Source organism: Chanos chanos, chromosome 9 (assembly GCF_902362185.1).
Source record: "Chanos chanos chromosome 9, fChaCha1.1, whole genome shotgun sequence".
Lineage (NCBI taxonomy): Eukaryota > Metazoa > Chordata > Actinopteri > Gonorynchiformes > Chanidae > Chanos > Chanos chanos.
The window spans coordinates 28,132,250-28,204,338 of record NC_044503.1 but is presented as its reverse complement, the minus strand read 5'-3'; the positions used below and the strand labels follow the sequence as shown (position 1 = coordinate 28,204,338).

The following is a 72,089-nucleotide window of genomic DNA, read 5'->3' as shown; positions in this document are numbered from 1 at the left end:
TTCGGGACTAGGGGAGATGTTCGGGGGTTCTTGAGATGACCGCCATGGGGTCGAAGTGGAGCCCCCAGTCCTGGAGCAGAGATAAAACGCGGGCTGACGTTCCCTCCTTCTTTCTCTCAGTCGATTATCCAATTGAATTGCCTGATCAGTCAGAGAGTCTAGACCCTCAAGTACCTGGCTACCTAGAGGCCAGGCAAAACCGGTAGCACAGACAAACAGCGGCTTCTGAACAGTTTAACAACAGGCAAAATGTTCGGTAAAGCAAAAACAATAAACAAACAAAAAAATAACTATAAACAAAGACTATGGGCAAACCGGTAACTAAAGAGCAGTGGTTTTGGACAGTTAGCCAGAACAATAAGCAAAACAGCAGCTGATAACCAAAGTCTAAAATAAAATAAAACATGCAATTAGCGCATATATACACACACAATGTAATAGAATAAAACTAAAGTTACCTCGGAAGCCATAGTAGTCTGTCTTACGTTACCATAATGAATCATATTACTTACACTCACCAGTCAATACGTCAAGCTCACTCTCTCTATGGGAAAACCTTTGCTTCATCGCACATACCAGCCTACACTGCGTGAAAAGAGGTGTATCCGGACTGGAATACTCCTGTATATTCCCAGATACTCCACAGATAATTGGCTGTATCCGGCAGTTTGCAGCTCTGTTACACGGCATGGAATACCCCTGAATATGTACCAGGTTTGGGGGTCTGCTTAGAGCCCTTAGTTGCCATGGTGAATAATCCCTTTGGGGTGCTTGCAAGGGAACATTTGCACTTCACACCTTGAGCAAGGCACTTAACCCTAATGCTCCCCGGGCACAGAGGAATGCTGCCCACTGCTCCTGCGTCTGTTGTGTGTTCACTACTGGTGTGTTGGATGGGTTAAATGTAGAGACAAATTCACAGTGTGTGTGTGTGCAATCACGGAGACTTTACTTTACTTTAGTAAATACTTTAATGTACTATTTTAGTTAAAGTTGGGAAGGAGTTCCAGCAAAATACTTGATGAATGCCTGACACAAACTTCTTTTGCTTGCGAGGTTTTTCCTAGAATCCTTAGCTACTGAAGACATTGTCAAGGCCAGAAAATTCTTATTGTTGCTAGTGCAACGCCACTGTAAACAAGTAGCAACAAGGAAATGATTAAGTTCCATTACTTCCTCTGGGAATTTGAGTCCTGATGTTAACTGCAGCTGCACTTCAGAAATGGCATTTGATCCAGCTTCCTTTTGTAATAGTCATGTTTATGTTTTGTATTATAAGTAACATCCTCTGAGTCACATTTCACCAAAAATAACATTAAGAAAAAAGATTTGTATTTTGTATTGCAAAAACCAGGTGCTCGCTACAGTACCCACCCTGCAACACTGCCTCAGGGCAAAAACAACACTTTGCATGTTAACCTCAATACACTTTACACACAATTTTGAGAAGTCATTCTTGCACACAAATGAGGGATTTGCCAGTATGCCTAGTACTTATGCTGATACTTTAGCTTCATACCTTTTTTGTACCACTTTAGAAAAAGACTACCATTATAAAGGATTCATAAATGGCTTACAATCAGGTTATTAATTAGGTTGTAAACACTTTATAAATCATTAATGAACACTTATAAACGAGTTATAACACAGTTTTCATACATTAGTGCAGGCTCACTGTTTGGCAAGATCAAGTTACTGTTGCACTTCTCATCTATCTATTCTGTTAAATCTCAGATCTTGCTTAGCCTACTGTATGTTGTCCCTTTATCAGTGAGCATGTTAAACTGTCAGCGTCATCTCATTTTTATGACCATTTATTTATTAGTTACTAACATTTATAACAGCCGAAAGGGAGCCTTGTCATTTTTTTTCCTCTGTTGCAAGACTAATGCAAAAAGCAAACAAGCTGTTTAATGAAATGAGAAGGGAAAAATCCCCATCATCTACTCATGTGCATAGAGAGCAAAGATGATGACTTCTTTCAGTGCTATATTGTACTTAAGTCTGAGAATCTGCATCGCTATTGATTCATTCAAAAAAAAAAAGAAAAAAAGAAAAAAGATCCTCTGCTGCAATTCTGAAGGGTGACATGGTTTGACAACCATGTAGCTGGGTCAGTTTGTGCTACACAGTATCATAATCTAGATCTGAAATTATCCCCATATTACAGAAGTTATGTTTTTCTGAGCAAGACAGCCTGAGCATGTGACTCTAGGACATTAATTGCAAGACATAGAGGTATTATGAGGCAGTGCAGAAACAAGATGTCATGTCCCATTTTTACATCAGCAATGTATATTGCTGTCTCTTATTGTCTGTATATTGCTTGTATATTGTGTACTCTGGTCTGTAAATAACACGTCATTGTCTGTATATGCCTGTTGTACTAGAGAGACACCATTGTCCGGAACCAAATTCCTTGTGTGTGTTAACATACTTGGCCAATAAATCTGATTCTGATCCAGATTCTCTGTTTTCCATCTCAATAAATCTTTACACATATTAAAGTACCAACAAACCTTTAATTAGGCTAGGCCTTTGAGATGATCATCTTCCTTACTGATACATTGTTAGGGTTATTAAGGAAGTTAAGGGTTCAGCACTGGGGTTTTATTACTAACCATTGTTCTTACCGGTCCAAAGTGTGTTAAGAAGAGATACAGAGACAGATGATGGAAGACTAATTGTTGCACAGTCCTCAGCATAAAGCAGAGCATCTGTTATCTGACAATTAAACAGAAAGAGTGCTGTAAAAACCTCTGAATGAGTTACCAACTTCAGTGTTATTACAACTGGTGTCACACATCTCTGAGTAGCTTGAACATTTTGTGATGAAGCTCGTTTTCAGCGAAGAATTCCATTGGGAAACATCATACAAACTTTAAAAAAGGATCTCAGTTCTTTCTTTAAGTCTGAAAAGCTTGCCTTACCTCTGTGAGAAATATTTTGAATGTATTAACCATGGATGATTGTTATGAACTGCCAACTGTCACCTTAGTTATACTAGTTACGGTCTAAATATTAATGTGCTGTTCTGTTTATTATATAATTTTGTAGCTGACACCCTAAGTGTCATTAAAAGGTCACAGTGGAAACTAATAGACAAAGGAGGTAGCGCAGACGAAGGAAGCAGTGCAAGCGGTGACTGGGAAACATGCCAAACTGTTTTGGTCATGCCAAGGTTATACTAGAGAGAAGTTCCAAGGTTGTTTGTGGTAAAGATAAGACAGAAGCTCTCGGAACAAGTATAGCATAACTAGGAAAATGAGAACAATACTAGGAAGAGAACACTTCACCCTATATGATACGTAAGTTGTTTATTCCACTCTATAAATACTGTGTTTCTCTGTTTTTGGAGAGACTGTATTCGAATTGACTAGAGTGCAGGAATAATTGACCAAGCCTAATGCTTGTTGTCTCTGAAATTTAGCGAATCTCTTTTAGGAGACTTCACATTTATCTTACATCCCTCAAAGTTATTTTTTTCATCTCCAAATTATTTTATCTTTTACATATAACTTTCACTTTAACTTTTTACTCCAGTCTACTTTGGCCTCATTCACTTCTATGTAGCTGTATTATGTTGACATGCTGTTTTAATTTGCATATTTAGACAAGGTAGCGCTTCTGGCTGTCAGATTATCCTATTTGGGAGAAGGAACTGCTAGAAAGGAAGTGAACTTTTTCTGAAGGTGGCTAAATAGGGGCTGTTCATTTGATTGTTCAAGTGATTTGCTCAGCAGTTCAGTGCTGAATTTGACACTGCGCAGAGATCCTGACCTTATTTCAGGTAAGTTGGTAGTTTGTCACAATAACTAATAATAATTAGTTTAGCTGAATAACAACTGATGAGACATAGTAATTAGTTTAATTTAAGTTTGTGTAGCATGCAGAATAGGTGTGTTAACTCTGGAGCAGTTTCATTGTGATTGGAGTGTCACAGGTATTCTAACTCAGCAATGAAATAGTTGTAATATAGTTGTTTATTCCCAGACTTCACTCACTCTAAATTCTATCAGTGAAAAAAAAGTTAAGATTATGTCAGAGCCATAATGAGACAATTCAGATAATAAATTCACATGAGAGGAGTCAGTCTTGTCAACAGAAATATAATATGAGCAAGAACATTTGCTAATTAATCATTATTACATAGCTGAAAAGAACAGGGCCGGCCCAAGCCTTTATGGGGCCCTAAGCAGAAGTTGATGTGGGGCCCCCAAAGCCTTGGTGCTGCCAATACTAATGACTATTGCCAGTGCTTGATCATTCACACGCCTATTGTACATCTAACACACCCATTATCTATTTTATTAGTTATAGCTCTGTTGCTTACATCACAGCAATGTAGGCCTGGCATGTTTTTATCCCTCTATGGTTTTTAATCTCAAAAGGTACCAAACTCACAATAGTGATCTTGTGTTATTTTTCACTTTAATATTCAAAGTGATACTGTACTACGTGGCATACTAAGCATGGTGTACTGAAAAGTAACAAAATAAACCAGCAGACAATGCATTTACTTTAATCAAGTTAATCACTTTAACTGCTTTTGGTTTAAGAAACGTGCAGCTGTTGCAGAACATACAGTATGACAGAGTATTAGGGCCACATTGAATAAGTTCTTAGATTGCGAGAATAAGGTTGTAAAAATGACGAGAATAAAGATGTAACTGAGAGAAAAGTCATAATATTACGAGAATAAAATCGTAAAATTTCGAGGAAAAACATGCCTTAATTTTTAGGAAGATACATTACCAGCAGTCAACAGTCAATGGCAGTCTGAGCCTACTGCTGGCAACTGCTGTTTGTGTCAGGCGTTGTGCCATGCCACACACATCAGTCAGCAGGTAACTTTACTTGATCATCTTAATCATTAAATGTTTGATAAATGTGAGTTTGCTTGTTGAGCAATTGCAGGTTTACAGTTTCGTAACCTCATTTTAACACAGGAGGCAGGCTGATCTTCTGATATTTCTCCTCTAAAATAACATGTAGCCTAAAATTACAACTTTATTCTCGTAATATTATGACTTTATTCTCGCAATATTATGACCTGGTTCTCGAAATCTCAGAATTTTTTTCTCAATCTGGCCCTACTTCTCCGTCATAAGAATAGCGATGAACTATAAATAAAGGATATTTTCTTATTTGCAACATTACTCTTTTGCTGCTTTTTCCATCAATGCAGAGGAGAGGACTGTAGCTAACGTTAGTCTGACTGTGTTTGCATCAAAATGCAGTCAGCATCTGTTACAGTGCTTATGCGCATGAAAGTGACATGCGCTCTGACAGAGGCAGGGGAATTGATTAAACCAGTAGAATTAGCTAGCCAGCCCATTGACGTAATATTGTGTTTTGTATGATTACCACTGACATAATATATCCAAGAAAAAAAAAGCTCTCAAGCTCTGTTGTGAGCTCTCAAGCTCCTCTGGTGGCCACGTGGGCCCTAAGCAGCTGCTTAAATCGCTTATGCATTGGCCGGCTCTGGTAAAAAAAAAAACTGATGTAGAGAGTTAAGGAATTTAAATGTAAAGAAACCAAAGAATTACAACATTTTCTATAAACCATCAAGTTCAAAGATGTGACTGAAATCCAGCTGCTTGACTCAGACAGTCCAACACTTCAAGACCCAAATTCAGAGTCTGAGACACAAATCCGTCACATGCAGTGATTGTACCAGGGTGTCCAACAGATGGCCATAATCTTTGGCCAGATGAGTCTGATAAGTTCCTTCTGTGGAAGGCCTTGGTGTGCCTTGCACTGTGATCTTGTGTATGATCATGCCTTTTTTTCTTGTCACAAGAGATGCTGTTTTAACATGCATTTTTGTCACCCAAAAAGACATGGTTTCTGAGTGCTGTTTATCAACAATATGTACATAAATACTGTGTACATGGCACCAAAATCGTGCCTAAAACACACTTGTAGTTTATATCTGAGTATCAAATATTAAAATATCTGCAAAGGAGTTTTTCTTTTGTACTCTTCTGCATTGAAGAATCAAAAGTGCTCTTTTTTCAGCGATAAGGAACTCAAGACAAAGTACTCTGACTCTACTGGCTACAGATCACAGATGCTGCTTTTAGTTAATGGCTTTTCACATTTCACAAACAATTACGGTGTTTCTCACGCCAGTTATCACTCAAATAGATTATTCTTTATCATAGTACCTGATTTAGCAATATAATTATATATTAAAGATAAAGTGAATTAGGTTTTTGTTTATATACAGACTTCAGATCACTTGCAGTGAACTCCTCTCTTTATGAGTTTTGAATTCCCTATTCGCTTATCTATTAGAAATGGCAACTCCATGGAGACAGACCACTGTAAATTGTTAAAAATCCTATTCACTAACACTACAAAATATCTAACAATTTCATGTTTTTGTTTAATTTTTGAACGTGAATATATCATCTCATTTCAAGACCATGTGTTTATGATGCCAGAGGCATGATTCAATGCAGATTGTTGTTTTTGTTCTCCTTAAAATTAACAATTGAAGAGTAGACAGCATTTGTCAAAAATTGTCATGACAGTTGTTGTTTAACCCCAGCTTTAAGAAAATATTGTGGAATTGTTGTATAGTTCTTGTTATACAAATGACAGTAAACTAACAGTAAATGTGACAAATCCAGTGATTTCAGTCTTTCTTGCAATGTCACTTTTTCAATTAGGTTTAGATCAATTTTTGTGTAGAATTTTTTTTTTTACAATGAACATTGTCATAAAACAGCTTGAGAGAACGGTAAGGAAGCCTAAAGCAAAAACAACAAGGAAAACATCTCTTTGGCTGAAATAGGTTTGAACATAGTTCACATGGTTAGAACATAGTTAACATAGAACATAGTTAATACATTAAGTGGAATGGGAACACATAATTTGTACAATCTAAATTTAAGGAGAATGAGTAAAATTATTGTGGGTTGCTGATTATATGGGATAAGAATACAGGACAAAAACAAAAAAGTTGAGGAAGAATGAAATGCTCTTGCATTTTGGAGTCCGTGGGGTTGGAGTTTATTAAGGAAATATCAGTGGATGTTTGGTCATAGGAGGTGTGGGGCAAGACAGAATCATGTCTATTAAGCAGGAAGGGAGGCACACTGGAAAAGAGAGGTCACTCCAGGGCTCTTCCCAAAAGTCCTGCTGGTAGAGGTTTCTTGTCCTTTGTATATCTGTAGCTCAATGTATCTGGAGTGTCTAGATGGAGAGAGACTGTTACTAGAAAAAGTTAATGTGAAATACAACAAAGAGCCTGGTGCTATGGATAGGCTAGGAGCATAGACATTAATACATCTCTCATGTGTATATATGTAACGAATACGTGCACATGGACGGGAGACAGTAGTTCCATGATCAAAGGAGGCAAGTAAACAGCTGGAAGGATTGTAATTTGGTCCCACTCCAAGTGAGGAGAAGAAAAATAGGAAAGCATAACCTTTGGGTAAAAGGGTATGCCGCATGGGCAATAGAGTGCAATATGAGGCTGGGGCAGGGCTAATTATGGCAGCATATATGAAAGGGAACATTGGAAGGAAACAGGCATGAGTGCTCCTCAAGATGACAGTACCCAACCAAAAAATGTTCAGCTACAAGGAGTGATACAGATGAAAAGGAAGAGTGACAGCAGCAACAGTCTAGTTCAGCAAAATCATTTCAGCCACCAGCCACCATTCGGTTCTAAATCCCAAGAGAATATGTCTAAATCCCAAACATATGCACAAAGGCTGCTCCAAAGTTGGGGAACTCTGTAGCCATACTTTACCTGTGTCTGTTAAGACACTGGAAACAGAGAGTTAGTTAGAATCTAAACCAGGACAGTACCTCTCCCTTTAAACCAACAATACTTCCCAGTCTGTCCTAAAGGATGTCGTGATCTATAGCATCAAATTCTGTGTTTAAATGTAGTAGCAGAAGTAGATAAGACGTGTTTGTGTACAGTCATGCTGCGTTGGTTCTGTTTTTCTCTTCCTGTGAACTAGACAGCTAAGCTAAAAGTCAAGTGGGATCTTTGGAAGGTAACTGTTTATTGTCAGTCGGAGTAAACTATTTAATTAAACTCTGTCTCTTACTATGATGATTTTCTAATGAAATGACAGCAGTTATATGCAGTTAACCACTCCTGTTCCATCCCTAATCCTAAATTTAATTACCTAATGTAATTACTAAATTACAGTGACTGTAATTAAAACAAGAGAATCAATTTCTTGTACAGCTGTTACTTGGAAGAACCTTTTGTGTTACTGTAATTAATGTGGCTTCTTTTAACAGTTCTAAAAATGGCACAACAAGATCCTGATATTACTGCTGCAATCCAGTCATCGGGAGAGTTGACTTTAGAGGGAGCTGCCGCTAAGGCAAAAGAGGAGTATGATAAGCTAATGCATGTCACACTAGACATTGCTGTTACTGGTGAGAGTGGAGCAGGGAAGTCCTCCTTTGTAAATGCAATCAGAGGACTTTCTGATGATGATGATGATGGAGCAGCTCCAACTGGTGTGACAGAGACAACAAAGGAGCCAACCATGTACCTCCACCCCACAATGCCAAACATAAGGGTTTGGGACCTGCCTGGAATTGGGACCCAAAACTTTAAAGCAAAACAGTACATCAAGGATGTCAACTTCAACACATATGACTTTTTCATCATCATTTCTTCAGAGAGATTTAAAGAAAATGACATCATGCTGGCCAAAGAGATTAAGAAAAATAAAAAAAAGTTCTATTTTGTTCGCTCAAAGATTGATAATGACATTTGCACGGAGATGAGGAAGGCAGGATTTAATGAACAGAATGTGCTCCTCAAGATCAGAGAGGACTGTAAAAAGAATCTGGTGGATTTTAAAGACTGTAAAGTTTTTTTGATTTCTTCTTTAGAAATTAACAAATATGATTTCCAGCTGCTTGAAGACACACTGGAAAAAGATCTTCCAGCCACTAAGAGATATGCCCTTATTAAGGCCTGGCCAGTTTGCTCAAAAGAAGTTTTCAAGAGGAAAGTTGAAGCATTCCAAAAATCGATCTGGGCATTAGCCTTTCTTTCTGCAGGTGTAGCAGTGGCCCCAGTTCCTGGGATGTCAGCTGCTTTTGATGCAAGTGTTGTGATGGGTTTCTTTGCCAGCTGCTACCGTGCATTTGGCCTGGATGATGCTTCACTTGAGAGACTTTCCAAAAGAACAGGGAAAGATCTAAAGCCCTTACGGAAATCAAAGTTTGTGTCTGCTCTTAAAAACGATGTGTCTTTGCCTGTTCGAATTTCAGCTCTTGCACTTGTTGAGTACATTTCAAGTCTCATTCCAGGTGTGGGCAGTGCTGCAGCAGCAGGCATCTCCTTTGGCACAACCAAGTGGATTTTAAATAAGGGATTAAATGAGATTATAGACACAGCCAGGGAGATAATGAAAGAGGCAGGATTGGAGTGTTGATAATGAAGTAACCAAGAACTTCACTTGATATATGCATAAATGTGAGGGGACTTAGTGATATGCTGTAAACAACATTTTTATGCTAGCTGTTAATATCTGACATAACTTCACTGAAGGCTGATTTGTTAAATGCTGTGTTACCTTTGTGTTTAACAAAATAGTACTAATTGAGAGGTCACAAGAGTAATTTCACATTTAACTCACTGTGTCCAAAGAGAAGCTCTTGACAAATGTGTCACTGTCATAACAGCACTCTAAGAGAGCAGTAGCTGCACTTAAGAACATGTAAATATAAACAACACCAAAGAAAATGTGTGGTAATACATGGCATGCTTAGTTTATTTCATACTTGTTTACCATTTGACTAAACAATTTTTTTCTTTTTTTTTCTCTTTACGTTAAATTTTGCTTACACCATTGAATTTTATAGTGCACAAATATTTTTGCCAACTTTCAAAATTTCCCATACCATGCTGTGGAACATTACCAAAAATATGAAATTCCCAAGTAAATTTCCTGTGATATTCTAGAAAAAATAATGTAATGGAAAAATTAGCCAGACTTCTACACACATCTTAGTGTGTGAAATTTGCACATTCAAATTTTAGAATCAACATTTGGACAGGTTTTGGAGTATGTTTTAGCTTTAAATTTTAAGATTATCATTAAAATCTTCTGTACAAACTCTGTAGCAAGAGACAGAGGAGGTGAAAACTAGGTGTTACGAATACAGCCTTGGTTTCACATATGAATGCTATGTTAAGGAGTTTGTTCAAAATATTGAAGCAAGCAAATTCAGAACTAACAATCAACTTTACATAATATAATGTACTAACATTTAACTACAATATAAAAGCAGATTTTAACTAATGTACTAAAAGCCTTTTGTCTATCCTCGGTGGTCTATTGAGAAAACACTGGATGACATTTTTCAGGATCTGAAAGCACATTTTCTTTCCTTTTTTTTTTTTTTTTTTTAGAAAGAACTTATCACCTCAAAACCTATAAATGTGTGTATATATTTTACAGAACCAAATAAAAAAGCTAGAAAATGAGACTCATCAGTGATTAAACTGCAAACACACATATTTTAGAGTTCCTGAGAAACTGTAGTAGAGCTGTTGAAGAACCTTTTGAATTATGGTCTTCCCTCACCTATATGCTCAGCTTTACTTTTCTTTGGAGATGCATCAAGTGTCCTGTTAAATTAAGACTACCATTTAATGACAAATTTACCTCCAGCTAAGAAGATAAAGGGCTGGATTGGATTCTTATGGACAAATATGTAAACAAACATTGATATCACAAACATATAATGTATAACACTTGTCCCAAAACCCAAGTCTACTATTTTTGAATATAAGGGAAGTGCATGCAACATTTGGACTGTGTCAGTTTTATCTCCTTGATTTCCTTTGATTTTGTTTCCTTTATTGCATTTTTAAATTGATTAAAAATACTTATTTCTGTTCTCTTTCCTGGTTGGAACAAAAGTTGTAAAAGGAAGAGAAATGTGTACAGATATACTGTTTAGTTATATTAATGAAATAACGAAATAAAAATGTCTAAGGACAGTCAACCAGCCTGGGTAGTGTTCTTATTACACTTTGCGTCTAAAGAGACTCAGATGCTACTTGACAAGGGAGACTGTTTTTTTAATCTACCTGTGTGCCGACATCTTTTGGTCTCATCCAATGCAAGGTTAGTATTGCAATAATGGAATCAACATGTCTTTTATTGGTACCTACAGTTCTTCACACAAAATTTCAAAGTTTATTTCTGACCAGATCACAATCAGCGAAATCATACATACCTATGGGTAATATTGTTGGAAAAAACTAGACTGCATTTATATTAGTATGTACATTAGTTTAGACTAACTGATACTGATATTTACATTATGATATGCATATAATTTAAGGTATATATTTTCAAGGAAGCCTCTTGAAGCATTCCTGGCAAATGACACAAATACAAGTGTTTTGCATTTAAAGGAAAACAATCAAATGCTCTTTTAAGCAACAAAGTTGACACAAGTAAAATCATGCTGAAACTAAACAACTGGCAGTTCCTATACTGCATGCAAAACTGCTGAAATCTATTCAGTCTGACCAATATCTTTTCTGTCACCTTCATTTGTCATTAATATTGGAAAATTTGCTGACATTGGTGAAGTTACTATTTTGGCATGGTATAATTCTAACCTGGCCCTTGCATTAGGATAGCATTGTATAACATCAGCCCTCAGCAGTGCTCTCTGCCCCCCCGCCCCCAGACGTTTAACAACATAGCTCTCTTTCCTTCTTGTACAGTTATATTTTATAAATACTTTGCAAAAGGGCCAGACAAAGGACTGTTTCAGTAACAATGTACAACATTTACATAGTGTACAACATATTTAAAAATGTTGTACACTATTTCAAATAGGAGCTGCAGTGAAGAAAAGAATGCAGCAAACACAAAAGCGTTTTATTTTCACAATAATATTTACTCTGTAATTTTTTGGGACTAAGTCAGAAGCATGTCAAAGAAAAGAGCAGTACCAAAATAATAATTTCAAGTTAAACTTCTTACTTTACATTCCCGACACTTGGATTATTTGTTAGTTGGTATGTGGGTACAACTTTTCCTTTTTCATATAAACTGACACTTTGCTACTGAATGGAGTGAAATATCATTGACCAAACTGTCACAAAAGTGATTCCTATTGCCTCCCTAATATCTGATTAAAGAAGGTTCACCAGACCATATCTTTAATTTTTAGGTGAAGATCACATCAGAGCAGACATAAAATGACATATGATCCAAATGTCTATTTTACTTCAGCACCAGGGGAGATGACTTTGTGCAGGTTTCTGTTTTACTATCGTACCAAAGTGCCGCAAATTCAGCCCATATTTATGCAACAAAGTGCCAGTTAACAATGACATCTGAGTGATGCACTTTAATTTAACTAATGTTATAATATTTTCACTACTATTCACACAATTAACACAAACTTTGTAACAAATACATATGAGACCTTACTGGTCTGTGAACATGCACCAAACACAAGAACAATGAGGAGCAATTCTGTCAGCAACTCAAATCAGCTGATTCCTCTGGACTTTGCGATACACTTTTGAAAAGAAGGTGGCTACGCAAAGCTCAAGGTGTATGGGCTGAACTTTCACTGGCTGAACTTCAAGGTGTGGCAAAGGAACTATAAATAATTAAATAATTCAAATTGTAACATATAGAATGTTCTGGCACACTGGTGAATTTGCTGGTCTTTCATAGCAGTGTAGTTAGATGATGAAAGATACATCTTACAGATGTGCTGGGACGCATCATCAGTGATGCAACCTGGGGGCATTGAGTGTTGCAAATCCTCAGCAGGCCACTCCACAGCCTCACAGCGACACTCACAGCCTCACTTCCACAAGCTCATGGTTCTTTGTGTGTTTCCTTTTGTTGGCCTCAGCCATGCGCTCTTCCCAGGGCACTGTGAGTTCCAGCATGATCAGTTGCTTGGTGGACTCTGAAACAATGATCATGTCTGGTCGAAGCTGTGTTGATGTTATCTGGGCTGGGAACTTCAGCTGCTTGCCCAGGTCCACCTCCAGCTGCCAGTCAATGCTCTGGGTTGTACGTGGGGCCTCTCTCCAGCTCTGAGGAATGTTATGGTCTTTGGCTTGTGGTGGCCCTTGCTGGTTTTGATGGCTGTGGCTACACTTTCAGCAACTGCCTAACGCACTTATCATGGTGCCAGATAGTGCCCATCTCCAAGGGCTTTTGGGTAGCTACTAAGGAGGTGTTCCAAGGATCCTCTTCCAGAACAACAAGGGCAGGAAGGTGTCTCACTTTTGCCCCAGACGTGGAGATTTACTAGGCTTGGTAGGATGTTGTAGACATCTTGGACCAAGAACCTGATGCGATGGAAGTCTGCATGCCAGATGTTGAATCTTTTGTTGCAGTACACTTTCCCATCTAGTCCATGCTCCTTGCTGTCCCATCCCCACCATCCTGCTGACTTGCACCTCCTCCACACCGGCCCACACTTTCTCCCGAACAAGATGTTGCCGCTCTTTGCCCTGGATGTTGTTGACCTTGGTTGCCGGGAGGTAGCTTATGCCTGCACGCCCTGTTGCTACGGACCCCACCAGTGCCTTCTGCCTCAGCCGTGACTCAGCCACCTCCAGAAATCTGTCTGCGCTCCATTTCCAGCCTGTTTGGACCTGGATGCCGGCAGATGCCACTTTTGGGTCCCTGGATTCTCTGAACTGGTGAGCTTCCCATGTCCGTGACACCATGAACTCTTCAGCAAGGCCACTGATCGGGAGCTGCAGAATGCTGGTAAATCCACGTCTTGAACCTCCCCGGTGGGTCTGTTTTGTCCACTTTGGTGAGCCAGGCCTTGAGCTCTTTGCTGGTTTTTTGGATGGAAGCAGCGTCTTTGAGGCTGTAGACAAAGATCTTCCCGAGGCTCTTGACTGATTGTTCTGTAATGGACGGGATGGTGGCTCCGGCCATTGAGAACCAGAACTTGTCCACTGCTTTCCCCCTCTTCAGCACTAGAGACCTTGATTTTGTTGGTTTAAAGCTCATCCTTGCCCCGGTGATGAGCTTCTCAATGCCTTGGAGTATCCACCTGCTGCCCAGGACAGATGTTGTAGTGACAGTCAGGTCATCCATAAATGCTCTTATTCGGGGCTGTCGCACTCCAGTCTTGGTCAAAGGGCCCCTGCATTTTACCTCTGCTGACTTGACAATCATGTTCATGGCAAGGGCAAAAAGAATGACTGAGATGATGCAGCCTGTTATAATGCCTTTCTCAAGCCAATGCCAGTCTGATTTACTAGACCCAGCAGTGAATCTTAGCCTGAAGTTGCCATAATAGTCCAGAATAAGATCCTTGATTTTGCTGGGAACATGATGTCAATGTAGGGCAAGCTCAAACGAGTTTGTGTGGTATGGATCTGTACGCGTTCGTGAGGTCCAGCCACAACACAGTCAGGTCTCCTTTACCTTCATGTGCCTCCCTGACAAATTATGTGACCACATCAGTGTATTCCAAACAGCAAGTCCAGGGACCCCACCTTTCTGTATGGAGGTGTCAATATAGCTGTTCCTCAGAAGGTACTCGGTTAGTCATTGTGACAAGATACAAAAAAATATCTTGCCCTCTACGCTTAGCAGTGAGATGGTTCTGAACTGACTAATGATCTTAGAGTTCTCTTCTTTGCAGATCCAAACACCCTCAGCACACCTCCACTGGTTGGCGACTCTTCCCCTGTGCCAGATCACCCTTAAGATTTTCCAAAGGTGCCGAAGGAGTTGCGGACAGCGCTTGTACACAGTGTATGAAACTCCACTGTGACCTGGGACAAAGGATGATTTGGCTCCTTTGACCACCTCCTGCACCTCCATCCAGCTGGGCTCCCTCATGGCGAACTCAACCATTGGGGGTTGTGGGCTGTTATGACCCTGAGTCATAAATGGGTATTATTTTGTGTGCTGTTATTTTCCTCCCCCTGCCTGTGTGTGGTGCTGTTTCCTCCCCTGTCTGTTGTGTTTTCCCGTATGTCTTTCTGTCTCTTTAATGTCTTACTCCACAGGTGGCGATCGAGGATTGGCCCACGGTTGACGGCGCCAGTTTTAAAAAGACGCGCCATCCAGATGCCGGTCGCCTCTCGTTTTGTCCTGGCCACTTTGTCCGTGTCCGTTCGTTGTGCGTTGATAATTCGTTGTGCTTTGCTAATTCGTTGTGTGTGTTTCAGAGAGATTCGTGGTATCGTTTGTAAAACTTTATATGTGTGTATGTGATTTTCGTTGTTGTAATATAGTTGTAAATATTTTCGTGTTAACTGTTCGGGTAGTGGTAGGGGGTGTGAAGCCATTTTTGTTGGATCTTCTTTTCTCCTGTTTTTCGTTAGGGAGTTAGGGAAGTTTTCTGTATTTCCTTTTCTTTTATTTTTGGAAAGCAGGTTATTTAGTTTGGGAAATATAGATTGTTTGTTTGTTGTTTTGGCCGCGCTCACCCCCGAAGCTTTTTACTACCACTTTGTAAATAAATCACTTTTTGGATTATAATTCGTGGGCACGGGTCATCACTGGGTACGGGAAAAAGGGGGGGTCACTTTTGTTATGCTCGGTACCCCTAGGCTGGGCGTAACATGGGCTTACGAGGGCCATGTTTGGCTTGAGCTCCTGGTCTCTCTTTGGGTTACTCAAGGTGTTGTGCAGAAAGGTGTTCACTTCTTCACCTGAGCACATGGGGCTACCACTGTGCTTGTCCCCTATTAGCTTCTTAGTGAAGGTGAAAGAGTTAGAAATAAAAGCAGCACGTTTCCTTGCTCTTTCTTTCCCCTGCCTCCGGTGCCACTCTGCCCTGCGCAGGGTCATGAGCTTCTTCCTTAAGATGTTGTGGACCTCAGCAAGCGGTTCCTTTTCCTCTTCGCTAGCCACCTTGTACTGTTGTTTTAGGACTCGAAGCTCTTGCCGCAGCTGGTGTATCTTGGTGGCCCTACGTTTCATTGCGTAGGTTGACCTGGTGTTGCCTGTCTCAACATGGCCAAACCTCTCAGAAGTGTAGCAGACTATGATAGCTGTCATAGCCTCGAGTCGGCAGTCCACCTCCCTCTTGGTTGTAGTTTCAATGATCTTGCTCACATCTTCGTCAAACCGCAACCACAAGGTCTAGCTGTTAGCTGGAGGCCACTTGATCTGCTTCTGTGGGACTATTCTGCAGGGATTGGAAGGCTCTCCTGCTTGGAGGGACTGGACTCTGTGGGGTGATTCCTGGCTAGGCTCCTCTTGCATCTCACCAGAATAGTATAGATCCTATTCTTTCTGTCAAACTGTCAATCAAAGTGATTGATGATCCCACCCTATGACAGGGGACCTTCCTCCTGCCCTCCCTTTCCCACCAACCCTTGGCCAGGAGTGATTGGGGGGGCACGTGTGTGAAAAACGGTGGTGTGGATACTGCATAAGAAAATAAGGTATGTGGATTTCACCAACACATTTCTTCTATGAGTTATTGTTTCTTTATGTTTGGTAGGGTATTGCAGATCAAAACTTCTTTCCCACACCGGTGGGGTCAAACCTGGGCTGCCTGGATGAAATCCAGGAATCCTAACTGTTAGATCATATGGGAGTGTGTACAATGGTTGCCTTCATGTTTGGTGCGATTTGTTTGATGTTGGAGAGATATCTGGTCAGAAATATCAGTGTTTTGTCGAGTGCCCCGGCGCCCCTAAAATATGATCAAATGTATGAACAGTGCAAAAAATTACACAACAAATTGGCTACTGATAGTTGCAATCTGCGCTATTTGAAAGACAATTTGTTCTCTTCTGCTGCTGATGAGTCTCTGGCCCACTGCATCGTTTGCTTAAGAGAAAGTTTCTTAGTGTTGAGGAGCTTAAAAAACACCACAAGCGTCCAGGTCAATGTGCAATGCTTGAAAGATCTGGTCGTTGTATCAGGGGGCTGTCAGAATGTGTAACACAAACAGTTTTATTGATGGCCTGCTGCGTGACAAAAAGGTGTGATAGTAGGCGACAGGTGTGTGAGGGGTGTTCAGAGGAAGGGTTGGTGTGAAGTCTTGACACGTCTGGACATGACTTGACCAATGCTATTGGATATAAATGTGTTTGACTGCCGAAAATGTGTATTGTCCATGAATCTGTGGATGTCAATATTTTGTTTATCAAGTCAGACGATGGCCCAAGAGACTCTTGAGACGTACCCCTTTGCTGAGTGAGTTAAGTTATTTACGTTTAAAGACTTTTTTGCATGTAGTCTTACCATCAATTCTTGTGTGATGTAGTTTGGGTTGCTTTGTTTAATAGGCATTGCTCTCGTCTAAATCCCTCAGAACATGAGTTTATAAATGCTATTATGGAGAGAAGGTTACCTCCTGGATATTAATTTGCCTGGCTGAGTAACCTTCCAGATATTACTCCGGTTAGAGAGTATGATGGAGACCTAAGACACCTATGTTGGGTGCCAATAACTCCGATCGAGGCGTCTGAGGCAGTTAACATTCTTTACTGATGGTGGTATGGGTAGTGCTACCAGTGGTCTGCAATAAACAGGAATCACAAACAAAGACACAAAGTACAGGATTTAGCAGAATAATGTCATTACTATAATCTACATAGGGGTAATACCAAATAATATCAATTAAACTTTCTTATATGGTGAACATTATGAACTCAGAGTAACTCAAGTCTATCCTAATACAGCAGAAACAGCAGCCTGAAGTAGCTAGCAAAACTTAGAATGACATTTCCACAAGTTGACATAGTATCAGATTATTAATCCTCAACTACCGATTGCAACTGAGATAAAACAAGAAATATATGTTTGTAGGTAAATAATTCACCAGCCGGGTAGGCATTCACACATGGCAGCACGTTGTTCAACATCCACCATAAACTGTGGAAAAGAGAAAAGGAAAAAGAACTTATAGCATGTGCCTCTCAGAGAGTGGGCGGGGTTTCCAAGTCAGGTCTAAAGGGGCTGTATCCTAGCAACTACCTAACAACAGTGACAGCCTCATTTTCATTGGTGGGACTCTAGCACAAACACTATCAGCAAAATTCAACGATTATCGCAGCTGTGTGAGTATCTTAAAATAGCTATAATAATAAACTGTCTCTATGAAAAAATTAAACTTAACCACTGGTTTTATTTCCATTAATTACATGTGATCATTTTAATCTTTTTATTAACAGGTGAAATTCTTGCAACGGAGCCATATGGTCATAGAGTGCACAAGCATGCTCTTGGTAAGGACATTCGTGGCTACATTTCTCAACTTATAATTCTCTACTTATTGTCCATGAATGGCCGCTTTTGTGATAAAGCGTATTACTAATGCAGGGGATTGCATTTTATCCACAGAATTGCAAAATCTGGTGGAATCCATACTGATCACACAGCTGGGATTCGAGTCGCTGCAGTGGAGTGGTGCAATGAGTTCCCCAGACCATTTGTTGTAAGGGCCTGTGTCTGCTGGTGGTGAAATGCTCAGGGGGGAGCTCTAAACATAAACGTCTCAAGGGCGACCCTACTGATTCGGGGGCCGGTGCTTTGGAAAAATGTCTGAATTTGCGGGGGGATAGCGTGATAGTTAGGGACAACTAAATCTTATTTAATCGGTACCACTTTACAATAAGACCACCCTTATAAAGGATTCATAAATGGCTTACAATTAGGTTATTAATTAGATTGTAAACACTTCATAAGTCATTAATAACCAATTATAAACAAATTATAACACAGTTCTCATACATCAGTGCAGACTCAAGTCACTGCTGCACTATCTGTTCTGTTAAATCTCAGATCTTGCTAGGGGTTAAACAACAGCCCATCACCCCGAGGTATTGTCACCATTGTATATATGATAATTGTAATATGCTTGTGTGTGAAGTAAGACCATCATCTGGTCATCTGATTTGCTGAACATGTGTGGACTTGGGAGAGGCAGCGCAAGACCATTGAACAGTTAGCAGGGACTGTTGTTCCGTTAAAGGACATTGTTCAGATGATGGTTGATGTTAATGAGAGATGGGAATGCACATATGTCGCTTTGACTAAAACATTGAGCCATCAAGTGTTATCCAGGAGGTTTGACTAAAGTTGTCTAAAGTGGATTGGGGTGCATTGTCAGAGGTGTTAACATGTCTTTCGAACCTTTGTCGTAGTTGATGTCCTTAATGTTGATCTCTTTTGTTGTGTGACTGTTGAGTGTTTTTGCTATATCTCATTTTCCATTTGTAATTGTTTGTCAGCCCAAATTAATTTCATTAAATAACTAAAACATCAAAAAATGTAAAGAGTCAGAAAGTAGCACACAACTAACACACAAATAGACTCAACAACGTCACAAACGGCCAAACGTAGAAGGCTTGATAGTGTGGATGGCCAACACGCAATGACTATTACAGAGCTTAACAATGCTTTACGTACCATTAATGCTATGTCAACTGTAGAGGATAGTGGACAAGACAGACACAAATATAAGCAACCTATTGAACAATGTTTCTATACGCCATATGCCTGATGATATCATCAGTTTTAATAAGACACTACACACTTCACACCAACGTGTCATCTAACCCCTGTTTAAATGACAGGGATATAGGAGGGCTGGTTAGAGCGGATGGTGTGGTTGGTGATTATAGAATAGTGGTGAGGCCCCGATTTAATAGTGTGGTTTTACATAGATCGCTCAATTTCAGGGACATCCCTGACACAGATATGGTGGCATACATTTTGCTTCTACATGATACACTGAGCAAGGGTCTAGTTTAACGTTGGAAGTAAATGCAGTGTTATCTCCAGAAAGCAGCTACGGGGTTGAGTGTTTCTTGCATGCCACTGAAAGAGTTTTGCAGAGTAACACAAGAATCATGGTAACAACAATTTGGAACTGAGAGTCTCTATAGCGCGGGGTAAGAACGGCGGTGTATATAGAAAGTTGCATGACTTTACACGTAATGAAGTGAGTAGTAGGAACGGAATGAATTTGTTTTGCCCTACTAACGATTACTAACAACCTGTGTTTCACACTCTGTCTTGCACATTATCTAAACCCACAAACACCTCACAACTCGTTAGAGAAACCTGCGACAGACATACATACTGGCATTGGTTTCATAGTTCAACAGAAAATTGGGTTTAATGATATTTCAAAGTTTGAGCACGCCTTAGGGATCAAGATTGTTGTATTCTATAGGTCCGGTACAAACATGTTGCTGAAGTACCAAACAAGCGACACACCACGTAAGACAGTTTTTCTGTACCTCCACGACAGCCATTACTACATGATACAAAATCTTAAGGGTTACCTAGGTGAACCTTATGTTTGTCAGTTTTGTTATGATGGGTTTAGTAATCACAGAGACCATAGTTGTGAATACAGTTGTGAAGTGTGCAATGACTTTGAATGTTACAAGAAACCTTCTGGCTAACTGAGAGCACTGTTTCATCTCATCATAGTGCCCTTGGCTATATTCCTACACAAGTCTTTTTTATTTCTCCCAAAAAGGCTCACATCATGTAACCTTGAATGTTTGACCATCCACATTCCCTGCACAAAGATAAACTCAAAGTACCTTTCCTATTCCTCCATTCTCAGATTGCATCTTTATAAAGAAGAACTCCACAGATTTACTTTAATACAAATGACTATATAGTTATGAATTCTTCATACAAAATGATTATGAATACAAATTGATTATGTTAATTAACTCACACAAAAATGGCTACATAAGTATTACAGTATTCTTTCATACACAAACATTTTTCCTCCAACATATTGCAAGAAGCGTAATCACAGGTTTTGTGTTAGTGTCGAAAATCCAGTGGCTCACAAATGTGTTGTTGCTTGCTGTGTTCACTGACAAACACTACTATGGTTATGAGACCATGTCGGATAAGGACAAGGCAGAGTTTTTGACTTGAAGAAAGAACTGTACACTTATGCTAGAAATGACATTGTCCTGCTGAGTGAAGCATGTTTAAAATACCATGAAGAGTTTATTTAGTGTACATTTAACCACAACACACTGGCATCCTGTTGTATGGCTGTGTACAAGACCCATTTTCTCCCCAAAGACACAATTGCCCTAACACATAACAACGCGTACATTAATCAGCATAAGGCTTATTCACACATGTCCATCGAATGATTAGAATTTGACCATACAGCCAGAAATGTAGATGTGCACCATGCTCTGACCCACAGTGGGATGATGTTTGGTGAATATAGTGTTGATGGTTATCATGAAAAAGACGGTTGCAGAATAGCTCTTGAATTTAACAGTTGCATGCGTCATGGGCACGAATGTCATTATAACCCAAACCACATTCACCCATTGTCAAAGGTACCGTATAGTGTTTTAAGAAGGCAATTTGCTGACAAACTGGAAACCCTTACAAAGGTATAGGGTCTGCAGGTTGAAGTCATGTGGGAATGTGAGTGGAAGCATGCCAGATGAACCAATCCCGACGTTGTTGCATTCATGACAGCATACACACCACTGTTGCAATTGAGACCTAGAGACAGCCTCTTTGGTGGTAGGACAAATGCTTACAAGCTGTACTACAAGGATAAAGAGGGGGAGAAAATTAGGTATCTGCATTTTACAAGCTTATACCCACACTGTCCGGCCAGGAAAAGCTATCCCATAGGCCACCCACAGATTATTTTCAAGGACTTTGAACCTCTTGAAAATTACTATGACCTAGTCAAAGCCACCGTGCAGCCACCCCAAGGGCCACTTCACCCCTATTGTTGTAATGGTAAATTAATGTTTCCTCTCCGTTGAACATGCCCTGAGCAGGAAAATCAGACCATCCCCTGTTACCATAGTGATGAGGAAAGGTCAGTTTCAGGGTATTGGGTCGGTATCGAGCTGATGAAGGCTGCTGAGAAGGGTTATATGGTGGACAGTGTATAGCTTGAGTTAAATAGGCCCTAGATTAACTCAGATTGGCCTTAAAAGGATAAACACGTCATAATGTTGGATAGGTAGGATGGGTTCATTTAACTTCTACTACATAGCATTGCCTGAAATGTGAAATTTCAGGCAATGCTATGTAGCAGTCATCCCAGTTTTTCCCCGTATCAAGACAGTACTTCCGTAGCATCGACTTCAGCGTTTGGTGCCAACGTTCAAGTACGCCCTGTGACTCTGGGTGGTATGCACTAGATACTAAGCGGGAAACACCCAAAGATTGCAAAGTCTGCTTAAAAATTTTGGAGAGGTAATTAGTCCCTTGGTCTGTCTGCACTTTCTTCGGTAAACCAAAGGTGATAAAAAACTTGGTCAAAGCATTTGAGACAACTGATGCTGTGATTTTCCGCAAGGGAACTGCCTCTGGAAATCGAGTGGAAACACACATTACAGTTAATAAAAACTGGTTTCCAGACTTTGTTCTAGGCAATGGGCCAACACAATCGACAATAACATGCTCAAAGGGTTCACCAGCAGAAGGAATGGGGTGCAGAGGGGCTGGAGGCACCACCTGATTAGGTTTTCCCACAATCTGGAAGGTACGGCAAGTCTAACAGAAGCGCACAACATCAGTTTTCATTCCTGGCCAAAAGAAATGTCTCAGGATTCACTCACTCACTCACTCACTATCTAAGCCGCTTATCCTAACTAGGGTCGCGGGGGTTGCTGGAGCCTATCCCAGCGGTCACAGGGCGAAAGGCGGGGAAACACCCTGGACAGGTCGCCAGTCCATCGCAGTGTCTCAGGATTCGATCATATGTTTTAGTGACACCTACATGACCATACCACCAATGTTCATGTGCTAGTTCAAGTACATGCTGCCGATAACCAACAGGAATGACTATCTGATACACTGTGCCCCAGTCCTCACCAAAATCATCTGCTGCTTCACCTGGTCGTAAAACCCACCTGTGCATCAACATGCCGTTATCCACAAAAAATGACTGTTTTTCCCTGCACTCGCTAATGTCCGTAACAACTGCTGTGAAACACTTGGCTAAGGATGGATCATCTTTCTGGGCCTCAATGAGTGCCTCACGGGTCAGTGGCAGTGAAACCCTCGGAGCAGTAGTAGATTCTGTCAAACCTCAAGGCTTTCTTCCTGTGGGGTTCAACTCACCAACTGGTAGCAGCCTTTCCTCCGACAAGAGAGAAGCAAACAGGGAATCAGACAAATCAACATCTGGGGCCTACATACTGGCTTGAGCTCTCGTCAGCACACTAACTGCGAAAACATCTGGATGACACAGAGCCAGGTCATCATGTCCACCCACAGAAATGGGATTATCAACCACTACAGGAGCAGGAAAAACTTTACTCCCAGCGATGTCATTTCCCATAATAAAATCAATGCTATCAATAGGAAAACGAGTTAGAACCCCTACTGGGAAGAAGCCAGTGATCAAATTAGATTTCACGTGAATACGGTGGAGGGGTGCAGGCACGGTCTTCTCCCCCGAGGTTGATTCCAGAGCTGCTTTTCAATTTGTGTACCCGTCCAGTCTGCCACGGCAACTCGAACCCCAGTGGTGTGATCAGTATGGATTCGATCAGATTTTGCAAACCTACTGAAAAAAGAAAAAAAAACACACAATTACTAATGTTAGTGACACAGTTTTATCACCGAAACTGTCATTCTTGATCAATAAAATAGGACAGTTAAGAGACCTGTAGTCATAAAGACAATGTCCTTTCCGAGGGGTTGCTCAGACGTGCTTTGACCATGCGGTGCTGTTGTGAGAATTTCGCCTGACACTAATAAAAAAAATCATTATTATTAAAAAAAAAAAAATTATATATATATATATATATATATAATTAGTATTAGAACTATTTTCAGACACTCACCAAGTTGCGACAGTCCTTGAATCTCACTGATAGTGTTGATAAACTCACATTCTGTGGGACCTAGACCAGATAAATACCTGTTAAACAAAACAAATCAAACAACATCACGCAAGAAACGTTGGTAACATAGCATAACGTGCAAAATCTAAATAAAACATTTTTTATAAGTACATAATCAACTCACTCAGAGCAAAAGGGTCCCTTGCAGTCATCTCAAGAATCTTTTGGGCCATTGTCTGACCAACGAGTGTCAAGACCTCATACCTGATGTGTTAAAACATCGCACCAACCTTTCACCGACCACTGATTCGAACTATCAGTATTGTTTTTACATTGATCATGTTGTAGTTGCGCTGAAACGTGCGCCAAGACCTCGGTATTTCTGACCAGAAATTTCTTCATATTCGATCAAATCTGATAGCGTACTATGCCGACTTAAATGCATAGCCATGTTTATTTTTTTTCATACATTGCCAAACATAAAGAATCAACCGTGTAACCCCCCAACATATGATTTAGCAGCTAGTGTTCTGTCTTCCGCCAGCTTAAGGACTGTTTCACCTCCGCTCCGATCCTGAAAATGCCTGACCCTCAGAAACAATTCATTGTGGAGGTAGATGCTTCCGGAGCTGGTGTGGGGGCAATTCTGTCCCAACGACATGGTGAGCCGTCAAAACTATTTCCTTGTGCCTTTTTCTCCAGGAAGCTGTCCCTGGCTGAGAGAAACTACGACGTGGGCAACCGTGAGCTCCTGGTGGTAAAATTGGCACTTGAGGAGTGGAGACACTGGCTGGAGGGATCTCCGGAGCCATTCCTTGTCCTGACCGACCACCGCAACCTGGAGTACATCCGAGCGGCAAAGAGGCTAAACCCCCATCAAAGCCAGGTGGGCCCTGTTCTTCTCACGCTTCAATTTCACCATCACCTTCCATCCAGGGTCCAAAAACGGCAAAGATGATGTTCTATCTCATACCCACGGGTCCTGTGGAGCTCCTTCAGAAGAAAAAACCATCGTCACCCCTTCACTGATCGTCGCTCCAGTCCAGTGGAACCTCGATGAGGACATCCAGAGGGAGCTCCGCAGGGAACCTGCGCCAGCAAACCGACCCGTGGGTAAGACCTACGTCCCCACTACTCAGAGACAGACTAATCACTTGGGCACATTCCTCTCCCTCTTCAGGACACCCTGGTATAACCTGCTCCATTCACCTCCTGTCCGCAAGATATTGATGGCCCACCTTGGCTTCTGAAGTGTGGCAGTATGTCCGGTCTTGCTCCATCTGCGCCACTACCAAGTCCCCGCGGGAGGTTCCTGCAGGAAAGGTACTGCCGCTACCCATCCCACAGAGACTATGGTCTCACATAGCCCTGGATTTCATCACGGACCCCCCCCTGTCGGATGGAAACACCACGATCTTGGTAGTGGTAGACCGATTCTCTAAGACCTGTCGTCTGATTCCCTTTGCCTCTCTTCCCTCTGCTCTCCAGGTTGCGGATGCCCTCTTCCACCACGTCTTCCATTGCTATGGCCTTCCGGAGGATGTGCTCTCTGACTGTGGCTCTCAGTTCACCTCACAGGGTTTGGAAAGCCTTCATGGAGAGACTGGGAGTTACGGTAAGCCTCACCTCCGGTTACCACCCGGAATCCAACAGCCAGGCAGAGCGGACCATCCAGGACCTGGGGAGGTTTCTTCGCAGCTACTGACACCGTAGACAACATGACTGGTCACAATTTTTGCCCTGGGCAGGGTATGCCCAGAACTCCTTGCGACATTCCTCCACCGGCCTGACGCCTTTCCAATATGTCCTTGGATATAAACCTCCCTGTGTCCCTGGAATCCGAGCCAAATGGAGGCCCCGGCAGTGGATGATTGGTTTCGGCAGGCGGAAAGGGTCTGGGAGATGGCCCATGTCCATCTTCATAGAGCCGTCCGCCGGCAGAAGATCCAGGCTGATAGTCACCGCTGACACCCACCTGAATACCACCCTGGAGACAGAGTCTGGCTCTCCACTCGAGACCTAAAGCTCCGCCTGCCTTGCCGTAAACTCAGTCCTCGGTTTGTGGGGCACTTCAAGGTCCTCCAGAAGGTCAACCCGGTCACGTACACCTTACAGTTGCCACCCAGTTACAAGGTTTCACCCTCTTTTCATGTTTCTCTCCTCAGGCCGGTGATTCCTGGTCCCTTGGCTGATGCGATCCCCCCAGACGCTCCACCTCCCGCGCTGGAGATCGATGGCGCACCAGCCTACACGGTGCGTACACTCCTGGACTCCAGGCGCCGTTGGGGCCGCATGCAGTACCTGGTGGACTGGGAGGGGTACAGTCCCGAGGAGCGTTGTTGGGTTTCCCGTTCAGACATGATCACCACTCGCCTTCACCTGTTTGCTCTTTAATTTCATTAAGTTTCCTACTTATTTGAACCCCTCACTTTTGCACATTCATTGCGAAGTCTACGCTTGGTTAAGCGCCACAGACCTTTGCCGGTTTCCATTGCGAGATGAACCCTGTGCGAACCTACTCGTGAGACGAATCCAGTTTGTATGAACTTTGAGACCGACCTTGTCGAACTTCCCAGTTCCTCGTTTACCTCTGCCTTTTGTTTGAATAAAATCCTGTGTTGCGCACTTGCGTCCTGCATTTGTTTTGGTTTGCTGGCACCCTGACAGGGTGGGAGAGGAGAAATGGAGGGTGGGAGGGTCATCAAATATAGGAAGCCATCAATTATTTTGATTGACAGTTTGCCAGAAAGTGTAGGACATATACTACTCACGTGTGGTTGCTGAAGTCAACCTTTGGGTATGGCATGTAGTGATTATTAAACCTTGTTGATTGATGTTTATGTTGTATCACTTATTTAGAATGCTGTACATGCTTATCAGTTGCCTGAAATTAGAGTTCAGTGTATTGGATCGTGTGTTTTAAAAAGAAATGGTTTCAGTTCATTTCTGAATTGGCATTATTTTGCTTAATTGAGCTGAAAAATATTTTCCCACAGTCCTATACCTGCATGTGAGAAGTCTGAGGTCTCCTAAAAGAGATTTGCTAAGTCTCAGAGACAACAAACATCTGGTGATCAGCCATTCACCTTATTCCAACAGCATCATGGGAGAGTGCACTCGAGCTAATTTGAGCACAGTTTCTCCAAAAAAAAAAAAGACAAAGATAATTTATACAGTTTAATAAACAGCGTGGAGTGGTCTCTTCTAGGTATTGTTCTCACTTTCCTGGTTTCAGCATGGCGGTCTTAACTTCAACCCAAACATCCTCAACGTTTCTTTCTCTGGCATAGCTTTGGTCTGGGTGGGGTGTCTAAAGAGTTTGGCACATTCCTCAATTATCGCTTGCACTACTTCTTTGCATTGTTTCTACTGTGACCTTTTAATGACGCTTAGGGTGTCAGCTACAAAATTATATGACGCACAGAACAAAACATTAATGTTTAGACATAAATAAGTCTAACTAAAGCAACAGTAGGAAAGCGACAGTAAGAATGTATTTGTCCAGAGGGATAAATACATTCTTTCTGAGAAATATTGCATTCAAGGTCAATGCTACTATTGATGGAGTGTTAAAGTCAGGCTAGAGCACTAAGCTTCTACTTTCTTTGTAGATGGGTTTGCAGTGTTATTTAGAGGCATTTTGTTGTTATCAGCAGCTGAACGCTCTTGTAGTCACAGACCCCCTTTTCAGTAACTCTCAGTGAGCATATCTTTCACCTATGTCCCCGACTCCGAACTACTGTGGGATAGGCTTGCACAGGTTCCACCTTTGCTTGATCTTGGCCTATCACACAGAGTCGAGACTTCATCATACCCAATTAGACATAGTTACGTATGTGACCAGGAGGCATCCCTGAACACTCATGTAACCCAGGTCACAACGAGTGAAGAACACGGATGCACCTTGCCAATCAGAATACAGGTCTGCAGCTTCGTAATTAGGCTGGACAGCAAACACTAGTCAGACGCTGGGTCACACTTCAGAGAAAGGACCTGTTGCTGATTGGTAAAAATACACTCAACAAACTGTAACTTGATATGTTACTTCAGTATTAAACAGCTTGGTAGCTTTATCAGCAAAAAAAACATTAAGCATTTAATTACTCTTATATGTCACGTTCTTATGCTCCTCCCAGTTGAGTTGTCGAACGGCTTTACTTTAATTGAGCTCTATAGCGGTCGATTAATTTCATTGTTCATCGCTTAATGTTAATTTTGTTAGCTCTAGGCCTGAATGGCCAGCTGAATGGCCTGAATGGCCAGCTTACACTAGCACCTCATGGCGCAACATATATTCCTTTTTACCGCAGCTCACCACTTCGGGAGTTCCTCTGTATCACTCGACAGCTTTCAGTAAGTAGGGCCTCTCACACACACATCTACGAGCTTACAACACAGTAGAGGCTGTTACTGCTCTGATTGGACGGCCTTATATTGTGTTTTTTACTGTTTTGTCAGAGATGTATTTTTACCATTCAGCAACAAATCCTTTCTCTAGAGCAGGGGTGTCCAAACTACAGCCCGCGGGCCAACTGCGACCCTCGATCCATTTTTAATTGGCCCGCAGCAAATTCTAAAAAGATATTGGAATATGGCTCACACATGAAACTTGGCTTGGCGTTATTGCATTTCTTGGTTTTAACTCTAGGCGGAGCTACTGAGTTGAACAAGGCAGGCCCTCCACAAAACAAAATTAAGGAAAGAAAAATTTTGCCACAGCGGACCAAAAATGACAAAACCAAAGAAACGCAAGATAGCAAGTGAGTGCAGAAAATTCCAGACACGGTGGGAAAATGAATACTTCTTTATGGAAGTCAAGGGGAAGTGTGTGTGTTTGATTTGTAATGAAAGTGTCTCAGTGATGAAAGAGTACAATGTACAACGACACTATGAAACCAAACATCAGACCTACATGTCCTACACTGGTGTGGAACGAGAACAGAAGGTTAAGCAGATGACAACTAGCTTGCTAGCTCAACAACAGTATTTTTCGCGTGCCAAAACAACTCAAGAAAATGCCACAATAGCCAGCTATGAGGTAGCTCAACTCATTGCCCAACATGGGAAACCTTTCTCAGATGGTGACCTCATAAATCAGTGCCTCAGTAAAGTCGCAGGAATAATGTGCCCAGAAAAAAGTCAAGAATTCAACAGCGTTAGCCTATCAAGAAACACAGTTGTGCGGCGAATCGAAGACTTGTCAGCTAACATAAAACATCAACTGTCAGACAAAACGTGTGCTTTTGATTTCTTCTCCATTGAATGTGATGAGAGCACAGACACCACAGATACCGCACAGTTGTTAATTTATTTGCGAGGAGTTGACAATAACTTTCGCATTATGGAGGAGCTGCTTGATCTCAGCAGTCTAAAGACCACAACAACGGGTAAAGACATTTTTGAAGCTGTGTCAAATGCAATTGACAAGATGGGACTTAAATGGGACAAGCTGTGTGGAGTTACAACGGATGGGGCTCCAGCTATGACAGGCGAGTGCAAAGGAATGGCCTCTATGGTGTGCGCCAAGGTGCAGGAGAGCGGAGGTGAGGCTGTTAAAATGCACTGTATCATCCACCACGAAGCACTCTGTGCCAAGACAGTCCAGCTTAGCGATGTCATGAACACTGTTGTGAAAACGGTGAACATAATTCGAGCACGAGGACTCTACCACAGAGAATTTCAAACTTTCTTAACTGATGTTGATGCTGAATATGGGGACCTGCTCTACCATTCAGAAGTGCACTGGCTCAGTCGCGGCTCCGTGCTTCGGCGGTTTTATTCTCTGAGATCAGAGATCGACCAGTTTTTGAAAGAAAAGGACCGACCTCTTCACGCGCTGAGTGACCCTCTATGGTTGGCAGACCTGGCGTTTTTAGTTGATCACACTGATCACCTCAACACACTCAACAAGAACCTACAAGGCAAAGACCAACTTGTACCGCAGCTTTACATGCACAATGAAAGCATTTTGTGTGAAGCTCCGGCTCTTTGAGGCACAGTTACGCACCTTCAATGTCGCGCACTTCCCCACACTGTCTGAAATCAGATCTGCGTTACCAAAGGCCGATCTCTCTGATAAAAAGGGGAAATATGTGTCTGTTATCACATCTCTCATGACAGAATTTTCTCAGCGCTTCCAAGATTTTTCTGCCATTGAGAACAAAATCAAGCTGTTCCCAACTCCCTTCCTGATAAATGCAGAAGAAGTGAAAGAGAGTCTGCAATTAGAACTTATAGAAATGCAGTGTGATGATTCTCTGAAGAATCAACATCAGCTTCTCTCCTTACCTGACTTCTACCGGAGCTTGGAAGAAGCCAAGTTTCCTCTGATGAGACGCCACGCAAAAAGAATGATGAGTCTGTTCGTCTCAACATACATATGTGAACAAACATTTTCTCTGATGACGCTGAACAAAAGCAGATTGAGAACCAAAATGACCAATGACCATCTCTGTGACGTCCTTTGCATCTCAACCACCAAACTGACTCCCGACCTGCCCGCCATCCTGCAGGCCAAAGCGCAACTTCATTGTTCCCACTGAGCGCAACCGTGTTCCTGTGAGTTCAAAATATATTACACATTCCATGTGTTATTAAGCCCTATTACTTAATAAATGTAATCATTTATGTTGATAGCATTTTTAAAACAAATATTAGTTGATCTGTTAACAAGCCAAACTTACTTGCATAACTAGCTTGAAATATATAATATATAATTTATTTTTTATCCCCACCCCCTCCTCATACAGGTCTGTCAAGGACGACCACCATCCAGAAGCAATCAGAGGCAGCTGTTTTGAGAATGAACTGCCAACCGTTTTTGTTCTAAATGTAACGCCCCTAGACCCTACACCTGATGCTAAAAGGGCGTCCTGGGTTCTTGTATTACTCCTAGAAATTAATTTATGTGCCACTGTTAATTTAAATGGTCATTTTCTAACCCTAAACTCTTGTGCTTTACTTAACAATAAACTCCAGAAACCGAATGATTTAAATTTAAACACAAAACAATTTACTTATTGGAAAAATAGATGTCAACACAACCAAAATATTCACAAGCAATCAACTGTGGTATTACAGAATTATTAAACAAAGTTCACTCAGTGAAAAAAACAAGTCATTACCTTAGCAATGATCACAAGTAATAACATTTTTCAGCAACACAATACATGGGCATAACATTCATTAACACATTCACACGCCGCGGACTCACACACACACACACACTGATTAGACCTAAGCCGGCAAATGACTCTAAACAAAACCGTTGCAGGCCTGAGTCGTTGCTCGGGTTCGCTGTGGCCCAGCACAAAATGGCCGCTTCACTCGGTAACGAGCAAAAAGGAAAAAACACACACAGTACCTTATTCCAGCACAGTCTCGGGTGGTTTACCGGTCCGACAATGTCTGCATGTCCCACGTAGCAACAGCAACAAGCACCAAAATCCCGCAAAGATCCAAAATCCCGAAGCAGTCTTTCCGCGAGTAGCAGCAAAGTCCTCCGTAGCAATCCTCAACAGGTTAAGCTAAACGGCAAGGCTCCGTCGACTTAATTCTTACCAACAACAAAAACACGCTACTATCTTTCTTGCTCTTTATGGGTATTCTGTTCGAGTACCCAAAGACTAAAAGGCAGTATTCGAGAATTACAACGTTGTTCACGTTATACATTTACACTGTACAAAACTCAGGCTCTCTATCGCAATGGCGCACCTGCTCTTCTCTCTCCGCCTTTCTTCTCTCTCTGCCTTCCATGACCTCTGACGTCATAGGTATTAACTCTACTAATTATAAACTATATTTCTACACTGAAATAACAAAAATACTACATTTTATACATTCAAACAACATATAAAATCAGTACATCAGAACAAATATTAATCAGAACTTGGAACACATATACATACACACATGAAATACATATCCCAGAATTCCCATTAATGACCCAATCGAACTTTCTAGGCAAATACATAATCTAAACTTATTGCATGAATTCTCTTAATGCAAATGAATGAACTAATTCTAATGAATAACTAAGAACTATATCAACTTTAAATTTCCTACTAATTACTTAACATTAATGTATCTAAAATACATTTTCCTCACCGCGCTACATCCTCCCCCTTCTGAAGGCTAGCATGTCCCCATGCGCCTCCATCTAGACATGAATCAGGCCTGTCTTTTCAGGGCAAGGATCTGTTACAGCACACCTAGAACACTGCGCCATAGGGTGACACCAAAGTGTTTCACACTTTCTCTTCCCCAACAATGGACTACTTATGTGAACAACCATACCCCTGTGAACCAAAGTGAGTGGCCTATCTACTGGCTGCCCTGGCTCATCATAGGTAAGTCGAGTCACAGGTCTTGTTTGTCTTTTAGGGCGATCTTCACCGGCAGCTTCTTTGTTCTCAACCACTTTACTTATGGAAGGATTGTCTCCCCCTTCAGACTCTGTGTTTACCATAGGGTCTGTGTGTGGTTGTAGGTTACTTCCTGCTTCATCTCCAATAAGGGTTTCTCCAGGTTCTCCAACTTCCTGAGAATGATTCCGTTCAAGGTCATTGGATACAGAGACTCGCTCATCTGGGGTTTCACTTTCAAGCCCAGCAGACAACTTGGGTTTGACCATCTCTCTCACTTCATCTCTGATGTAGAAATAAGGCCTCCCATCATCCTCATCTGACGAAGAGTCTTCACATGCACCTTGGTCATCCTCTCTGATTTCCTCATTCCCTGTTTCCTTCTTTCCCCATCTCTGTTTGATCTGGGCTCTAGTCACAGGTTGATGAGAGCTCTGTCTGTTCTCTTTGGAGGGCAACAACCTCACAGACTCTCCGATTGGTAACAGATGGTCTCTGTGAAGAGTTCGTACACCTCCCATACCCCGTTCTGGTTTCAGCCGGTACACTGGTAAGTCTGGAAACTTTTTCACCACAATATATGGTACAGAATTCCACCTGTCCTGCAACTTGTGTTTGCCAGTCAAACCAAGATTCTTAATCAATACCCTATCTCCTTCTTCCAGAGTATGGTGTCTCACTCTCTTATCAAAGAGTCTCTTATTCCTCTCATGATTCTTCTGTGAAGCTTCAGAGGCCAGTCTATATGCATTTTGTAGGTCTCTCTTCATGTTCTCTACATACTGCTGGTACTTCACCTCTTCTTTTCCAGCAACAGAAGTGCTGAAGCAGACATCAACTGGCAAACGGGCTTCTCTTCCAAACATAAGTAGATAAGGCGAATAGCCAGTAGCCTCATTCTTTGTACAATTATACGCGTGGACCAATTGGCTAATGTTCTGACTCCACTGTGACCGTTTGGCAGGATCCAGAGTCCCTAACATGGACAGTAATGTCCGATTGAATCGTTCTGGCTGTGCATCACCTTGCGGGTGGTAGGGTGACGTTCGAGACTTGCGTATTCCCAGCATCCCTAGAAGTTCCTTTATAAGGCGACTTTCGAAGTCTCGTCCCTGATCTGAATGGATACGTGAAGGTAATCCATAATGAACAAAGAATTTTTCAAACAGGGTCTTGGCTACAGTCAGGGCTCTCTGATCTCTGCACGGGAAGGCTTGGGCATACCGAGTAAAATGATCCGTTAGGACCAACACATTTGTAATCCCTTTAGAGTCAGGCTCAATAGACAGGAAGTCTATACATACCAAATCTAGGGGTCCATTACTCTTGATTTGACTCAAAGGAGCAGCTCGTTGTGGAAGTGATTTTCTAGTGATACACCTTCCACAGTTCTTAACATAATTCTCAATCTCAGTAGTCATTCTGGGCCAATAAAATCTATCTTTTAGGAGCTCAGTTGTTCGTTCAACTCCAAGGTGTCCAGAGTCATCATGGAGGGACCTCATGACCATCACACGGTACTTCTCTGGTAAGACGAGCTGTCGTATCTCACCTCCAGATTGTCTCTTCACCATCCTATATAGGAGATGGTTCTTCACAACCAACTTAGGACCTTGTCCTTGCAGTAACCCCACGCTTGGGTCTTGACTCCTAGCCATGGACAGCAGCTGGCCAGTCTCCACTGCTTTTTTCACTATACCAATGACTGGGTCTTGTTCTTGAGCTTCTCTCAAGTCATGGTGGCTCAGCTGTTCCAACTGACTCATTTCTAACTGTGTTGGACAAACATAGACATCTGGAACACTATGATCAGGGGCTCCTAACTGGTCAATAAGTCGTCTGTCCGGTTCTGCTCTCTTCACTGGGACAGCTATCTGGCAAATGGCTTTAACCCCAGGGGAAGGTATCTCTGTCCAATCAGGCGACATTTCCGTAGTAGGCAAATGACGTGACAGCAAGTCAGCGTCAACATTATGTCGTCCTGGACGATACTGAATATTGAAATCATAAGTGGCAAGGGCTGACAGCCACCTATGACCGGTCGCATTCAGTTTGGCACTAGTCAGGATGTAAGTGAGCGGATTATTATCCGTTCTCACCGTAAACTTTGCTCCATACAGGTAATCGTGAAACTTATCCACGACCGCCCATTTCAATGCCAGAAATTCCAATTGATGAATGGGATAGCGCTGCTCTGAGGAACTTAGCTTGCGGCTCGCAAACGCAACGGGCCTCAGACCCTCAGGGTGTTCTTGATAGAGAACAGCACCTAAGCCATTCAAACTAGCATCTACATGGAGCTCATAGGGCTTTGAGGGGTCAGCGAACGCCAACACTGGGGCATGTGTGAGACAATGAATGATGTTGTGAAATGCCTTGGTACACTCCTTGTCCCAGCGCTCCCCAAAAGGCTCTCCTTCTTTGAAATAGAACTTCTGATTCTCTCGATTAACCTTACGTCCCTTCTTAGCTGGAGGGTAACCCCTCGTAAGCTCTGTGAGTGGTCGGACTATAGCAGAATAGTTCTTGATAAAACGCCGGTAGTAGCCACAGAATCCTAGGAATGATCTTAAAGATTTGAGGTCAGTGGGCATCTTCCAATTATTAACCGCACTCACTTTCTCTGGATCTGTGGCTATTCCTGAGGCGGACACAATATGTCCAACATACTTCACTTGTGGCTGACACAACTGGCACTTATCCAGGGATACTTTCAGGCCACACTCTTCCAGTCTGTCAAGGACTTTCAGGAGTCGTTCTTCATGCTCCTGTAGGGTACGGCCGAATACTATGATGTCATCAAGATAGACAATGACCTGGAGTAGATGCATGTCCCCCACGGCTCTCTCCATCAGCCGCTGAAACGTCGCTGGGGCTCCTGTGATTCCCTGCGGCATCCGCTCAAACTGATAGAATCCTAAAGGGCATATAAAGGCAGTTTTTTCTTTATCTTCGTCAGCCATGGGAATCTGGTAGTACCCACTCCGTAGGTCCAAGACAGAGAACCATTTACTGCCAGAGAGACAGTCTAAAGCATCGTCAATCCGCGGAGTGGTGTACTGATCAGGGATGGTTCTATTGTTCAAAGTGCGGTAGTCAACACACATGCGCACACCACCGTTTTTCTTCCTGACAATTACTATGGGCGACGCATAAGGACTCCTTGACTCCTTGATGATGCCCGCTGCCAACAGGTCTTTCAAGTGGCGGCGCACGTCATCTATGTCAGCAGGGGCTATGCGCCTGGATCGTTCTCTGAATGGTCTGGGGTCACTCAGTCTAATGTGGTGCTCCACCCCCTTAGCAAGCCCCACATCCCATTCATCTAAGGAGAACACATTTCCCCTTTCAGACAGCTTCTGGCGCAATCTCTTTTTCCAGGCCTCTGGAATGGGAGAGTTACCAAAATCAAACAATTGTTCATCAATGACCTTAGATGAAGATTCAGGTCTCTGCGCAGTAGTAACGGTGTCAGTAGGATACACATGGGCAATGACTGTACCAGCCAACATGGTGGCTTCTCTCAAAGTCTCATTTCTTATCAGTACTTGGAAACTATTGACATTCAGTGCTGAAGATGGTAACACCACAGGCTGAACGAGCACTCCAGCAGGTAATGCCAAAGAAAGTGGAGATTCAACCATAACAATGTCTTTTTTCAAGGGCTTCTGACATTCAACTTTGCAGATGACAGATCTCTCACCTGCAGCAGGAACAACTAACGGGCCTGGGCCCATCCACCTGACATCACCAATGGGCTCATCCAGGTCCATCTCTTGAGTATGTGGAAGTCTCACCTTCGGTGTCTGTGGTAAGACTCTCAAAGAGTGCGCTTGCTCTGAAAGATCAGTGTCTTTGCACAGAGCCGCTAACCTTTGGAACAAACTAGCATTCGTCCCAATAATGACAGGGACATGGTCTGGACCACTAGGCTCAGGACACACTAAGGCTAGCACTGAGACAGACCCACACACTCCTGTGAGTGTGGCTGGAAATTCCATATCTACTACGATATAACCCTGGTAAGGGTAACTGGAAGAACTCAAACCCCATATCGCTAATCCAGTGATAGGGTGAATAGGTACCTTCGGTAAGTATTTCTTGTACCACTTATCAAATATTATGGTTACCTGAGACCCACTGTCCAATAAAGCATTGCATGAGTGGCCATTTACCTTGACAGAAATAGTGGAGGCAGGACCCACCAGGCCACTAGGGAGGTTTCTTGGTACAGGTGCACTAACATGGCCTTTTTTAGAAAAACAGGTATCATCTGCGTTCTCAGATTGGGTTTGACTCCGCTCAGTTCTACCACCCTTGACCCTCCTTAGTGAACGGATGAGCTTCCGAATCACCTGTGAGGGGTTCTCTGGATCTTGACACCTGCTCGCAATGTGTCCATCACCTCCGCAACGATAACAAAAATAATCATCATTGCTCACAGAAGGCCTACTTCTCTCAGTGGAACGCATGATGTGCTGCTGAGTTGGATTTCTCCTCGGCAATGAACTATGTTCTACACTCATAACAGTCAACTGGTGTTGCAGTTGCCGAACTTGCTTCTTCAACTCCTGCACATCGGGGTCTGGCAGAGTCTCAGCACTCTTAGCGGAATACTTCACTTTAGGTTCTGGGGCTTTGGGCACTGCAGGCGGGTTACGTGACCCTTCTAGTCTGGCACGCAGCTCTTTAACCTCAGCTCTTAGCTCTTGGATCTCAGTTTGGCTCGACTGTAAAGAATCTTGAGGGAACACAGGCTTTACGGTAGCATTCAACTTGCGCCTTATGGCCTCATTTTCCTCTTCCTCCCGGATCTCATTCAGGAGACTCAAGAAAGTGGGTGGCGATTCTTTTCTTTCTCTCAATCTTAGCTGAAGCAGCATCATGTCAGACTCTACAGCCCCTCTGATGAGCTGCTCAACCCTAGCTCTATCCACTTGCCCAGGTGGCAATCCTCCCTTCTGTACTACCTTTGTCAATGACCTCTCCATTCGACGGAGAAACTCTGATAGAGCTTCACCAGGATTTTGGCGAAGAAGTCGGAAAGCGAAGTACAAATCTTCACCGGACTCAGATGTCCCGAACGCACTTTCCAGTGCTAGTAGATACTCTGCTGCACTAGCATCATTACTAGACAATCTAACAGCCTTGACAATCTCTAGGGCGGGACCCTTCAGACTTTCAACTATACGCTTACGCTTTTCCTTTTCAGTACATTCACATTCTGCAATCATCAATTTAGCCTGTTCCATCCAGTTCTCCATTGTTTCCTCTCCAGCCGGAGTAGGAACAACACCCGAGAAAACACGCAAACGCCTGTAAGCTGTGCCTTCACTGGAATGTTTTGTCGTCTTTTCTAACAGTTCTCCAACTGCACGTATAACTGATTCAGGAGAGCTAACTGAAAGAGGGGAAAGCAGAGCCTGTACATCAGTCATAGATTTGCCTTCACTCTGGAGAAGTCTGGAAAGTTTTGTAGCAAAGCCATCAGAGGCAGACTCAGTTTCTCCGACAACCACAATCTTCCATGCCTCCTCACTATCCATAGGCAACACCTCAGGGGGAACACGAGTCGAATCTATCTTCTCACGACATTCACATAGCACCAACAAACTTGTTGCAGTTGGGCCTATCTTTGTATCTTTGACACGTACTCTGCCCAAAACTTTTACAGTTTGAACCGTGTCTTCAATACAGGTTACCTCAACCTCAGCGGGAACACCAATCAGTAACAATGCATGGTCTGTATCAATCTGCGCTTCTCTGCACCAATTCACAAGTTCACCCTGTAAAACAGAGCTACTTCCTAACGCCATACTCAGAGTTCAATATCAAAGCAACAACTAGAAACTATAAACTTCTCTTTAACAGCTATAACTTCTTCAAAAAAAAAAAAAAGGGGTTTTAACAGTGGGAAATTATCCCAGCGGTGCCTCCATTTTGTGTAACGCCCCTAGACCCTACACCTGATGCTAAAAGGGCGTCCTGGGTTCTTGTATTACTCCTAGAAATTAATTTATGTGCCACTGTTAATTTAAATGGTCATTTTCTAACCCTAAACTCTTGTGCTTTACTTAACAATAAACTCCAGAAACCGAATGATTTAAATTTAAACACAAAACAATTTACTTATTGGAAAAATAGATGTCAACACAACCAAAATATTCACAAGCAATCAACTGTGGTATTACAGAATTATTAAACAAAGTTCACTCAGTGAAAAAAACAAGTCATTACCTTAGCAATGATCACAAGTAATAACATTTTTCAGCAACACAATACATGGGCATAACATTCATTAACACATTCACACGCCGCGGACTCACACACACACACACACTGATTAGACCTAAGCCGGCAAATGACTCTAAACAAAACCGTTGCAGGCCTGAGTCGTTGCTCGGGTTCGCTGTGGCCCAGCACAAAATGGCCGCTTCACTCGGTAACGAGCAAAAAGGAAAAAACACACACAGTACCTTATTCCAGCACAGTCTCGGGTGGTTTACCGGTCCGACAATGTCTGCATGTCCCACGTAGCAACAGCAACAAGCACCAAAATCCCGCAAAGATCCAAAATCCCGAAGCAGTCCTTCCGCGAGTAGCAGCAAAGTCCTCCGTAGCAATCCTCAACAGGTTAAGCTAAACGGCAAGGCTCCGTCGACTTAATTCTTACCAACAACAAAAACACGCTACTATCTTTCTTGCTCTTTATGGGTATTCTGTTCGAGTACCCAAAGACTAAAAGGCAGTATTCGAGAATTACAACGTTGTTCACGTTATACATTTACACTGTACAAAACTCAGGCTCTCTATCGCAATGGCGCACCTGCTCTTCTCTCTCCGCCTTTCTTCTCTCTCTGCCTTCCATGACCTCTGACGTCATAGGTATTAACTCTACTAATTATAAACTATATTTCTACACTGAAATAACAAAAATACTACATTTTATACATTCAAACAACATATAAAATCAGTACATCAGAACAAATATTAATCAGAACTTGGAACACATATACATACACACATGAAATACATATCCCAGAATTCCCATTAATGACCCAATCGAACTTTCTAGGCAAATACATAATCTAAACTTATTGCATGAATTCTCTTAATGCAAATGAATGAACTAATTCTAATGAATAACTAAGAACTATATCAACTTTAAATTTCCTACTAATTACTTAACATTAATGTATCTAAAATACATTTTCCTCACCGCGCTACATAAAAATAATAGAAATCCCATTCATGAAAAGCAATGTTGTAGGCTGATTTACTTTAATAAACCAGGTGAAACAATATGTACCTCACCTCGAGTGAGTGGCCTGGCTGTTTGTGTATTTTTCCATATGTGTCCCTTGGTGAAAAAAGTTTGGACACCCCTGCTCTAGAGTGTGACCCAGAGTCTGACTGGTGTATGCTGTCCTGCCTAATTACGAGGCTGTAGACCTGTATTCTGATTGGCAAGGTGCAAGGGTTACATGAGTGTTCAGGGATGCCTCCTGGTCACATACGTAACTATGTCTAATTGGGTATGATGAAGTCTTGACTCTGTGTGATAGGCCAAGATCAAGCAAAGGTGGAACCTGTGCAAGCCTATCCCACAGTAGTTCGGAGTCGGGGACATAGGTGAAAGATATGCTCACTGAGAGTTACTGAAAAGGGGGTCTGTGACTACAAGAGCGTTCAGCTGCTGATAACAACAAAATGCCTCTAAATAACACTGCAAACCCATCTACAAAGAAAGTAGAAGCTTAGTGCTCTAGCCTGAATTTTACACTCCATCAATAATAGCATCGACCTTAAATGCAATTAATGCACATTAATGTTTTGTTCTGTGCGTCATATAATTTTGTAGCTGACACCCTAAGTGTCATTAAAAGGTCACAGTAGAAACAATGCAAGGAAGTAGTGCAAGCGATAATTGGGGAATGTGCCAAACTCTTTAGACACCCCACCAAGATCAAAACTATGCCAGAGAAAGAAGCGTTGAGGATGTTTGGGGTGAAGTTAAGACAGCTATGCTGTAACCAGGAAAGTGAGAACAATACCTAGAAGAGACCACCACTGCATGAAAAGAGGTGTATCCAGACTGGAATACTCCTATATATTCCCAGACACCCCACAGATAATCGGCTGTATCCGGCAGCTTGCAGCTCTGTTACGCGGCATGGAATACTCCTGAATATGTACCAGGTTTGGGGGTCTGCCTAGAGCCATTAGTTGCCATGGTGAATAATCCCTTGGGGGTGCTTGCAAGGGAACATTTGCACTTCACACCTTGGGCCACCAGGTATACTGCAATTGGTCAAAAGTCTTACTTTGGATTGGTGGAGCAATGTCTTGCCCCTCCTCTAAAACCCTTCCCCATTGGTCCATTGTGGGTCCCCAGACATGATTTCATATGGTTCATATTAATATTTTTATTGTTATTATTATTGGTGGTGTTGTTTTATGTTCATATGTAGATTGTATAGATAGTCTGGCAAACAAAAATGAATTACACAAATTTTATTATAAATAAAGAAAATACAGTAAAATAATAGATTATAAGGCATATAAACTGACAATTTATATTATATATATACACACACGCACATATATCAATGTACAACATATAACAGAATAGAATACATTAGAACAGAATATACTGTAATATCATAGTATATAATATAAATACTTTTTGGGAGCATAAATGAAACTCTAAATGTTGAGCATTCCCAAGTACACCCCGCTTCCGTGGTCTCCATTGTGAATCTATCTGCAACAGCTCGTGCATGGTGATTCACAACATATTTTAGGTCTTTGTCCAGTCTATTCTGTAGCACCCCACACAGTGCAGACAACTCTGTGCTAGGCGGGAGGACCCACGCTGGCCTTCCATCCAAGATGGCTGCATCCTCTTCAGAAATTATATCTACTGATGCGGTCCTCCATATGGCAGCCTCTTCCTCAGTTTAAAGAACACTAGCTCTGTCCTTGTGCTGCTGCAAAACACAGTGAAAACAGAAATTAGAACAGCAAATGGAGAAAAAGTCTAAGAACTACTGGGGAAATGATGTTTTGACTTACTCTTCTCCTTCTTTGCCTCGTTCGAGTGGCGATCCTGCCCCCCTCTTTGTTCTCTAGATTCCCTCCTTGGTTAATCCTGTAACTCTTTCGAACAGTCTCAATAGATCTTGCAGGATGCTATAGAGAAAAAAAGCGGAGAAGAAAGGAAGACTGATTAAAAGTTTGTTTAGAATTCCAGGCACTGCTATAAAACAATCGCGACGATATAGTCTACCAACAAAACACGTTTTCTTACCTTGTCTGTGGATCATATCTGTGCGTGTTGTTTTCAGCATTATGCATTCTCCGCACAGCTTCCTGTAGAAGCAAAATTAGTACAAGAGTTAAATTCGACCACATTAAGGGATAAAGCAGATAAAGAAATCAGAATGTGCGGCAGTCAAAGACAAACGCCAGAAGGTTATACAAATAAACTTACCGAAACAGAGTTATTCCCCGCTCGTTTTCTTTTTTGGGGCAGAATCCTCTTGCGCCTCTTTGATGGGACTCCATCCTGTCCAACCGCCGAATAACATTCTCCGTTTACTGCTGTTCAGACATCTTCTTAAAAAATGCATTTAACGGGGACACCAGTTTTTGCTGTTGTTCGGACTCGGCGTTGGAAAAATTGCATATTCCCGGCGCACGAGTAGCCTCTCCACTCCGCTGTCCGTTCGAAAACTCAAGTGTTCTTTTGCAAGTCATCTTCAAAATGCACACTATCAACAGAATACAGAGTACAACTTCTGTAATCCTTCAATGACTTGCTTCTCCTACGTACAGGTAATGCCTTCCCCAAAGCAAATTTCGTGCTGCACTTGCACACAATGCTATTGGTTACTGTCACTCTACGCCATGCACTCACAGAAAACTGACTGGACAGGACTCAACCTTAGATTCCGAGTGGGTGGTTTGAAAATGGGGCGCATCCCCGTACTGAGGAGAAACATTCCAAACAAACAAGCGAGGAACAACAACAACAACAACAAAAACTCTTGTGCCCTGTAAACATTTAAAAAAAAACCTCCTGTATCCTTTGTCCCGCATCCCTCATACTGAGATAATGTCTTGCATTTTCACTGGTCATTTGGTTTTTAACTGTCAGAAATAAAAAATATATGGATCCATTCTTTTACCCGCCCGGCACAAGAGCCGCGGGTTTCTAATCTATTTAATAGCGCTATGTCAAAAGCAGTAAATATGCAACATATCCAAGTTTTTTTTTTAAAAGCCTTGCTTTCACCAAATGGCTGAGAGGAGAGTATTTAGGGCGGTCATCAATAGGCTGTGGCGGCCGTCAATCAAACGAATTTCTTTGCCATGTCACAAAAACAAAACTTAGTAAAACTTTACAGATATGAGGGTAAACGCTATCAGCCGACATCATGGTCAGAAAGAAAGGAAAAGGTTCTTTTATACCTTCTGACCATGCTACTCATCCAATAGAGATTTTGGCTTGATATAAAGATTTGCATTGAAATTGTTTTATTTTATGTAATATTTTATTTTGAGCCTTATTTATTCTTATAGTTGGATTTGGTCAGGGGTTTAACTTGAAAGACTTGAGCTGTGTGATGCCTGCTGCTTTGCGTAGGTACAGTTGCCTTTGATGGGCCTATAATGGCCAATGCATGTTGGATATCTATCAGTACAAGTGTATACAAGTGTTTCTTATTCAGTTAGACTGACATTATATCTAAGTTTTACATTATCTCTCAGCATTGGTAACATGTCCTACATTGTCCCACACAAACTTACTACTTGTTCCCCATTTGGTCTGTTTGCATCTGGTCACCCTATACCTTTGACCCCAAGTAAAGGACAGTTGCATAACCATCAAATATGTAATTAATGAACCTCTCATTTAGACTTTTTTTTAAATTATGTTTTCAGTGTGTTTTTATATGCTCCATTTGAAGAGTCCATTGGAATTTAGCTGCATGACAGAGCAATGACATTAAAGGCTACATGGGCCTACCACTGCTGTATTATACACCATGCAGCACCTAAAAAGTTTGTGTGGTTATCGAAATATAGCCTAAATATCACATATAGGCTAACTGATAGAAAGTTACAGCGAGGAAGGGGGGCAGGCTTCTGTACCCAGTCCCCCCTAGACCACTGACTGTTATTAGCATTTGAAAGGCCAAGCCATCAGCTAACGACTGTGGTCACGCGGATGCCCGAAAACCGCCGTCTAACAGCTGTATTCGGACATTTGTGGGAGTTTTCAGGTCCGCATAACAAAGTTCTGCGGGCATCCGAATACCTCCGGCAAACAGCAGGTTTAGCGGAAGTATGGTTTGTCCTGATATTTCCGAATACGCCACTTTTCACGCAGTGCACTCCACGCTGTTTATTAAACTGTATAAATTATCTTTGTCTTTTTTTTTTTTTTTTGGAGAAACTGTGCTCAACTTAGCTCGAGTGCACTCTCCCATGATGCTGTTGGAATAAGATGAATGGCTGATCACACCAGATGTTTGTTTTCTCTGAGACTTAGCAAATCTCTTTTAGGAGACCTCAGACTTCTCACATGCGAGTATAGGACTGTGGGTAAATATGCATTTTTCAGCTCAATTAAGCAAAATAATGCCAATTCAGAAATGAACTGAAACCATTTCTTTTTAAAACACAAGATCCAATACACTGAACTCTAATTTCAGGCAACTGATAAGCATGTACAGCATTCTGAATGAGTGATGCAACATAAACATCAAATAAAATGGTTTAATAATCACTACATGCCATACCCAAAGGTTTACTTCAGCAACCACAAGTTGAATGTGGTGCGAGATACAAACAAAGACTTAGAGACTCACACCATCCCCTGGAAAAATGGCGACACCTGCGTGTGTGGATGTGGCACTAAATGGTTGGGCTATTCACATTGCAGTGCTCGTATTGATCTTTCACGTACAACAAAAAATAGCATTCTCCAATGTCCCTGCAGGAGGACTAATGTGTCTGGGCCTTGCGGGCTCAGTCAATTGTATACGCCCCCCGGTAACTTCTGGGTGCGTGGACACATAGCCCGTTCTATGTTTGCTGCAGATCTGACTGATTTGAAAAGTTGTTGTTACACTGCTCTAGTCTCCCCAGTTGTAGCTGTGTATCAGGAAATGCTGTGGAAGTACCATTCAGGCAGGACCTATGTGAGAACAGAATTGCACATACAAACAATATCTATTAAGTTCGCTACAAAGGATTTGGAGCGCACCACACCAGGACTATGGCTTGAGAAGTAGTATATTAGGGAAAAAAAAGAGCTTTGGAGAAACCTCAACTTTTTCTGTATAGAGGTACAGTTCAGCACTTGTAAATGCATGTAAATAATCCAGGTTCTGTAGTATTTCATATTGTTCAATATATTTTTTTCTTACAGCACCGTTCTATGCCTAATACAGCACCGTTCTACGCCTAATTCAAAGAAACCAGCACGAGGTACGAGCAAATATTCAACTTTTCCCCCGGCAAGTCAGTTTGAGTTTTCTTCTTCACTTGGATACTCAACTGAGACGGAATCTTGGTTGTGATGACAAAATAGAGTGAAAATCTTCAAGATCGTCTTCAATGATCCATCAAAGACTTTTTACTGAAGCGGGGAAAAATACCCTGAAAAGATGTAGTGGCATACATGTTAGAATGATTGGTGAATGATACATCAGATGCAATATAATAGGCCTTATATTGTGCTTTTTGCTGTTTTGTCAGAGATGTAATTTTTACCAATCAGCAACAGGTCCTTTCTCTAGAGTGTGACCCAGCCTCTGACTAGTGTATGCTGTCCAGCCTAATTACGAGGCTGCAGACCTGTATTGTGATTTCATTGTTCATCGCTTAATGTTAATTTTGTTAGCTCTAGGCTTATTCACCTATATATGTATGTGTCTGTATGTATATATATATATATATATATATATATATGTGTGTGTGTGTGTGTGTGTGTGTGTGTAAAGAGAGAGAGAGAGAGAGATAAAGTCACAATCTGGATTTTGGGGTCATGCAGGTGGCGCTGGAAGTTGAGAGCAGTTTATGAGGTTTATCCTACCGCCCTGGCAGGACAGGGGTAAGGTTTGCAGTTCTTTGTTACGTTCCCCTTTTTGTCCAGGGGGGATGAGGGAATGTAACAATAAATAAATGCTTAACTTAAATAAGTGAATGTCCCAAGTACACCACAATACAACAAAAATCAACTTTGAAAATGTAGTAATTGGATTTATTATTAAACTTAAATGAAAAACTGGACGCGTCAACCAGAACAAAACAAAAAGAGACTTCAGGGGGTATTTCAGAAAGCGGGTTTAACAAACTCTGAGTTTAATCCTGAACTCTGAGTTGATGAACCCTGAGATGGGAAACTCTGAGTTTTCGGTTCCAGAAAAGCTGATCTAAGTTGGTTCAATCAACTCTGAGTATGTTAACTCCGAGTTAAGCGCGTGCATGACAATTCTAAAAAGCCATCATCAATGGAGCTTCCGATATTACAATTGACCATGGCAACCGGCAAAAACAAAAGTCGTTTTACTTCACCCCGCTGCAGTTAGAAATTCTGATACGTGTTTATGGCAAGTATGAGCACATTTTCCAAAAAAAGAGGGGGCAACACAACTGCATCGGCAAAGTCGAGACAATTGGTGTGGGAGAGAATTGCTGCCCGAGTCAATGCCTAAGTTTGAATGCAGAAGTCTACACATTTAACATGTGAGCACACTTTCTTTTAATATTACAGGTGGAAGTGGTGGAACGTAATTGAATAAAATTCTATTTTCATTTAGGAGCAATCCCATGGGCACAAAGCGCACTTGGCAGCAGCTGAAAATGAAATATAAAAACATAGTTCAAACAGGTAAGACATTTTGCTTAGGCCTATAGGCTCATGACTGTACCTCATTTTGGTTTTAATCATATTTGACATATTAAACAAAGTGAATATCATTCAGTGGCTATTGCAACTTGGAGTAGCTTTAACCTCCAACAGAATGCTGTTTTAAGACTCACAAATGTCCTCTCGCCTAATATCCTGCTTAGCAGATTAATATTTGCGCTGTAAATACTCCCAGAGATTTAGCCAATTATAATGGTTTAAAGTGTACTGAAACAGAATGCTCTTCTTCATCACAGGATAATGATGAAGACACGTTGTCTGCTGCCACAGGGAGGGATTCAGAAAGGCCTACTGTGGTTTACATTAATATTATGCATGGTAGCTACTGATATTTCTCTCTCTATTAAAATGATTTTAAATTCTTGAGTGGAATTTTGAGTTTAAAATGCACATTGAAGGGATGACACGTTCTTATCCTTTTTAATAGAGCATGACTGGGCATTACCAGGAGGAAAGTCCATCAACCTCCACAGCACAGATTGACACAGTGAGATGTTCAATAAATGCCAGGTTAATTCTGCATGTAGATCTGTAGAATTTAATGTCATTCTTATGTTTTCTCAGTTATGAATTAAGGAGGAAAATGGCTAAAACTGACTGAGAAATGATGCACTTGCAGTGGCAGATTAAATGGCCTATCTTGAAATTCAATTACTGGAACAGCAGTTAGAGGTGGGTGCATGGTCACAGGTGAATTGTTAATTGTTGGAACAATCTAAATATAGTAATTGTTGCATTTGTAGGAAATAAAGAAGACCAAATAAAATGTGACTGATTTTTCTTTATTTGGCTGCTGGGGGTGGTGGTATCTTAATCTGTGAAATGTTTTTGGCAAATTCTCTCGGACGGCTCCTCCATCCAGGACATCTGCAGGGTGGATGGGACTGTCTTCCTCAGGGTGGTTCATTTGTGTGGCAGGGTGCTGCTCTCCTCTAATTGTGGCAATATTATTATGGAGAACAACACATGGCAAAATAATGTCACACGCCGTCTCTGGGGTTACCCTGAGTTTACGCAGACACTGGAGCCGGGCTTTGAGCATGCCTATTGTCATCTCAACCCAGACTCTAGTCCTGCAGTGGGCCAAACTGGAACGTTGTTGGGGGCCCAGCTCAGGGTCAGGGTAAGGGCTCAACAGAGAGGGCTGGCATGGGTGCTCTCTGTCACCAAGCAGGTGGCCATCAAACTCTCCTGTAATTGTATAGTGGATACATTTTAAGGGTGTTAAAAGAGGGAGACAAGGAATGGTATTTCTGCAAAGGTTTACTTACCATGTGCAAATCTGTTGCTCAGGGTACACTAATGATACATTCGTATATCATGCACAGAGCTGGGCCACTGGCTTCAACATTTGTGATCAAATGAACTGCATCACATATGATCTTGACAGTGCAGAGAATGAGATATATTAGTTGCAGTATATTGGGATGTATAGTCTTTGTTATTGTAAGACAATAGTCAGTGTACCTACACATTAATGCTGTGGAAAGACTTCCTATTCACATAGTCAACTTCATTCACTGAAGGAGCAGTGATAGGGATCTGTGTGCCATCGATGCAGCCCATGACACTGGGAAACGCTGCAACATAAAAACTAACGACTGATCCCAGTCTGAGGTCGCAGCAGAATGTCATGAACACGATATAATTTAAAATATAGTTACCTTTAACTGAATGATTCTACATCAGTCCACTGTAATCCTGTGTAATTCCTCTTTGATGGTCCTTAGAGGTCTGACACTAGGAAAATGTGCAGTAGCCGTTTAAGTACAAGGGACACTTTTTTACGGCTCTACAAACAGTTGCTTTCCCGATATACTCGGCGTCGCCAGTGTGATGAAGGAAACTCCCGTCGGCAAAAAAAAAAAATGAAGAGCAAAGAATTTGCTCCGATCTGAGAGCAAGAAGTCCACAGTGTGTAATATTAGAGATGTAGGCCGCAGTTGTTCGGATAAATGATAGATTGTGATGAAAAACAGTAACGCTCGATTACGTAGTCATCAGGCAATGATAATACATCTAATTGGGGTCTCAAAAACCTCTCCCGACATAAGGCTATACGAATTAATTTGGTTTCAACACCGATCGGGTTAGCGACGAAAGGAGACGCCATGTTTCACAGATGCTTCAGGTTCAGTCGGAGGGAGGAGCTAGGGAGAAACTCAGGATTTGTTGAAGAAAACCTGCCAGCGAGCAGGTTAGGTTCACAGAGTCAGTTACTGCGGTAACTGAGCCAGAGTTTGAGTTACCTCGCTTTCTGAAACGGAAAACCCAGAGTTTCCCTCATCTCAGGGTTAACAAACTCAGAGTTTTCACTAAACCCGCTTCTTGAAATACCCCCCAGGAGGAAGAGCTGATGGCGCTGAGAAAGAGAATGGAGGGACAACACACCCTCCTGGAACCTGAGCTCAGCCCTGCATCTTCCACAAAGCAACTGGACCAGGCACCTAACATGGGAAAACCCCCACGCCAAGTCACCCCTAAAGAAGAAGTGCCAGGTAACATCAGCAGAGGGCGCCAAGAATGGGGCTTCACCCAAGCATCCAGCAGGATTCCCCAGAGCCCCGCCACCTCTCTGCAGGACCAACGGCCCTTCCTGGATAATGAAGTGCTGAACTCCAACTCCAAGGGTGTCTTTCCACAGAAACAGGCCTCCAGGTGGGGAGACCATGCCTCCCCAGATGTCATATCCAGCACAGCTGCTAACATTGAAGCATTTGACCCCCTTAAGGAGGACTATTCTGTGGACTTGTATCTCAAGTTGCTTGCTTATCATGCTTCTTTCCTGCGGCTGAGGACAGATGAGGATAAGATCAACCTGTTGATACAATCCCTGACCTTAGGTCCACGAATCTGGGCTGTCAACTACCTCTGTAATTACCAGCCCACATTTGATGAACTGTGTCAAGCGCTCAGAAACAAACACCAACCTCCTACTAACTTCCTGACCACGGCAAGGATGTTGGCAGAGAGAGAACAAGGACGCTATGAGAACCCAAGGGATTACCTAGATGCCCTTGTCAACATTTATCAGCGGGACCGCTACCCCCAGGATTATGAGCAGAACCTGCAGACTGCTTTCATAGAGAACCTGCATGATGATATTAAATATGTTGGTATAGGGATAGCTGAAGGATCAGCTATGCCGCTTCCTCGAGTAGTGGACATCGCAGAGCGCGTATGGCAGAGCCTTGGCCATAGGAAAACAGCAGCACCAGAGCAACCATAGGTGTTCACTGTTAATGCTGCAACAGCACAGCCAGCCAGACAGCAACCTGCCTGCTGAACCAAGGCAGCTGACAAGCCTCAAAGCCTACCTCACACAGAGAAATGGACTCAGCCTGCCAAGGACCACTACAGAAAGCTCCGCTCACCACAGCGGCAGCGTCCACACAACCACAGCTGTCACCCTCAACCAGAGATGAAATCTCTCAGTGACAGACTGACAGCCATAGAAGCACTACTGAGAGCTAAACAGCATCCTGTGACCTCAACGCCACCACCTGATAAGTCTCCTGGGAAAAAGAAGTCGCCTAAGAAAAAGACTCCAACAGGTGAATCCAGCTCTTCACAATGACAGTTCCCTGCCTCTGCGTCCACTGACCCCCCTTTAGACTTGGCCGCAGAGGCTGAACTGTCCCTGCTGCAAGCAAGAGATGGATTAACACAGATTTGCCCACTGATAAGAAAAGGTCCAGCCAACAGACTGTATGCAAAGGTGAAGTTAAACAATGCCATAGAAGTGGAAGCCTTCCTGGACACAGGAGCAGAAGTCTCCCTCATGACCCATTCACTCTTCAGTGAACTTCAAAGACAGGCACATGTCAAGGGTCTACCGCTGCAGCTTCAAGCCAGTGATTTGAACTTCACAGCCTTTGGCAGCACACAGTCACAACCGCTCAGGGGTGTGGTTTGGCTAGAGTTAACACTTGGGCAGATGGCAGTCAAGCACCCTGTCTTTGTGGCCTCCCACAAGGACACAATGCTTTTGCTCGACATGGACTTCCCAAGCCGTTTCCAGCCCCTCTTTGACTGCCATGAAAATGTACTATGGGGCTCACAACCATCCCTTGACTTTCAGGGCAGCTCCCCTCACTCACAGGCCCTGATATGCAAACTTGGAGTGGTAACTTCAAGACAAGCCACTCCAACATCCTGCTGTGAAGACACTGCTGTGAATCTTTCCAAGCTCCTTTCCCCTGAGGACTGCCATCAACAGTTCCACAACAGACAACAGGTGCTTCCATCACAGCATGCTCCAGCCAAAGAATGCCAATCACCTCAGAAGCAGAAGAAGAGACTGTCTCTAAAGGAGGGACTGCTCATCTGCCTGCAAACGTTCAAGAGACTGGCCGGTCACCTGCTCCAGCAGAGGAATCTGTTGACCAGCAGCTCCACTGACAACTTGCTTGCCCTGGCAAGTCAGCTCGTCGCTAACTTGCCAGGCCAAAAGGAGGGAGTGTCGGGCAGACACTGTGCAGCTTTCAGAAAGAAAAGGACATTTGTTAACCTTAAGTGTTCCTTAGTAATTAAAGTTGCAGTTGTGTAAACTCTCTCCCTCTTTTTCACCTTTCTTTATCTATTTCTATCACCCTCACTCTGCCTCTCTATCCCTATCCCCTTTGATCCCAGTTCTCTCTTTTATGGCCCAGGCCTCCCTGCGTGTAGGACCAATGCATACCAAAGCAGAAACCACTCGCGGTAACACCTAACAGACGCCAGGCTCGATGTTTTAGTGCAGCAACCCCCAGACCATTTGGTCAAATGCTGATAACGTTTAGGTGCGAGGGAGACTAGATCACCTCGGGAGGTTAGTTTCCCTGTGAGAATGGAAATCAGACCATGTCACAGGCCCCATCTGCATTGCTCCATTTGGGTACAAACTATGTAGAACAAAAGAAAAATGAAAGTAACAATACGATATTATCAGTTAAATACGCATATCGAGTCATAACTGTTCGTATAGTCATAAACGCGCGGTAAAACTTAAAAATAGCCAGGAGCCATGTCATGAGCAGCTAATTGTATCACCATCGGTGTAACTGTGCTGGTTGCAATGGTAAAGAAACCATATTTGGTCTTGTTCGGGAGCATAAAATGCGGTAGATTCGAGTACGCGGACGTAATTTTCCTATTCTTTGATGGGAAAAAGTTATGTAAAATTATTTCAACCGAGCTCAAATTAATACTTCCCAAATTCCAAGGAGTGTCTCCTCCTTTCAGGCAGAGACACCCCCAAAAAGGATAGCAGCACCCCCTGTCTGCAAATCAGATAAAATGCCAGACTCTCTGCTATCCTACAGTTCAGTTCAGCTGCGCCAAAGTTCAGTTCAGCTGCGCTAAGGTTCAGCTCCAGTGGAGCTCCGGCTGTATCAGCCGTAATGTAAGTCCGTCCGTTCTGTCCTGCTCGTCTCCACGAAGAATCAGCCCAGGCTCACCGCTACGGAAGATCCGCGACACTAAAAGACTTTCCCGGCACCGACACGAAGTCTTGCTCACGGTCTCCCTCTGCCAACCTCGGTAACTCCAGTCTCTCATACCTGAATGTGGCTGGGCCTGCTCTTCTTCCTCCTCATCCCTTTTCTCTCCCTTCCTCACAACCCCTTTTTGTGTGTAAGTAACTCCACTAGAACATCACTCGGGTAGTTCTTTTGGTTAAGCGTGCCTTCTCGTGAGTAATGCCTCATGCTCGTGTAGTTGTTCATTCATACATACTTTAGGTAACGAGGATATTGTTATTGTCTACCGTTAGTTGTTTGTCTTCTTGTTAGTAGTTTAGATGCTGTTGTATGTGTGTGTATAGCGGATGTGCCTTAATTCCACCTGATTTCCAATTTATTCAACATTAGATTAATTTTGTACCATTTGAATTTGATCGTTGTAGTAAACGTGTACGTCTGTAGTCCTACTCTTTGAGTACGTGATAAATTATTTCCTATTTGCTGAATGTGGTGATCCAGGAACTTAGTTACCTAGAAGTATTGAATTCGAAGAGTATTATTGTACCTGCTACTTTAATGCTGTTATTTATTATATGTACGGCTAATGAAGAGGTGTTCAGAATAATTTCTAGGTACAGTGTTCAGAGCGCTGAGCTATAAATAGAGTTTTTAAGAATATCTGTAATTTCACTGGGTTCAGGTTCCAAAATAAGGTTATGGTTACAGCTAAGTGATATTAGTATTAAGTCTAATATTCACAGTGAACCATTAACCAGATTTTCCTCATACCATTGGCACGACAAAGACTATACCATGGATAAGAAAGGCGTATCTGGAGAGACAGAATTTGGAGGCATAGCTCTCCCAGATTTTCTACAATATTACTGGGCAGCATATGTCCATAAACTGATATATTGGGTCTCTGCGTTCTATGAAGGGTGTGGAACAACACTCCACACACCCTGCGTCCTTTCCTTCTTTAGTATGTGACCCATTACCACTCAGCAAAAAGCACCTTACAAACAACTCCATTGTGAGTGGCTCACTTCTTAGGACTCACTTTAAGCTCAGACAGGCTTTGCCCTCTCTTTCAATTGTTGCTAATGCACTTTTCTCACCTTCACTCATGGATGCAGCTTTCAAGTTATGGTTCAAGAAAGGTCAAAAACAGACCTTTTTAAGGATGGTGTGTTCATGTCTTTTGAGCAGTTAGTAAGTGAGTATAATATCATATAACATTTTTTCAGGTATTTGCAGGTGCGTACCTTTGTCAGGAAGCATTTTTCTTTTCCATTACTTCTACCAAATAGTTGGATAGATGAGTAGATGGATGGGGATCCAAGTCAAAAGCAATGGGTGAGTCGATTGCATTATGCTATTCAAATGATTGCTTCCCTGCCCCTTAACCATATTAGGGCAGCATGGAGGGAAGACTTTGGTTATGAGGTCTCAGATGACTCCTGGCAATTAACAATTAAGAGGATACATTCAACTTATATTTGTACCAGACATGGTTTGCTCCAATTTGAAGTGTTTCATAGGCTCCATCTTTACAGGAGCAGGCTTGCTAGGATGTATCCGTATGTAGATCCAACATGCTCCTGATGCCATCAGGCTCCAGCCAACCTTTATCATATGTTCTGGTCATGCCAATCATTGCTACAGTTTTGGTCCTCCATTTTCCTATATTTGCGACAAAGAGATCAGCCCTAGCCCTGAAACTGCTATCTTTGGTGTGGTCCCTAGCAAGGTGGCGGTATCTGTTGCCCAGTCAGACAACATAGCCTTTTCATCTCTGTTGGCTCGATGACTTATTTTATTTAATTGGAAATCAGCTACACCTGTATATGCTATATCTTTCTTATGTCTCTTGCATTTAAAAAGCCAATAAAAATATTTGAATAATAATAATAATAATAATAATAATAATAATAATAATAATAAACACATTTAACAGAATGACCAGCAGAGGGGGAGCGAGAGAACCAGGGTGTGACATATGCCTTTGGCCTGGATCAAGGGTGTCAAAATGCAGTCCAGGAGGGCCACGGTCCTGCTATTTTTCTTGTCAACTGATTGGCTGAAGAGCATGCACACCTGTTTTCAAGGTGAAAATCAACAGGTAACTAAGAGGTAAAAACAAAAACTGGCAGGAGCCTGGCTCGCCAGGAATGGACTTTGACACCCCTGGCCTGGATAATGTCTCTTTGTCACCTCACCTAAAATTTGTGTTTCTGAATGGTAAAGGAGAGGAAATCAAATTAAAGTTAAAGGAATATTCCACAGAAGATCTGTATTTGAATATGTGATTCCTCACTGTGACATTAAGGTAATTTGAGCAAGATTGAGTAAATATTATGCTTGTCAAAGAAGGTAATAGATACAATGAAAATCTAAACCGTGTCAAAAACATGTTTTAGAATCGACATTTCTTAGCTCAGAGTGGATAGAGTACTGTGGATATATAATCTAGTGGTTCTCAATCCTGCTCTAGTGGGACCCCTGCTTTGCACATTTTCCATCTTTCCCTGCTCTACCTACCTGACTGAACTCATCAGTGGCACTTTTCATTGGCTGAGCACACCTGATTTAATCAAGAGCTCATATTAATCAAGTGAGTTTGGAACAAGTATAGATAGAAGATATGCAGAGCAGGGGTCCCCCAGGAGCAAGAGTGAGTACCACTGATATAATCTAATTGTCAGTTTGAACCCTTTTGTAGATTTCTAGTTTTTCAGACTAGTGACATTCACTTTCCAGTTTCTGTCACCAACTCACATCAAATCTAATAATTTGTATTGTCCAGCTACAGAGTATGTAGGGAGCACTTGCTACATTTTTTAAACTGCCTTTGTGGTTGGGCTTCACTTCTGAAATCATACGCTCTGCACAGGATAGAAAATCTGTGTTTCACTACGCATGTACTGTGAACCGAACAGATTACTACAGAACTGCAATTGTGGGTTACTACACAAAACTATTACACCCCTATAAAATACAGCAATGTTCATAATCTCATCTATAAGATAAAGTTTTAAAATTGAGTCTGAACAACAATAACTGCTAATGAAATGCAGACTGTTTTATATATTATATAGACTTGGTTCAATCAATTAAAAGGCACATAAGCCTGTGCAAGTGTGCAGGAACTAGACAAAGTGTTCTGAAATTCAATTGTCCAACCATTTTATGCTATTTTGTTCTTAATTAAAAGGCAAAAACTGAGACAATGATTATTTGTTCTTTGTTTAATCTGTCTTAATTGCTGTGGTCAGGACACAGGTAGATTAAATTCCTGTAGTTCCTTCAGTGAAAGCAGAATCCAAAAAGAGACAGGAATACAAAAGGCTGATTTTATCAAAAGCAGGACATAATACTAAAATTTCAAATCATCACCCAGAGTTAAGGTATCAGATAAGCAAACCAAAGTCCTACACAGGACCTGAATTAAGAAAAAAAAACTTTGGTTAGTAATGTGTAAAACTGTTTAAAGCTCTGAGTTCACGGTCAGTTTTTGTGTATTATAGTGTGACAGTAATTACACAACAGTGCAATACCTTCTTGAATTTTTCACATTTAAACATGAGGCCTTGGGTGTGGTGTGAGAATACTGGCCACAAACATTTAATTATGTGGTATGAAAGAATTTACATGTCACACTGTATGGTAAATCAGTCACAACAAGGTATAGGTATAATTCAGTTAAGTAACTACACAGAAATTAAAACTATTAAAAATAGTTTGACATTCTTTCAAGTGAAGGGCATATCTCTTATAGTCTGGAAGATCCTTTTCCAGGGTTTCTTTAAGCAACGGGAAATCATATTTTCTAACTTCTAAAGAAGAAATCAAAAAAACTTTGCAGTCTCCAAATTCTGCCAGGTTCCTTTCACAGTCCTCTCTGATCTTAAGGAGCAGGTCCTGTTCATTGAATCCTTTTTTTCTCATCTCTGTGCGAATGTCATTATCAGTCTTTGAGTGAACAAAATAGAAGTTTTTTTTATTTTTCTTGATCTCTTTGGCCAGAATGATGTCATTTTCTTTAAATCTCTCTGAAGAAATGATGATGAAAAAGTCATAAGAGTTAAATCTGACATCCTTGATGTACTGTTTTACTTTAAACCTTTGGGTTCCAATTCCAGGCAGGTCCCAGATCCTAACGTTTGGCATTGTGGGGTGCAGATACATTGTTGGCTCCATTGTTGTCTCTGTCACACCAGTTGGAGCTGCTCCATCATCATCATCAGAAAGTCCTCTGATTGCATTCACAAAGGAGGACTTCCCTGCTCCACTCTCACCAGTAACAGCAATGTCTAGTGTGACATGCATTAGCTTATCAAGCTCTTCTTTTGCCTTAGCAGCAGCTCCCTCTAAAGTTAACTCTCCTGATGACTGGATTGCAGCAGTAATATCAGGATCTTGTTGTGCCATTTTCAGAACTGTTAAAGGAATCCACATTAATTACAGCAACACAAAAATGTTTCCAAGCTCTGAGTTCTACAGGAAATTGATTGTGTCATTTTAACTATAGCCATTAGAATTAATTAATTACATTAAGCAATAGAATTTAGGATTAGGGATGGAACAGGAGTGGTTAATCTGCATGTAACTGCTGTCATTTCATAAGAAAATAAGGTGACAAATTTTAATTTTCACGCCTCCATATTACAAAGCAACAGCTGGTAAAGTTACTTCCGGTCAAAAATGGCTACCAAAGATGTGCATGTCTCTCTCACGTTCTCCAGATCTTTGGGAAATCTACCAAAATTCCGGTTCTCATGAGTTGCTGAAATGGTGGATATACATTGCAAAACAAAACTATCCAAATTGGATAGTGGATATAAACTGTTCCATGAACAGTTTCTTTAATTATGAAAGTAATATCAGCTAGCTACTGAGAGATGGCAAATGTTAGATCAAGCTACTTAGCAGCTTGTAAATGCCCTTCAATAAAGCAGTGTAATGAAATTATCCAATTGCTCATTGTCATAATATACGCCATGATAGTTTAGTACTCATTCATTTTTGTTATGTTTGTTACTTCCTAGTACTAGTAACGATCTCTGTATGACCCGGATGATTTTTTGTGCATCTTTCAATGTTAATGACAAACACACCTTCCTGTGTGGACTAAACAAACAATAAATTAAAGCAAGAGTAAGGAGTCTTAACCTAACTAGTTAGCTACCTTTAAAGTACGCAGAAACCTTAGACAAACACAAATAACAGCCAAGCTGGCACATCGTGCTGTATATCTATCCTTCACATACGACAGAGTATAAGGGCCACACTGAAAGGGAAAAAATTTTGAGATTTCGAGAATAAAGTTGTAATACTATGAAAATGAAGTGGTAATTTCATACTATTTCGGGAATGTGTTATTTCAGAGAAGAAATATCAGAAGAGCAGCCTTTTGTCTGCATTAAAATGAGGAACATGGAGAATCTTGTGAAGTTATACCTTATTATAAGTTTCACACATAAAGACAAATGCAGTACTTAATCATTTGGCACATCAGCACCACATTATCTTAAGTATCAGGTTGACGCCTGAGACATACAGCAGTTACCAGAAGAAGGCTCAGGCTGCCATTAACTGTTCTCTTGCCCATTTGTTGCTTGCTGGTAGTTTCCTAATAAATATGGGTTTTTTTCCTCGCAAAACTACGACTTTATTCTCAAAATGTTCTGACTTTTTTTTCTTGTAACATTATGACTTTATTCTCATTAATTTATGACTTTATTCTCATAATGTTATGAATTTTTCTCAATTGCTTTTTTATTCTCGAAATCAAAGATTTATGTCCTCACAATGTGGCCCTGATACTCCGTCGTATTCACATGAACATATCAAAAACTAGTTGCCCATAAAAACATACCTGAGAAAGCAATAGGGAAGATGGCTAACCGGAAGTAAAGATACCCCCTCTTGGCTCAGCCTGGAAAGACCGTCATCATTATGTGAAAAAGGCCTATTAAATAGTTTTCTCTGGACCTGAAAACACACAGCAACTGACAACAAACAGTTGCTTTCCTAAGTTCCCAGCTGACTTTTAGCGTAGTTGTTTAGTTCCAGTGGCAGCCAAAAATACACAGGAAGAGAGAGATAGAACCAACACTGAATCTCTGAGAGCACAAACACATCTTATCTACTTCTACTATTTTATTTAAAAACAGAATTTGATGCTATAGATCATGACATCCTTCAGGCCAGACTGGAAAGCATTGTTGGTATAAAGGGATAGGCTCTGCTCTGATTTAGATTCTAAGTAAGTAACTGTTTCTAATGTCTACATATAAGTGGTGAGTCCTCTAAACACGCACATGTAAAGCAAAGTGTCTACTCCATAATACTGATTAATGAGTATATTGTTCTTGTTCACACAAGGTTACATAGGATTGGGATCTTTGGACAGTGTCCAATCCACCACTGAGTCCAGCAGGAAATCTCTCAACCAATGAAATGAACACCCCCTAAATAGCCTCCTTCAGAAAAAGTTCACCTCCTCCTGATCTCACAGCCTGAAGTGCCATGTTGTCTACATATACAAATTAACACAGAGCCTGCATAATACAGCAGCACGGAATTGACTGAGGCGAAAATAAACTGGAGTTAAAAAGTTAAAGGTTAAAGCTGAAATAATTTGGAGATGAAGAAATAACTTTGAGGTCTGAGGGACAAGGCAGGTTCTTCAGAAAAAAAAATGAAAGAATTGAGAGCCTTTTTTGAAGTTTGTATGAAGTTTTCTCAGTGAAGTTCTTTGCTTAAAACCAGCTTGATCACAAAAAAATTTAGGCTACCCAAAAATGTTGTGCATAACACCAGGAGTCATAACACTGATGAAGGTGACTCATTCAGAGGAGGTTTTTTCAGCACTCTTTCTGTTTAATTATCAGATAACAGATGTCCTGCTCCATGCTGAGGACTGCACAACACTGAGTTTTCTAGCAACTGCTGCACTCTCCACATCATGTATTTTTACTGCACCATAATAACATTGATTAATGAGTGAAATGTTCCTCCTTGCATTATATTTCTATTGAATTTCTTTGCTATTTTTTTGTGCCATAGTTTCAGAACCAGAAGACAGCACTGTAGAATACAATAGGTTTATAATATATGACAAGCTGTTATATCACATTACTAACTGTCCTGTAGAACTGTTGGTAGGTGAATACTGCTGATAGCATTTATTTAACGCTGATATGGTTTATGATCTACTTAAACAAATTTGACTGTTTTGTTATAAAGGACGAGCACTAAAAAGCTTCACATGAGTGACTCCTTTTAGGTGTATTCATTATGGCTCTGACATAATCCTACTTTTTTCTTCACTGATAGATTTTAGAGTGAGTGAAGTCTCAGAATAAACACCTATATTCAGTGTTCTTTCATTGCTGAGTTAGAATACCTGTGACTTTGCTTTAAGTAGGCTTTGATTAGACACTCACATCACAATGAAACTTTTCCAGTGTGAACAGACCTATTCTGCACAACTACACAAACTTAAATTAAACTAATTATTACGTCTTAGTAGTTATTCTTCAGCTAAACTAATTATCATCATTTATTATGGCAAACTAACAATTTACCTGATGTAAGATAGGATTCCTTGCAGGGTGTCCAGTCCAGAAGTGAATTGTGGAGGAAATCTCTCCAACAATATGATGAACACCTCTTAAGTACCCTCCTTCAGGAAAAGTGCACTTCCTTCTTCCACTTCCTTCTCCCAAATATGGTAATGTGATAGCCATAAGCGCCACGTTGTCTAAATATGCAAATTAACACAGTAAGCCAGCATAATACAGCAACATGGGAGTGACTGGGGTTAAAGAGGAAAGAGTTAAAGCAAAAGCTAAAGGTGAAATAGAAAATAATTTGGAGATGAAGAAATAACTCTGAGGTCTGAGGGACAAAGTAGGTTCTTCAGGGAAAAAAAGAAAGTACTGATAACCTTTTTTAAAGTTAGTAAGACGTTTTCTCAGTGTAATTCTTCACTGAAAACCAGCTTGTTCATATAAGGTTCAGTCTCCTCAAAAATGTTGTGAATGACACCAGGAGTCATAACACTGAAGTCAGATAACAGATCTCTTGCTTTATACTGAAGACTGCGCAACACTGAGTATTCCATCATTTATCCCTATATCTCTTCTTAACACACTTTGGACCAGTGAGAGCAATGGTTAGTGCAAAGGAATGTACTGAATCCTAAAATTCCTTACTAACCCTAACAATGTATCAGTAAGGAAGTTAATTATCTCAACGGCCCAAATTCATTACAGGTTTGTTGGTACTTTATTGGAACTGGATAGAGGATTGCTGGTGTTAAAATGGGACATGACATTTTGTTTCTGCACTTCCTGATAATACCTCTATGTAGAGGGAGCAATGAATTATCTCCATAAGGTTTTTAAACACTGTTTTGATACAAATCGTTCCCCTGCACATTTGCAGTGCTCTAAAACACTCTAATTCACCTCATATTTCACATACGCATAACAACCGTCCCTTACCAAGGGTCCTACTAATTGCCTGCACCACACTGTACCACACTGTACCACACTACACCACACTGCACCAAACTACACCACACTGTACCACACTGTACCACACTGAACCACACTACACCACACTGTACCACACTACACCACACTACACCACACTGCACCACACTACACCACACTGTACCACACTACACCACACTGTACCACACTGTACCACACTATACCACACTACACCACACTGTACCACACTATACCACACTGTACCACACTATACCACACTGTACCACACTGTACCACACTACACCACACTGTGCCACACTGCACCACACTGTACCACACTACACCACACTGTACCACACTGTACCACACTATACCACACTGTACCACACTACACCACACTGAACCACAATATACCACACTGTACCACATTACACCACACTGTACCACACTACACCACACTACACCACACTGTACCACACTATACCACACTATACCACACTGTACCACACTACACCACACTATACCACACTACACCACACTACACCACACTGTACCACACTACACCACACTGTACCACACTATACCACACTACACTACACTACACCACACTACACCACACTGTACCACACTATACCACACTACACCACACTACACCACACTGTACCACACTACACCACACTGTACCACACTATACCACACTGTACCACACTGCACCACACTGTACCACACTACACCACACTATACCACACTGTACCACACTACACCACACTATACCACACTGTACCACACTACACCACACTATACAACACTGTACCACACTGTACCACACTACACCACACTGTACCACACTACACCACACTATACCACACTGTACCACACTACACCACACTATACAACACTGTACCACACGACACCATACGGTACAGCTCCCTCTGTGGTTCACACTCTCTCCCCGTGGAGACTCTGCCATGAAGATGGTGAGAGAGAGCATAGAGAGACTCCCTACTGCCATCTCACATATAGAGCTTGGCTGCTCCTCCTAGATGTGATTGGTCACCTGGAGGCTGATGAAGCTGTCAATCAGTGTAACTCAGGAGGATCCACTCTATGTGTATAACGATATGTGAGCAGTGTGTAGGTACAGACCGGTGTTGTGACCTAGAATTTATGTGGGTGTTGTAATAATTGTAATAGTGCAAAATATGCAAGAGTCTTTCATTTTGTTTTCTCTTTTATTTTATTAATATGTCATTGGCTGTTTTGTTAGCTCTGTTAGTCTTTGGAATGTGAAGATGTCATGTGACTTTAAATCACAGAGAGGTAATGTGGGGATTCACTTAGGATAGATAGTCATGCAATGGTACAAAAAAATTACAGCAGACTACCATTAAACTACATTAATGCACTGAGCTCAGTTAAATGACAGCAATTAAAAGATTATGGCAAACAAATGGTGTAGTTATTTTAAGTTGCCTGTATATATGTACAGAAATAATAAATGGGGTGAAAACTGTAATAGTATAGAGGTCTATATGTGTGGGTCACTTTACAGCTAATAGAACTGCATGCACGATTTAGATGGATCACATTTACATTAAAAGCCCCTAAAAAAGCTTATATTGTGGTATGATAAATGTTTAATATACAGAAGAAAGGCCCCATAATTGATGCAATTTGAGGTACAAGCACAGATCACAGCAACATGCTACTACTATATTTAGGAAAAAAAAATATTTGAGTCACAAAATGAAAGATAGACAGTTTGACCAGTATCTCAGTGACAGGTGTTTCAGGTTCTGAACATATTAGACTACATATAAGTGCAATAGCACACAGCAGTTCTGTTCTCGCCAACAATCCTAACAATTTAGTCAGATTTTCTAAACTGTATTGTCATTTAACCTTTTTTAGGAATATTTGACTACTTGTTGTATTTACAATAAACACTTTAGTGTTAGTGTGAGTGGACTACAAGTCAGCGACTGGTGGTCATGGCAGTAATAGTGTGATGAATTTCCCAGTGTTAGTAGGTGGATTTCCATGAACCTGCTTAATGCGTAATTTGAAATTGCGAACTAAAAAACGAATCATGGAAACACGTGAAATTTGAAAAAATTCTCATATATCGCTAAAAAGTATATACAAATGCATGAGGTGGATTTTCAGACGATTCAACAATATTCAGCAATATTTCTCAAAATTGAAATGGAAACACATTATTTGCATTTAAGGCACATGACATGATATGAAGAGTCACATGACATTCAAAAACATGACGCGTTTTGTGTGGTTGGATGAGGAGACGGAGATGATCTTACAATTTATTGAAGTTATTGCGTGCATCACATGCCCTCATGACCTTCAATTACACACTATCATGCTATTGCAGTGGATGCAATTAAAATCACTGTGCCAAAAGATCTCAGAGATCAGTCGCCATGTTTAATTGGAATGACTTTGGCGAGAGGAGACAACCTCATTTTAATCGCATAATATCATTGAGTGGAAGCACAGACCATTCACATGTTTTGTCGACTTTAAAAAAAAATCACTTCTATTCTGCACAAAACTAAAATGCAAACCTGCCTGTTGACGTACTGTAGTTTTCTGTCTTGTCATCGTCACTTACTGACAACATAATGCAACTATCTGTAAATATAGTTGTCAATGCTGTTTGTCTTCTTGCTGTTTCACCAAGTGGACTGTTGTCTTAGTCCAAGGGTGTCAAAATCCAGTCCTGGTGGGCCATGGTCTTGCTGTTTTTCTTGTCAACCAACTAAATACAATCTCTGATCGGCTGAAAAGCATGCCCACCAGTTTTTAATGTGAAAATCAACAGGTAACTAAGAGGTGAAAACAAAAACCGGCAGGACCCTGGCCCTCCAGGATCGGATTTTGACCCGTGTCTTAGTGTATCATTCATAGAATGTGAAAAAACAATATGTAAGAGTTCTGGTTTTAGATGTATTTATCCAAGCTCTCAGTAGCCTTTTATTTTGTGGAATTCCTCCATTTATTAGGAATCTGACCCAGTCCTTGGAATTTTTTTTTGTAGTATGTTTCCAGGTCAGTCTGAAACCAACATACTAACCACTTCCAGTACAGTAGATCAGAGAGATCAGGGGTGATGCTCCAGTTCTGTATTTTTGTATTGGGAAATTTTTCAACTGATTCATATGATGGATAAAACTATATATCACTGGCTATAGCAGTGCAAAATCAATGCAAAGATTGTGCGTCTAAGATGCTATCCATTAAGCCCATTGGTGCGATGGAAAGGGACACTGTGATCCCCAGGATGTCCATCTATAGTGTTGATACAGATGGAATTACAGAAGGGACATTACACCCAGCAGCACTGACAGAAGTGTTTCCTCAGAGTCTCATCAGGCCTCTCCCTGAACATCTCCATTTTTAGAGAGGACACCTTGAAACTTTTGTTCAATTTATTTGTTATGTCTTTAAGATTCTCTTTCATCACTTTTCAAGAAAGTCATGTAATATTTTTATGGTCATTGCAAGACTTTTCTGTGAATTTCAACTCATCATTCATCTTATCAGAAAAGTTGCTCAGTCATATGTTGGCTGACCACCTGTCATGGTTAAGGCTATTTTGTCAGTCTACTCCTTATGTTTATAGTGTTTCCCTATCCCTGTGCTCCCCCTGTTGGTTTGTCTTCTCTGTTGTGCGTGTGTGTGTGTTGTGGGCATGGTCTCTCTCTACACTTTTAGATTGCCTACACACCTGCGACCAGTCGCCTCATCACGTCATAGTATTTAAACCCCGGTGTTTCACCCACTCGTCGCCCAATCGTTGTTTGAGTCTGTGTGGTAGAACTCGCTTCTTGGTCTCTCTTTGTATTCTATTGGTTTTGTAGTTTGCATATCAGTGTTTATCTGCCCGTTCTCTCTCGAAGGGATTACCTCCGTGCCACTCCGCATCTCCAGTGTGCCCTTCGCCTGCCTGTCATCCTTCAGCTCCGTCTCCTTTAAGTCCCTCTACTCCACCTCGCTCACAACTCCACTCTACAACCTCGCTCATCTTCCGCTTCCTTGCCAGCTACCTGCATTTCCTCTGCCTGTTTCCATTTCCATTCTACAACTTGTCAATAAACCCTCCTACATTCTAACCAGAGTTGTGCACTGCATTTGGGTTTCCTTAGTTGATTGCCACACCACCAACGTTTTTCACATTTTCTTTTGCTGAATGTACTGCACCAGTAATACTCTATTGTTTATTTCAGATTATCTGTGATGTTCTCTGCAGAGAACAGTTTGATTTCTTTTTTTTTTTTTTGAGTATGTATTTATTGACCTCATCAGTAATGAACTGTGTAAAGTGTTTCTCATGGTTGTGAATGTATGTCATGAACTTCACAAAATTCTTTTCTTCTGCCAGCGACCTCAGAATGTCTTCTCTAGATTTGATCTGTTTCCAATAAATGCTGAAGCATTAGACTTCATTTCCTTAGCCACATCAATGGAAATATTGTCATAAACCACCTGTAGGATGGAAGGATAAATTCAGCAAACACAGCTGTAGATGTTGCACCTTTGCAAAAGCTCTTGAGGATGCCATAGTTCTGGGGTTTCTGTTTCTCCAGGTACAGTCTTGGATCATTTGAAGTCCTGAATTCCTTGTGGATCTCTGTAAATTTATGAGGTACAAGGTTGCACACAGAGTGAGATCCACTGTGAGCTCAGTCACACTATGAAAATGCTTCCAAAAAAACCCACGATTAACATATAATATTGTGAATATATAGTTTCACAGACATATTGCTGCATTTTTCTGATGTGGGTGAAATCATTACCAATGATATGACACCAGTCTGTGCCTGGGGTGCCAGAAGCGGGACTTTTGTCTCTCAGAATATCTATGTTAATCAACACTGCGGGATAATGGTGACATATTTTTTTGACATGTTTTCACTACACTGCTACAAAGGACCAGCAAATGCACCAGTGTGTCTGAACATTCTATTTGTTATTCTATATGTCTATTTTTATGGGAAATATATACCTTTAATTATGTGGCATATTGTAATATAAAGATTACTCTCAGTATCTTTAGTCTAAACTAATATACATACTAATGTAAACGCAGTCCAGTTTGTCCAACACATGGCATAAATAGGTATGTATTTGTCATGCTGGTGGTGTTGTGCAGGACCCAAGTGCAAGACACGATGATGGAAGTGACAAAACGGAGGACCTTACTTACAAAATGAAGATTAAATACAGGCGCAAACAGGAACTAAACTGATAACAAAAAGGTGCAGCAAAACAGTGTGTTCAAAACACAAACAACGATAGACAAGAGACAGGGGAAACTCAAGGGCTTAAATACAAGAGGAAAACTAAACAGGGCAAACATGATTGGATGAAATTAACAAGGCAGGAACGAGGTTAATAAATACAACAAACAGGAACAGGTGAGGGGTGGAGACAGACACAGAACAGGAGCACAAAGACATATCAAAACAAGATGTCCAAATTAAGGTGCAGGCTGTGACAGCATGATTACATTGTGATCTCGTTGGAAATGAACTTTGACATTTACTGTGAAGAACTGTAAGTACCAATAAAATGCAGATTGTTTTTCACATGTTTATTCCATCATTGCAATATTAACCTTATACTGGAATGGAAGCTGTGAGTACAAAGGTAGATTAAACTAACTTAGTTTCCGTACTCCAGTAGCATCTAGGTGTCTTTGTTGGCCATAGAAGCAAAGTGTAGTAAGAACACTAAAAAGCCTGGCTGACTGTCCTTGGACACATTCATTTTTATTTAGTTATTTTGATAGCATAATGTCTTTATACATTTTATTTATTTTTACTACTTTTGTTCCAAGATGAAAAGAAAACAAAATTAAGAATTTTAATCGGTTTAAAAATGCAATACAGAAAACAAAATTAAAGGCAAATATCCATGAGAAATTAAATCCCAACCATAATCAACCGATAGTGTATATAGTGATAGTTTTGAGAAAATCAAGGAGATAAAATTGACACAGTCCAAGCATTACATGCCACCCTGTATTTCAAAAGATCAGTTATACATTGTATGTTGTTGATATCAATGTTTGTACGCTTATTTGCCCACAAGAATATATGAAATCCACTTCCAGTCCAAACCATCCCTTTATCTTAGCCGGAGATAAACCTGCCATTTAAGGGTAGTCTTGTAAATTTAACAGGATATTTGATGTATCCGCAACAAGAAGTAAAGCTGAGCATACAGGTGAGGGAAGACTATAATTCAAAAGCTTCCTCATCAGCTCTACCACAGTTTATCAGGAACTGTAAACCATGTGCTTTTTACAGTTTTATCACTGATAAATCTCATTTTCTAGCCTTTCTATTTGGTTTTATAAAACCTATGAACAAATTTGTAGGTCTTGAGGTTTTAAGTTCCTCTTGAAAAAAAGAAAAAAAATAAGAGAGAAAATCCTGGAAAACGTCATCCAGTGCTTTCTCAATGGACCGATAAGGATAGAAAAAAAGGCTATTAGTACATTAGTAAAAGCCTACTTTGCCAAATAGAAAAGCTTTATATTGTTGATGTTAGTAGATTATATTATGTGAAGTTGACTGTTAGTGCTTAATTTGCATACTTCAATATTTTGGACAAACTCCTTAACATAGTCTCCAGATGTAAAAGTGAGGCTGAATTCTTAATACCTAGCCTTCCCCTCCTCTGTCTAATGCTACAGAGTGTCCACAAGAATAAACTATCTGAAAATTGATTCTACAATTTGGATGTGCAAATTTCAGACACTGACCGATTTGTGTAGAACTCACATTTTTAAATTTGAACTCAGATTTGTGTAGAGCTCAAATTTCAATTTTTCAAACTTTTCAATTTTTTCTCTTATATTTTTCTAGAGCAGTGGTTCTCAGTCCTGCTCTGTATATCCTCTTATCTATCCTTGCTTCAAACACACCTAATTAGTGTGATTAACATGTTTTTGATTAAATCAGATGTGCTCAGCCAATCAAAAGTGCCACTGATGAGTTCAGTCAGGTAGGTAGAGCAGGGAAAGATGGAAAACGTGCAGAACAGGGGTCCCCAGGAGCAGGATTGAGAACCACTGTTTCAGAGTACCACTGTAAATTTGCTTACAAAGGGCAATGATATTCTTGTTAATGTTCCACAGCAAGGTATGTCAAATTTTCAGTATTGGCAAGAAGTTTGTGCACTATAAATTTCAATGGTGCATTCAAAATCTAAAGAAAAGAGAAGAAAAAAGAGAAAAAAGATTGGTCAACTGGGAATCACATATGAAATCAAACAGGTGTATCATGTATTATATTTGTGGTTATGTGGTTTAAATTTGAATATTCTTAAGTGCAGCTACTGTTCTGTTACAGTGCTGTTACAGTAGTGACACGTTTGTCAAGTGCTTGACTTACAGTAAGTGAAACGTTATGTGAAATCACTCCTCTTGTGACCTCTTTATTAGTACTATTTTGTTCTACACAAAGGCAATATAGCGTTTAATAAAGCAGCCTTCACTGAAGTTATGTTAAATATTAACAGCTAGCATAGAAGTGTTGTTAAAGACACATCACTAAGTCCTTTCCCATGTTAAATGCATACATTTCTTCATATGTCAAGCCAAGTTGACTGGACACTTTGTTATTTCACTATCAACACTCCAATCCTGCCTCTTTCATTATTTCTCTGGCTGTTTCTACAATCTCATTTAATCCTTTATTTAACATCATCTTGGTCGTGCCAAAGGACAGTCCTGCTGCTGCAACACTGCCCACACCTGGAATGAGACTTGAAACATACTCAACGGCTGCAAGAGCTGAAATTCGAACAGGCAAAGACACGTCGTCTTTAAGAGCAGACACAAACTTTGATTTACGTAAGGGCTTTAGATCTTTCCCTGTTTTTTTGGAAAGTCTCTCAAGTGAAGCATCATCCAAGCCAAATGCATGGTAGCAGCAGGTAAAGAAAGCCACCATAACACTTCCATCAAAGGCAGATGACATCCCAGGAATTGGAATCACTGCTACACCTGCAGAAAGAAAGGCTAACGCCCAGATCGATTTTTGGAATGTCTCAACTTTCCTCTTGAAAACTTCTTTTGAGCAAACTGGCCAGGCCTGAATAAGGGCATATCTCTTAGTGGCTGGAAGATCTTTTTCCAGTGTTTCTTCAAGCAGCTGGAAATCATATTTGTTAATTTCTAAAGAAGAAATCAAAAAAACTTTACAGTCTTGAAAATCCACCAGATTCTTTTCACAGTCCTCTCTGATCTTAAGGAGCACCTCCTGTTCACTGACTCCTTTTGTCTTCATCTCCGAGCGCACATCATTATCAATCTTTGAGCGAACAAAATAGAACTTTTTTTTATTTTTCTTAATCTCTTTGGCCAGCATGATGTCATTTTCTTTAAATCTCTCTGAAGAAATGATGATGAAAAAGTCATACGTGTTGAATTTGACATCCTTGATGTACTGTTTTGCTTTAAAGTTTTGGGTCCCAATTCCAGGCAGGTCCCAAACCCTTACGTTTGGCATTGTGGGGTGGGGATACATGATTGGCTCCATTGTTGTCTCTGTCACACCAGTTGGAGCTGCTCCATCATCATTATCAGAAAGTCCTCTGATTGCATTGACAAAAGAGGACTTCCCAGCTCCACTCTCACCAGTAACAGCAATGTCTAGTGTGACATGCATTAGCTTATCAAGCTCTTCTTTTGCCTTAGCAGCAGCTCCCTCTAAAGTTAACTCTCCTGATGACTGGATTGCAGCAGTAATATCAGGATCTTGTTGTGCCATTTTCAGAACTGTGAAGGGAAGGTACATAAATTACAATCACACAAAAGGTGCTTTCCAGATAACAGCTCTACAGGAAATGTTTTTTTGTTATTTTAATTACAGTCACTGTAATTAAGTAATTAAATTAAGTACTTAAGTTTATCACAGGAGTGACTGATCTGCATATAACTGCTGTCATTTTATTAGAAAACTATCATAATAAATGACAAATTATAATTAAATTGTTTTTTCTGGACCTAGAAACACACATTGCCTGGCAAGAAGCAGGTACCTTCCAAAGGTCCCAGGGTGACTTTTAGCTTGGGTGTGGCAAGCAAAAATGCACAGGAAGAGACAGACGGAATTAACATAAACACCACTTAGTGTGCAAACACATCTGATCTCCTTCTGCGACTACATTTAAAACAGCTTTCCCACAGATGTTTGAGATTTAGACATACTCTCTTGGGATTTAGACCCGAATCGGGGCTGGTGACTGAAATGATTTTGATGTACTAGACTTTTGTTGCTGTCACCCTTCCTTTATGTGTGATTGCTCCTGTTAGTTGATCATCTTTGGTGGGGTACTGCCATCTTAAGGAGCATTCATGCCTGTTTAACACCAACCTTGCTTTTTATTTATGCTGCCAGAGTTAATCTTGCCAAAGTCTCATGTTGCGTTGTGTTGCTCATGCATCACTCTCCTCAGTCACACAATTACAAATGCTCTCCTATTTTTCTTCTTATCACCTGGAGTGGATTTCCCTGGAACTAACTTTACACTCATTCCAGTATCTTCCTCATTGCTCCCGTAAGTAACTATGTCTCTAAGTTGTCCATAGCATCAGGCTCTTTATTGTTTTTCACATTAACTTTTCTAATATCAGTCTCTTTTCATCTGAACACTCTAGATGCATTGAGCTGTAGAGATATATGAAGGACAAGGAACCTCTATCAGCAGGAGCTTTGGGTAGAGCCTTTATGTGACTTCTCTGACCTGGTGTGCCTGTTTGCCTGCTCAGTAGACATGGTTTTCTCTTGGCCTTCTTTCCCAAACCTCTTATGACCAAACATGTGCTGATATATCCTTAATAAACCCCAACTCCACTGACTCCAAGATGCAAGATACATCTCATTCTTCCTTAACTTTACTCTTCTTGCCCTGTACTCTTATCCGTTGTAATCAGCAACCCACAATGATTGTTTGTGACAGTTACTGTTAGTTGACTGTCATTGTTTCTTCTTTAAGTATACAACAAGTCCACAGTATTTCCTTCGTGTTGGGTTTAGACAACAAATGTCATGGCTTTTTTTGATAGAGGCAGTCTACACTGCAAGTGTTAATTTTAATGTGAACATAAACAAAATTCTGCCTGGATCCCTCTTTTTGGTATCATACACACCTGTGGTCTTGAAAGCAGATGATATATTCATGTTCAAAAATTAAACACAAACATGAAAATGGTGACATATTTTGCAGTATTAGTGAATAGGACTTAGCTATGTGAACAGGGAATTCAGAACTAGTATTTTCTCTTGAGTTCCTTTTATCCCTGAAAAAGAGCACTTTTAAATCTTTGATGCAAAAGAGTACAAATGCAAAAAACCTTCTTTGCACATATTTTAATATTTCATGCTCAAATATAAACTACAAGTGTGATGTATGCACAATTTCAGTGCCAAGTACAGTGTTATGCAGATATTGTTGATAAATAGCATTTTGAAACCGTATGTTGTGGGTGACAAATCTGCATGCTAACAGCAGTTCCTGTAGCCAGAAAAAAAGGCACAATTATACTCAAGATTGTAATCCAAGGCACACTATTATTCATGACCATACAGGCCTTCCACAGAGGGGACCAATCAGACTCATCTGGCCTAAGACTTTGACAAGCTATTTTTCTATAGACCCCCTGGTACAATCAATACATGTGATGAGTGTGGTTCAGACTTTGAATTTAGGTGTTGTAGTGTTCAGGATCTGGATTTAAGTCACGTCTTTATAGAAACGTTTATAGAAAATGGTGTGCTTCTTTAATTTTGTTAGATTTAAATTGCTGCACTCTCCAAGTATTTTTACTGCACCATAATATTGATTAAGTGAAATGTTCTTGCTCGCACAGGGTTGCGTAAGGTTGGGATCATTGCACAGTGTCCAATCCAATACTGAACTGCTGAGGAAATATCTCACACAGTCAAATGAACATCCCCTAATTAGCCTCCTTCGGAAAAGTTTTACTTTTACTCAAAGTCAGTTTTAAATAAATTACTTTTTACTTTTGTTTAAGTAGATTTTTACACAACTAATTTCACTTTAACTTAAGTACAATTTCACCATAGTAACAGTACTTATACTTGAGTAAAATAATTTAGTACTCTTTACACCTCTGCATAACACTGACATCAGTGATTCATTGGGAAGAGGGTTTTCAAGCTCTCTTTCTGTGTAATTGTCAGATAACAGATCCCCTGCTGTATGCTGAGGACTACACAACACTGAGTCTTCCATCAACTGCTTCACTCTCCACACACACACACACACACACACACACACACACACACACACACACACATATATATATATATATATATATATATATATATATATATATATATATATATATATATATATATTTTCACTCATTAAAATGCTGTTTAATGAGTGAATGTTTTTATTTGCATTTTATTTCTATTAAATTTCCCTCTGTTTTTTGTTTGTTTGTTTGTTTGTTTTTTGGAGGGGGGGGGGTTGCTACAGTTTCAGAACCTAATAGTTTTATAATGTATGCCAAGCTATCACATCATACTACCTACCAGCTGTCTTGTTGAACTCCTGCTAAGTACATGAATACGGCTGATAGCATTTTTTATATACAGTATATATTTATATGGTTTATGATCTATTTTAACAAATTTGACAGTTTTGTTATAGAGGAAGTGCTAAAAAGCTTTCCATGAATGACTCCTTTTATGTGAATCCATTATTGCTCTGACATAATCCTAACATTTTTTTTCACTAATGGAATTTAGAGTGAGTGAAGTCTGGGATTAAACACCTATACTCACTTTTCTTTCATTGCTGAGTTAGAATACCTGTACTTTAACTGCTTTAGGCTTTCATTAGACAATCCCATCACAGTGAAACTCCCAGTGTTAACACACCTATTTCGCACACTACACAAATTTAAATTAAACTAATTCTTATGTCTCATTAGGTATTTTTCAGCTAAATCAATTGTTATTAATCATTATGACAAACTACCAACTTACC

The 72,089-nt window shown here is 41.0% G+C and overlaps 3 protein-coding genes and 1 pseudogene across 3 annotated transcripts; 1 reads left to right on the top strand and 3 right to left on the bottom strand.

Moving 5' to 3' along the window:
- The first annotated feature begins 8,285 nt into the window (after window positions 1-8,285).
- LOC115821567 (interferon-inducible GTPase 5-like) lies at window positions 8,286-9,431 on the top strand. Its single transcript, XM_030785378.1, has one exon. It carries the CDS (start codon window positions 8,286-8,288, stop codon window positions 9,429-9,431), a length of 1,146 nt encoding a protein of 381 aa, XP_030641238.1.
- A 3,404-nt stretch (window positions 9,432-12,835) lies between these two features.
- LOC115821566 (uncharacterized) lies at window positions 12,836-16,232 on the bottom strand (annotated as a pseudogene).
- Window positions 16,233-53,756: 37,524 nt separating this feature from the next.
- On the bottom strand, window positions 53,757-55,968 carry LOC115821565 (T-cell-specific guanine nucleotide triphosphate-binding protein 1-like). Its single transcript, XM_030785377.1, has 3 exons — window positions 55,298-55,968; window positions 53,855-53,924; window positions 53,757-53,771 (listed from the first exon to the last, which is right to left on the bottom strand). Exons 1-3 carry the CDS (start codon window positions 55,966-55,968, stop codon window positions 53,757-53,759), a joined length of 756 nt encoding a protein of 251 aa, XP_030641237.1.
- An 11,728-nt stretch (window positions 55,969-67,696) lies between these two features.
- On the bottom strand, window positions 67,697-68,839 carry LOC115821564 (interferon-inducible GTPase 5-like). The gene has a single exon (XM_030785376.1). It carries the CDS (start codon window positions 68,837-68,839, stop codon window positions 67,697-67,699), a length of 1,143 nt encoding a protein of 380 aa, XP_030641236.1.
- Window positions 68,840-72,089: the final 3,250 nt, after the last annotated feature.

Bases quoted from the DNA above. Each gene is read 5' to 3' on its own strand.
- LOC115821564 (XM_030785376.1), bottom strand. From the start codon at position 68,839: ATGGCACAACAAGATCCTGATATTACTGCTGCAATCCAGTCATCAGGA.
- LOC115821567 (XM_030785378.1), top strand. From the start codon at position 8,286: ATGGCACAACAAGATCCTGATATTACTGCTGCAATCCAGTCATCGGGA.
- LOC115821565 (XM_030785377.1), bottom strand. From the start codon at position 55,968: ATGGCACAACAAGATCCTGATATTACTGCTGCAATCCAGTCATCAGGA. The intron at 53,925-55,297 runs TCACTTGAAAGA...GTTTAGATTTTC, and splicing joins GACTATAAGAGATATGCCCT to ATTGTATCTATTACCTTCTT.